The sequence below is a fragment of the Taudactylus pleione genome, unplaced genomic scaffold (genome assembly GCF_031769625.1).
Source record: "Taudactylus pleione unplaced genomic scaffold, aTauple2 ptg000046l, whole genome shotgun sequence".
In the NCBI taxonomy this organism is placed as follows: Eukaryota; Metazoa; Chordata; class Amphibia; order Anura; family Myobatrachidae; genus Taudactylus; species Taudactylus pleione.
In genome coordinates this window covers 13,323,715-13,386,315 of record NW_028284448.1, presented here as the reverse complement: position 1 = coordinate 13,386,315, position 62,601 = coordinate 13,323,715, and the positions used below count along the sequence as shown (strand labels likewise).

General features: G+C 44.1%; 1 protein-coding gene across 1 annotated transcript; it reads right to left on the bottom strand.

Moving 5' to 3' along the window:
* Positions 1-9,036: 9,036 nt before the first annotated feature.
* CCN6 (cellular communication network factor 6) lies at positions 9,037-50,336 on the bottom strand. Its single transcript, XM_088460422.1, has 5 exons — positions 50,287-50,336; positions 46,703-46,991; positions 42,980-43,222; positions 17,275-17,468; positions 9,037-9,516 (listed from the first exon to the last, which is right to left on the bottom strand). The coding sequence occupies exons 1-5, from the start codon at positions 50,329-50,331 to the stop codon at positions 9,235-9,237; spliced, it is 1,053 nt and encodes a 350-aa protein (XP_088316548.1). The 5' UTR covers positions 50,332-50,336; the 3' UTR covers positions 9,037-9,234.
* Positions 50,337-62,601: the final 12,265 nt, after the last annotated feature.

The window sequence follows — 62,601 nt, the reverse complement described above, 5'->3', positions numbered from 1 at the left end:
GAAACATGTTTTAAATTTAGTATGGTTTACATTATACACTTTGAAATACTGTATGTACATGCTCAAAATCCTGACATCACAATGATATTTGTAAGTACTGTATATTATATACAGCTATTTTGACATATAACAGTGTCCTCATATTAAAATTGAAGGGTTTATGTTTTTTTTAGTCAAAACAGCAGGCATGAATTAACACTTCAATGTTTTTCTTTTGTCAAAGGAAAAAATAAAGGAAGTATTAGTAACAAAAATATCTACTTTATTGGGGACATTACTACTGCTATAAGAGAAAGTATGCCTTTTTTGAAGTTAACACAAAGCTATGTATTGGTAACACCAAGGCCAAAATGTAGATTAGAGGAATGGTCAAGTGTATGGCTTTTACAGTTCAATGCAAAATCATGCACTAGGGTCTCAAAAATCTAAAAGGCAGAATATAGTACCTGTAATAACTTTGCAAACATTTTAAATACTGTAGAGGAAAAGGATTTACCTTAGGTGTCACTCTTTCAAATATCTTAAGAGTGGGAAAACAATGTAGCACAACTATAGATAAGGTCAGTAGGTTTGTAGGTAGTGTTTGAACAGGAATTAGTAGCAGGAAAAAAGAGGTGATGATGCCACTATATATAGTTCATTGATGAGATATTCAGGAAGCCATATATATGGAAGAACATAAATTCGATATTGTGCACATAAAGCAATCTAAAATATCTAATTGTATACAAAAGGACATCAATATGTATCTCTCAGAGATGATATAGGAATATTATAGAAAATTCCAAATATATTGGAGAGTTTTAAAAAGGTATAGGAGGAAAGCACTCTACAGAGGAAGAAAAGTATGTGAACAAGTGGACATGGTCTAAAAAATGGAAGGTAACAAGGTAACATGAAAATTGAGGAAGATTTACTGTATTTTGCTAAAAGGTTAGAAAGCATAGCCTTCCAACTAAAAGGCATATAAGGTAGAGGAAATAAACATGTTTGGGATAGATGAATGATATTCACAATTTGGAAAATAAAACTAATGATCAAATAGGAATAACAGTGGCCAGACAAAATGAGCCGATTATCAGCTTCCTTGAACACTGGATTTAAAAGGACAATTAAAACACACACAAAATTAGACAGATTTTGTGTATTCCTATTGCCCTTTTAAATACAGCTAAACCAGTGTTTTAGAGAATATACCTATATTTATTTATTGGGTGTGGATTGAAAGATTTACAGTATTTAGAAAGACAGACAATAGGTCGACAGGGTCAAAAGGTTGGCTGTTAAATGCTCAACATAGTCAAAAGTTTGACATATATGGTTGACACTTTTTTTTTTTTTAACTTAATCCTCCCCGTAAACCTCCCCCTAGTGCCTAACCCTATAAATCATGAAAATACATGTATCGATGTTTGTGTCGACAATGGATTGACCTTTTGACCATGTTGACCTTTGACCCTGTCGACCCAAGCCCATGTCGGCCTTTTAACAGTCGACCTTTTGACCTTGGTGACCATTTGCATGTAGACCATCCGGTGCCGACCTATTGACTATCTATCTAGACACTGCAGATCTTCCATCCCTGTACTGTATCTATTACATGGCCAAAACATAAAAATACTGTATAAAATTTGAAAGGCAAAAAAAACCTTGCAGGTCCTTATAGTTTGCTTTTTGTGTTTTTGGGGTGTGGGATTTATTTGCATTTTTAAATTAGTTTACTGCTTGAGGCCCGACCACAATTGGTGAAAAAGGGCTTTGTCCAACCAAGTATCTACTAGCATTTCACACTGCTTGCTTGCCTTCATACAATAGAAAGGTGTAACTCCAAAGTTTCTTTCCTTACTTGTTGTTGACATTATTATTGTGTCAACCTTAATCCTGCTCTCTGTTTTAGGATTTTTGTGCCTCACATGCATTATTTAATAGTCTGTCTTAACTATACAAATTCACACTTTAGTTCATTCCTCTATTTTTCTTAAATCACTTTGCATTAGATTTAACTTTGAGCCTTGGTAAAAGCTGTGTGGCTATCCTAGTGGAGTGTGAAAGCACAAATCTGCCTCCCTCTACTAAATTCAGTGTTGTGCATAAAACCAAAGGGGCAGGTATCCACACATACCAAGAGAAAGCTTTTGGTTCATAATGTCACTTTTGTCCACTTACATTACAGTTTAGCTTTGGCAGTGGATTATGCCCAATCCACCCCCCACCGTCCACACTTGCAGGGCTGCCATCAGAAATTGTGGGGCCCGAGACTGACAAAATAGGCAGGGCCCCCTCAACCCTCCCTTTCCCCGCTCCCCACCACAACCCCCATTTCCCTGCTCCCCACCACACCCCTACTTCCCCTGCTACCTTATTCATACTCAATAAAAAAAAAGATATAAAAGACTGAACATTATATTATAGAAGCTAGAACACATCTAAAAAATTGAGGCATTTTCAAAATAGCTGACCCCTTCCAGGCAGCATGGGGAGAATTCCATGGAGCACAGGACCAGGGACAGTCGGATTCTCCCAGACTCAGGGCCTGATTCACCAAGGAATGCAACTGCTTATACGCACGCAATAACCGATTGTTTTGTACTGCGCATGCGTACGCAACGCAGTGGGCGTGTGCGAACCAGTAACTGTGACCGGGACTGCAATCTCAGTGACTACGCAGACCCATCGTAGAGTGATTGACAGGAAGTACAGTTTGAGGGTGGTGATGGGGGTGGTCGGCAAAACGCAGGCATGCCAGTGCGTTTGAACACCGTTGCATGAGCGTGCATAAATTGGCCACTGCCATGGCATACACAGCCTGAGGTCTCATAGCGTGCGCGGAGTTTAGAAATTTCTGAATAAGGTCTGACCTTGAGTAATTGTGCGTGAGGATGCGGTTGTGCTCGATTGTACCGATTGTTTTGCACTCTTGCTAAACATTGCGGATGTGTGTAAGGTAAAGTGGGCGTCCTTAAGTACTGGTGGGAGGTATAGTGATCTAAATGGATTTGCATACTATCGCAGTTTTGTGATCCGTAGTAAATTAGGCCCTCAGTCCCATCGTACTCTGGGGGTGATTCAGACCAGACCTGCGTTCGCTCGTACCTGGCCGATTGTTGTGAACTGCGCATGCGTAAAAGACGCAGTGCGCAAACCAGTCACATCGATCGGGAGACTATCGCTCTCGGCATACAGCCAGCCCGCTAGTTTGAGTGACAATACGGGCCATTTGTGGATGGTGACAGGGGGAAGGACAAAGGAAATGCGGGTGTGGATGTGCGAACGCAGGCCTGTCAGTGCGTTTTTACACCATTATAAGGGCGTACATAATTAAGATGCAGCGTCAGTATACACGTCATACAAGTGAAATAAAGACAGCAGCACACGCAGTGCTTGCGGAAGGCTAGGGTCTACCTCAAGCACTGTGTGCTGGTTCGATGTCGCCTGATGGTACCAATGTTCTCATACACTTCCTGAATATGACGTCTGAAAGTGGGCGTCTTTTGTCCAGGCTAGTGGGCTTTTAACTTCACCCGGCGATCGCACGTTAACACATAAGGGGCATCCTGATGTCGTAGTGTGCGATCGCGGCATTTGCGTACTGGCCGTCCTTAAGGCTGCGAGCGAGCGCAGCATAGCGTGCGGGTGTAAATGAGCTCTTCTGTCTCCACTGTCTCTGTCTGAGTACTGTATCAATGGCCTGGGTCTGGGACAGTGGCGTAACTAGGGCAGGGCAAGCGGGGTGCTTGCCCTGGGCGCCGTGGGATCGGGGGGGGGGGGGGCCCCGCCCTAGTTAGCCACCAGTGTAGCGCCGACCACAATGAGTGCGGTCAGCGCTACACATTTACACAGAACCGGCGCTAGGCTTCCAGCGCCGGTCCTGTGCTGCACACCTGAGCCCGTTCCCTCCCCCTGAGCGCTTGCCCAATAGCGCCAGGAGGCGGGCTCAGGCTGTGCATAACACACGCATCGCCGCCAGCGATGCGTGTGTTAAACAGCAGCCAATGAGAGACCGATAGACTCTCATTGACTGCTGCAGCACCACCCACTGCAAGAGCCAGACTTCCGTCCGGCTCCTGCAGTGGGTAATGGGATAGACGTCATGACGTCTGTCCCATTATGCTGAGCGCGCCAGCCCGGGAGGACTGGCGGGCGGCGGGAGCGGCGTCGCGGACTGGAGGAGCAGCAGCAGCGTGGATTCAGGTATGTTTTTATATATATATTTTTAAAAACCTGTCAGCACTACTGGGGGCACAACGGGGGTGGCTACCACGGGGGGACCTCTACTGGGGTGGGAGCACAATGGGGGGGGGTGGCTACTACTGGGGGCACCATTATTAGGAGGACCTCTACTGGGGGGGGCCATTACTGGGGGCACCATTATTAGGAGGACCTCTACTGGGGGGGGGCATTACTGGGGGCACCATTATTGGGAGGACCTCTACTGGGGGGGGCAATTACTGGGGGCACCATTATTAGGAGGACCTCTACTGGGGGGGGGCTATTACTGGGGGCACCATTATTAGGAGGACCTCTACTGGGGGGGAGCTATTTCTGGGGGCACCATTATTGGGAGGACCTCTACTGGGGGGGGCTATTACAGGGGGCACTTAATCGGGAGGGGGAACCTCAATTGGGGACCACTACTTGGGGGAGGGGGGAGACTACTACTGGGGGCATTATAAAAGGGGCCTACTACTAGGGGCACTGCACTGGGGGGGACCACAACTTGGGGCAATAACAGGAAGGACCACTACAGCGACCACTGGATAGGGGGGGTCACTACTGGGAACCTGCATCAGGGGGCCCACTACTGGGGGCACTGCATGGGAGGGGGGGGGACTACTGCTGGGGGCACTATATAAGGGGCTTACTGCTAGGGGCACTGCGGGGACCACTACAGGGGGCACTAGATAGGGGGGATCACTACTGGGTGCCTGCATAAGGGGGACCACTACTGCGAAACCTGCATGGGGGGGACTACTGCTGGGGGCACTATATAAAGGGCACTGCATAGGGGGGGGACTACTACTGGGGGCACTATATAAAGGGCACTGCATAAGGGGATACCACTACTGGGTGCACTGCATTGTGGGGTCTGCTACAGGGGGCACTGCATAAGGGGGCACTACATAGGGCACTGCATTTGGGGGGACCACTACTGGGGGCACTGAGTAAGGGGAACTAATTGGGGGCTGTATAAGGGGGACCACTACTGGGGATACTGTATAAGGGGCACTACTATGGGCCTGCATAAGGGGGACCACAACTGCATACTGGGGGTACTGTATAAGGGGTACTACTTGGGTTAGGGTGCATATGGATAGGAATGTTCAGCGTGAAAATAAAGGGGTGTGTCATGTTGACACGCCCCATTTTTAAGTGACCACGCCCATTTTTTTTCGGGGATGTTGGGGGGGGGGGGGGGTGCTCGGCTCCCTTTTCAAATTTGCCCTGGGCTCCAAATATCCTAGTTACGCCACTGGTCTGGGAGAAAGGACACACAGTCAGTGAGTAAGTGACACACACAACTTACCGCCCTTGCTCCTTCCTTCATTCCTTCTTCTTTCTCTCTGCATCCTGGGCGGTTCTTCAAGAGTCCTCACACTACCTGCCTATCGCGGCTCCTCTGTCCTCTCATTCAGCGGTGCGGCGTGACATCATAACATCACACAGTACCGGCTTCAGTGATCAAAGAAAAACTATTGAAGGAACGCCGGCCAGTAGGTAAGTTAGGAGGCAGAGTGGAAGGGCGCTGGGTGAGAAGTGGTCTAACGAGTCACTCACTGTATTGTGTGGCAGCGGCGGGGGGGCCCGGCTGGGGGGATAGTACTGGGCACTGGGTGTGGGTGGGCCTGTCAGTTGTCAATGTCTTCCACGTGGGTCGGGGGGGTAGTAGTGAGTGGGCAGGACCCCTGAGTGTCTGGGCCCGGGACTAAAGTCCCGGCAGCATCCCTCCTGATGGGGGCCCTGGTACTTTGTACTGTTTCACTCCACCATCTCAGCACCTCTAGATGCCCCAATAGAGCTCTACTCACTAAAACATGTTTTTACTCCCAGGGCCTACATTTAGGTATTTTATTCCTGATTCACTTCTCTGAAGAAGCTATTTATAAAGAAAGTTAAAATCGTTTTTTGCTTCAATCTCTGGATAAGAATCTTACCACTCATCTATTTATAGTACACGGCACAATCAGTACCAAAAGGTTGTACAGCACTAAATAACCATTTTTAAGTCTGCCATATATGTATACAGTGAGTGCTTTAAAAAGAATAAAATGTACTCAATGGGCCTAATTTATTATGGATCACTATTGTGATCACAGCTGCGATTATGGACACAGACCCATTGTGAAAATATGTTAATATTTGCAATCGCAATGCCATCGCTGCCTAACATAAGGACGCCCACTTCACCTTACTCACATCTGTAATACATTGTCTGCAAAACAATCGGTAACATCGAGTACCATCGGAGCCTCCGCACAATTACAATAGGTCTGACCCAGAATTTGCTTACCTTATCGCAGGCAGTGAAAGCCCAAGCTGTGTATGCCATTGCAGTGGCTAATTTATAAGGGATGTGCGCCGACCCCCGTGTTTTGGATCTGGATTGGTTTTGCCAAAACCTCACCTCCATGTTTTGGTTTTGGATCTGGATTTTTTCTTCAAGAATCAAAAAAACAGTTAAAATCACATAAAATGGGCCTTTTTTGTTCCTACAGTATTAATAACCTCGATAACATTTATTTCCAGTCAGTTTCAATCAATTTTGATCACCTCACAATATTATTTTTTTCATCTAGTTAAGGCCAAAAGGTTGCATCCAGCTAGCTGGCTGACTAAGCTAAGTGACACAGTGGGTGGCACTAACATGTGGCAGTTCAGCTTCCAATTTCCAACACAGATACAGTGTGGATCGGATACACCAATAGTGCACTTACTGTGACAGCATGGTGGCAGAGCGGGATTGCTGACAGTGTCCTCAGTACATGGAACGGCAGTGCTGGCAGTGTCCTCAGTGCAGGGTATTGGCGGTGTCAGCAGAGCGGGGGTGCCAGCGGTGTCTTCAGGTTTGCTGGCTGTCTCCTCAGTACATAGTCAGAATGGCAGTGTCCTCAGTGAAGGGTATCGGCGATGTCAGCAGTGCCAGTGGTGTCTTTAGTGCATGTTTGTTGACTGTGTCGGCAGTGCAGGGGTGTTCTTAATGCATGTGTGCAGACAGTGTCGGCAGTGCAGGGGTGCTGGTGGTGTCGGTGCTGGTGGTGTCTTCAGTGTGGGAGTGTCGGCAGTGTGGGGGTTGCTGACGGTGTCCTCAGCACGTGAGGCAGCAGTGCAGGGGTGCCAGCAGCGGTGGTGTCTGCAGCGTGGGGGTGCTGGCGGTGTCAGGAAGCGGGGGATGGTGAGCGCCATCTTCTTTTGCTTCCTCACTGTGCAACTGTGCATATTAAATGGGCTTAACGCTGATTGGCTGAGAGCCGTGACAGATGGCTCTCTCAGCCAATCAGCGTTAAGCCTGCTCAATACAAAACCTTGCAACCCGACAGCGGGATTGCGAGGTTTTGCCTCGGGTGAGGGATCCGGGGCAGGCAGGGAAATCCGAGCTTGGCTCGGATCGCCCTGGATCCCCGAAATTTGTGTGGGTTCGGATCTCTGAGATCCAAACCCGCTCATCTCTATAATTTATGCATGCCTCTGTAACAGCGCTCAAACGCACTAACGTCTGAGTTTCGTTGACCACCCCCAAACGGTCACTTCCTGTCAATCACTCTGCGATGGGTCTACATGAAACCTTCACGCACATGCATTTGCAGTACGCAACAATCGGCTGTCAAAGTGCGTAATCGCAGTTGCGATCTGTAATGAATTATCCGGATAGATCAAAAATCAGTCTGTATCATTTTAATAATGTGGCAAATCTGGCACAGGGCAGAGAGTCTACCAATATGTTTCTTGGCTATAAAGCCTGCATTAGAGAGGCCCTAAAAGAGCTTTATGGGAGGGGGATGTTGTCATTAAAAGACAACAGACCCTTTATTTCAAAGAAAAGCGTCTCCTCTTTCTAGTGTAATAAATGTAATATTAAAATACTTTGATTTGAGATTTAAAATAAATAAGTAAATAAAAGAAAAACATTCTGTATTTGACAGTCACAGCTCTCTCCTGTATGCTCTCTGCTATTGTGTTGGGGCAAACCATATCCCCAGTCTTAAAAGGCCGATTAAGTAGAAACCGTGCCAGCCATATTGGTCTTATTTCTGCTGTGCCAGTCTATGCCATTATATTTTAAATTCCAAAATAAACACTATCATAATATTGACGTACAGACATTCACATACACCTATCCTCCTGTTGCACCAAAATTAGCCCTATTCAGCGTGCCATGGGCTTTGTGACACACCCGCTCCAAAACACAAATCCTAAGTACCTAGTACACTATCAGCCTGATTCATTGTCGCATGCAATACTGATGTTCATATAGCTGAGCAATTTTTTTTATAGTACCCAAAAAACATTAAAAATTGCATGCACAAAGGCACTGTTGAAATTGAGATGCACTGTATCAGACATGCCTTGGAAAAGTACTGGGGACTCCTGGGCAGTGACTATTCCAGGCTTGCCTACCCTCCTGATTTGATCGGGAGCCTCCCAAATATCGGTTGCCACTCCCGACCCCCCGAAAAGGCAGAAAAGCCTCCCGGCTGCTGCCTTTCCCCTCGGACTGAATCGCGGCATCGTGGCTCCGCCCCTTGCTTCACTATGCCTTTATTTTCTGAATTGTGAAGAGGGAGCGGAGCCATGGTCACGCCCTGGCCCCGCCCCCATACGGAGTCGGTGCCTGGCCACGCCCCCTGCTGTATGCAGGCATTTAACTCCCTCCCGGAAGGAGGGAGCTGAATGTCGGCAAGTATGGACTATTCAGACACATGGAGATGGTCGGTCTTATGGATTGTCACACTATGCCATGCCGTGCATCATTATGCTAATACTGTGATGCAGCTGAACACTCTACCTTTCTCTCTAATTCTTGCAAATGTTTCCCTATAGTTTGGTATGTACATGTAATGTTCTGTGATATTTGTATCTGTGGGGAAACCAGGCCAAGATATTTCCGTATGATTACTAAATTCTTAGCATTGGGTACATTTATAGCATTTCATTTTCTGGTCCCTGCTTTTTTTTTTTCTTTATTATACTACAATTTCAGTGTCAGATCTACCTGCTGTAGTAACATTATGAAACCAATCACAAGATTTTAAGATGAGCAAATATGTCTCCTGGGTCAGTACAAGTCTTTTGGCAAACACAAGATGTGATCCACATCATTTTCCAGCTGAATGAGCCCTCATTTGGGCAATGGAATTGGACCATTATCATTTTAGATTTGTTTGGGATACAGCATCTTCGATCTGTGCACAGTCCACAGTAAATGGGCCGATAACTTTGCACTGTTGAGCAGTTAGATAAACTCAGTGTAACAGGCTGAGGATCTCGGAAGGTAGGCTGGCAGCTTTTCCCTTTCGGAATCTGTAAAAGGAAAAGTGATTGGATAAGTCTGTATTGCTTTTTATAAAATGTACTGTGGGCCTGATTCAGCAAGGAACGCAAAGGAGAGAACGCACGCACTCGGTCGGTGTTTTTGCATTGCATATGCATCGCACTCCGCATGCGCGAACCATACAGTGCGATCGGATTATGGTAAGCCTACTAAACGCAGTGTGCACGCAGACCCTTCCGATTTTGATTGACAGTAAGTGCCGTTTGTGGGTGGTGACGGGGGGGGTGGTCACGCGAACGTAGGCGTTATAATGCTGTTATAGGGGCGTGCATAATTAAGGCAGTGTGGCGGCATATACAGCCATACCAGCAGCTGTACACAGGAAGCGGCCAAAATCCTGCGGCAGGTCAGGTCAACCACTATTGTGCTTATGGGTTCTCGATGTTACCGATGTTTACGCTATCTTGCGTACTGATCAGGCTGTGAGTAAAGGGAGATGGGTGGCTTAGTATGGGGCTGGGCGGCTGCATCTTGTGCTGCGGTCTCCGTGCGTATGCACTGATTAGCATATTTTCGCAGCGGATGGGTGCATGCGGCGGCATCCATGCGTTCCTTGCTGAATCAGGCCCTGTGAGCGAGCAAAGCCGTAACTAGACTTCTTGGTGCCCTGTGGCAGAAAGAGCATTGGCGCCCCCCCCCCCCCCCATTTTTCAAATAGGGACATAATATAGTGCACCCGAAAAAGGGCGGAAGGGCCAGGGAAGAGGTAAGCGAGGCCAGGAGATGCTGGGGATAAAAGAAGAGGAAGCTACAAGTCAGAATGATAATAAACAGGAAAATTGACAGGCCCAAACAGCGCCCCCTGCCCTGCGGTGTCCTGTGCCATGGAACTGGTCACACTACACTAGTTAGGGCCCTGACTGTGAGCAATCATGTGCTACATTCAATTATAGTGCCAATAAAGTAACATTGTATGATATAAACCATAGGGGATAATTGACATAAAAAAAATTGACAAAAGTCTTCCAAACATACAAAGTTATCTCTAATTTCCCCCGGACAAAGCAACTAGGATAGCTGTATTCAGGGGCTGGCTGGCAACTTTTTGCCTGGGGGGCAAGTCCAGGGCAGTGGCCCATAAACAACGGCTTATCCTTAAATAGAGATTGTGAGGTCTCGCGTGCAGACCGACCGCGAAACCGTGTCCTAATCAATGGCTCAAATAGGGATGTTAGATGTAGATGCCTGTCATTTTACCGACGCCGGAAGACCGACGCCCAGCATCCTGATCGAAGTGATGCCGGGCGTGGACAGCCGCGCGGGTGGGAGGGTTAGGTCTAGGGTTCCCGGGGGGGACTTAGGGTTAGGCACCCACCCTGGGAGAGATAGGGTCAGGCTAGGGGAAGGGAGGGTTAGGCACCCCCGGGGGGGGACTTAGGTTTAGGTCGGCGGGGAAGGGGGGGTTAAGTTTAGGCACTTAGAGGGGGCATTAGGGTCAGGCACCCCTAAGGAGGGTTAGGGTTAGAATTAGGTTAGAACATACTTACCTTTTGACGATCAGGATTTTCACCCTTGCTGGGCTGCTGCTGTCTGGATTTGAACTGCTGGACATGCGTCCAGCGGTAATACCTACTACACCCCTTTTAATTTACAGTGCTCTACTCTATAGAGATTATTGTGCGTAATCACATTTCTTTCAATATATAAAACTTTTTTATGCCCAACACCCCCACTCTTATATAATCTATTTTATGCCTATAACTCCCCCAAACCTTTATATAGTAATTTATTATTTTATTTATTAATTAACAGATATTTATATAGCGCACACATTTCGCAGAGATTTACAGAGAATATCATTCACATACATCTCTGCTCCAGCGTAGCTTATAAATCTATATTCCCTGTCACACATATACACATTAGAGTTATTGGTTTTCTTTTGTCAGAAACCAGTTAACCTACCAGTATGTTTTTGCAGTGTGGGCTTAAACCCCCACAAACATTGGAAGAACATACAAACCCCAAACAGAGGACATCATTCAGACCAGCTCGCAAGCGCCTGAGCGCTCGCAAGTTGGTCGATGTTTTGGCGCTCTGGGGCTCACTACAAAAGGGGCGGCTGTCGATGTGGGTAGTGTGTAATCAATTATATATATATATATATATATATATATATATACAACCTTGGTCACCGGCACTCAAACAGATTCAGAGCTTAAAGGCATGTCCCGCTGGGGTGCTCACCCTGGGGTATATACCCCTCCAATATACTTCTGCGAAAAAAGCGGCACTCCCAGACTTCAAACAACATGAGTGTTTACTGCATCAAAGCATCAACGTTTCGGGGTCATCATCCTGATGAAGGGGGATGACCCCGAAACGTTGATGCTTTGATGCAGTAAACACTCATGTTGTTTGAAGTCTGGGAGTGCCGCTTTTTTCGCAGAAATATATATATATATATATATATATATTGCGGCAGCAAGCTAACGTAGGGACCGGCCCAGCGGGGACCGGCCCGGGGGGCAGATGGCACCCTGCCCAGCCCGCCACTGTTTGTGGGCACTAGAAAAGAGATCCATGCGCTGCTGTACAGTTAGTCATATACAGGAAATCACTTTATATTATAATCTATATATATAGGGAGCACTTTTCCCTAAATGCACATATAACACCTGCAGGAGAGGCCCCAGTGTATTGTACATTTATATTTACTTTAACTTCTTGCATGTCAATTACCGCCTGCCTGGGGCAGCTGGGTGCCGGTTGCAGGGTCTTGCAGGCTGTGTGGGGAGGATGGAGACCGCGCCCTCCAGGCACCCGGAGACTGATGCCTGCTGCTGTTTCACGTACACTTCCCCCCTGGCTTCGCCGCATGGGCAGAGACATCACGACGTTTTGATTTCTCTCCACACAGTGGAGGAGGTAGTGGCTGAGCAAGGAGGAACGGAAGAAGGGAGATCCGGGGGCAGCCGAGGCTGGGACTCCAGCGGCTCGCTTGCTATCAAACAATGCAGCGCGGCAGCGAGTGCCCGGCAACTCAAATTGTTACTGTTGCTAATGGACAGGAAGAGACAGGCGGGAGCGCTGCACACGTGTGTGTGATGTATTGCGGCAGGCGTCTGGTGCTCTGGCCTGGTAATACAGAGACTGCAGGGCTGACTAGATATGGCCCTGCCTGTACTACTACCCGATCGGAAGCTCAGCTTCGATTGCAGCAGCAAGCCAACGTAGGGACCGGCCCAGCGGGGACCGGCCCGGGGGGCAGATGGCACCCTGCCCCCCGGCCCAGCCCGCCACTGGCTGTATTCCCCCACAAGTAAACTGCATCACCGTTGTCAAAACCGGATAATTGGCGAAGACAGAATCTGTTTGCAATCAGACGCACAATGCAATTCAGTGCTGTTTTCCCCGCATACATACATTTAAAAGCAATGGTCCCGTAACGCAAAAAGGATAATTATTACTTGGTTTAAACACAATGTCAGTATATAAAGAAATGAATGTTTTCTGTAACTATGGCTTAGTAAATGACAATTGAACTGTGTTTGGAACCGTTCTGATCTACCTTATTTCCACAGCTCTCCGGTGACATCAATATGAAGATCAGAACATGCGGCTATGAAATATGAATGTTAGAGAGAATATCTATTTGAAATGTTGTTTTCCATAGCAGCTTAGATTTGCATGTTGGGGGATACAGAAGGAGGTTGGAGACCTTTTGTATCCATTTGGAATTGTCCAATAAATGCCCTGTAACAGATTTCTCCAAAGGACTGGTTATTCCAGTCTAAACAATAGAGCTAGCTAGCTGGGAGTAGAATCTAATTCAGGTAACCAAAAGGATACTCCCTTTCTGATGACCTCACAGGTAAAAGGGGGCGGGAACATAGCATGCACACACTTGGAGAAACAGACTTGCAAATTTTAGAAGGGAGAGAGAGGTTTCCTCTCTCACAAGACAACGGAATATGGATCTCAGTTCCCCTGGGTTGTTGTAGCTAAGTATAAATTGTGCAATATTTAGCCTGTTTTGGGTGTCTGAGGCTTTTTGGTGTTAGTCTGTTATTAGCTTAGCATGGTGTGTGGTTTGTAGTTTTCTAAGGATATTCATGGGTCTGTGTTGGCATGCAGTGGATGATGTGTTGTCTGGTCTGTGCTTTTCATCTGCACTGTAGGGTACAGTGGTCTGTTGTCAGCATGCAGGAAAGGGATTGATTGTGGAATTGTTGTAATATTTGTGAATGATTGATGCTGGTTGATTGAGATCCTCCCCTGCGATGTGTTCTGTGTTTGGGCCCTGCCATGTGTTCTGTGTTTGGGCCCTGCCATGTGTTCTGTGTTTGGGCCCTGCCTTGTGTTCTGTGTTTGGGCCCTGCCTTGTGTTCTGTGTTTGGGCCCTGCCTTGTGTTCTGTGTTTGGGCCCTGCCATGTGTTCTGTGTTTGGGCCCTGCCGTGTGCTTGAACGGTATCTCTGCTTGGGAGAGATGGGCTTTGTGTGTGTTGTATACTCATGAATGTGATCATAGTGTGGTGTTGTGTGAGTCAGATGGGTATGTTGTCTGCGGTTTGTTGGAGATGGCTTGCCTCCATGTGGGGTGAACAAGGGAAATTGTGATTCTGCCCAGTTGTGGTGTTGTGTGGGTCAGATAGGTATATTGTCTTTGTTGTGGTTGTGGTCATTGATGGATGATTTGCGGAGTTGCAGCTTGGTGCAGGATGGAGTTTTCCTAGGGATCATGAGGCTAGCAAACAAAGGAAAAACATGTGCTTCGTCCCAACCCCCCCCCCCCCCTCACAAACAAACGCACACCATCACCAGCCATCTTGAACATGTGCTCTCAGCACACATTGATATATCTCTCATTGTATTTTAATCTCTCTCTCTCTCTCTCTCTCTCTCTCTCTCTCTCTCTCTCTCTCTCTCTCTCTCTCTCTCTCTCTCTCTCTCTCTCTCTCTCTCTCTCTCTCTCTCTCTCTCTCTCTCTCTCTCTCTCTCTCTCTCTCTCATTGTATTTTGATCTTTAATAACCATTTTATGTATTTTAACTGTACCTTATGACCTAATGTTTGTACAATTTATTTGCGCTCATTATTAGATCATAGCGTTGTAACATCTGTACTTTTACCTGAATAATAATCTTTAGCGCTTCGGACCGCTATTCAACTGTCTCGGTATTTCATTGATGGTATAATCAAAATAGCGACATCTTGTGGTTTTAGAAGGTACAGGCAGGTTTTGTCTTAGAGGTTCTAGGCAGGTGAATCTTAGAGGTTTATAGGCAGGTTTTGTCTTAGAGGTTCTAGGCAGGTGAATCTTAGAGGTTTATAGGCAGGAATGTATTAAAAAGGTTTTTTTTTACAAATTTAACATTTACAAATTTTACACCGTTCTGCACTAGTAGCCCTCTGTATGGTTCTGTTCACTCCATTCTTTCCTTTTGTACTGGTGTAACCAGCAGTAAGTATTAATACTAAAGCTGCATACGCACACAACGATTTTGTTACCAACGATGTTATGAATGATTTTCTGTCAGATTATCTGTCAGATTTTTTAAAGTGTAATGAACTATTTTTTTGAACTACAAATGATTTTTGCATATTGACTTAATGAAAATCGTTGAGTTGACAAGTCTGACTGAACTACAAACGTGAACGCACATGAACGATAATTGTTCATTGTTTGACTCAGAAAGTGAACGACTTTTTGAAACGATTATCGTTAAACGATATTGTTTAATGATAATCGTTCAAAAAATCGTGTGTGTATGCAGCTTCAGTATCAAATACTGTACCTTAATTAAATTTGACTTACCATGCATAATTAAGTATAATGCAAATATAATATAGAAGTAAGCACTGGTAAGGGCCTGAATTTGCCATATGTGGCTCCATTGCATGCCTGGAAATAAAGGAAGATCTCCACCTGTATTCAGAGTTGCATCATTGCTCCCCCTAATACGTGCGTTTGTGAAAAAGTAGGCCAACGTCACTATCAGTGTGCATTTGCATCAGCCCTATCCCTGGTGTAAATAATCCATCTAAAATCACTTATCCTATGCGCAAACACCCAATTGCTGCCCACTGTGCACAAATAAACAATACTGATGATCACATAAACAATAAAAGGTTGTTGAAAAAACAGTTATCCTTATATTAGACTCCTTTAGTTATTGAGTAGCTATAATCTTAGACATATGCATGCTTGCCTACTCCTTGGCTGCTCTCCCCAGGGGTTAGCCGCCAGAGGAGTGGTGTGGGAGGCAGGGGTGGTGGCCGGCCTGGGGGAGGGGCGTGGCCTAATCACGTTCAATTAGGATTAAAAAAATCATTTTTGCGAGCCCCTCAGGCCTGCGCAAAGCCAGGTCAGTGTGAAAAATCAGCGTGATCACATCCCCCCCCCCCCAGCAGCAGCTGGGCTGCTGTGAGGTAAGAGAGAAAGGGGAGGGCGGCGTAGGACCTGAGCCTCGATGGGCCCCTCCAGCAAGCCTGGGCCTGGGTGATTAGTACCTGCCCCCCCCACCTCAGCTCCCCTGGTGGGAGGGCAAGGCGCAGGCTAACAGGAGGTACTAGGGATATATATTTGCACCGATCACGTGACACAGACTAACATGGCTGCGCCCATGAACGCAATCGCGACTCGGAGACACAGTATGGAAGTCCTAGCAGACCCTTGGGAAAATACTCAGTCCACTACTCACCCGTGCGCCGGCGTCTGCCTAACCAAGGTGCCCATCTATGGCAAGGAGAAGGTGCCATTCAAAGGTTGGAGAAAGAGAGGGAGTCGCCAATGTTAATCCTTTGAGAGGGGGGACACCTCACACTACAGCAATGTGGTTAAGAGCTCTATTCAAAAGAGAGTCCCATGTCAGAGAGCTTCATGGAGAGTTCCTACATACCAGAGATTACTGAATAGAGGCCCTGATTCAGAGCCGGTCACTCTGACAGAGCGCTCGCTCTGAATCAGGGCCGGGCTATTTTTTTTTTTTTTAGAACGGCTTCCTGGCCGCTCGCATAGCTGTGGGTGACCGCCCACAGCTATAGCGAGCGGCCAGGAAGATGGTCGCGATGGTCAAGACCATCGCGACCATCGGGCTTGCGACGAGACCCTTGTGGTAGGGTCTTGTTGCCACAAGCCTCAGAGAGATTTCGGCTCTAACAGCCGAAATCTCTCCCACTTACATCACTCGTGATGTCAGTGGGGCCGCCCCCAAACGGAGGCGTTCACATGGGAACGCCTCCGTTTGGGCGGCCACCTCCCCCGGCCCCCCCACCAAAGGGGGCGTGCTGTCACTCAACATCGACAGCACGCCCACTTTGGTACGAGACCCGGAGCGACGGATTGCCCGTCGCAATACGGGTCTCGCGCATGCGCACGATGGAGCCGGCTCCATCGTGCGCATGCGCTCTGGGCCACCATGGACCCGGTTGCGAGCGCTCAGCGCTTGCGTCCGGGTCTGAATCAGGCCCTCAGTCCCCACGCATTCCGTGCAGAATTTACGTGTCATCTGTCCTGAGCCATTTCTCCTAGTGCAAGTGGATGTCAGTAAAAGATACGCTCTACTGAAAATATTGATGCATGCACAGTGGAAACATTTTTACATGGTGCAATAGACTTTCTTCCAACTTTAATCAATAAGATGCATATTATTAATATGTACACTTACATAAGACATGTAAATATTAAACATATGCTTTACAGATTCAAGATATACTGTTTATCTGTAATAATGTTTTGTTTTTTGTTTTTAAATGAAAACAAGCATTCTGGAAAACTGTCTTACCTTCACACTGCTGCCTAGAGTCACATTACATGGGCGGAGGAAGCAGAGTCTTCTGTCCTTTCTCATTTCACATTTGCTATTGTCATTGGTAATGCGTATAGATATCCCCATGTCACACGTTTTTGAGCACGGACTCCATTGAGTTGCCTGGACAAGGCATTTTTTTTTCCAAACAAGTGGCAAAATCTTGTACACTGGAATACAGTATATTAGCATGTTTATTGCATATAAAAATACATTTTATTTCTCCCATAAAATGATAACTATCAATAAACACTTAGGGCATGATGCAAATCTGAATGTAATGCAGCTACAGATGCTCAGGCATTGCCTGCATAGAAATACATATATTCTCAATATATAGAGTCCTACATCTTTGCAAGCAGACAGCCCCCATCTGGTCTAATACCAGTCATCATTATCATTAGCATGCATTTGCACAACCCTAACTTTGGTGCAAAAGATGTGTCTGAAAACTGGCAGATTTACTCATTTGGAGAACTCTGCATAACCCACAATTCTATGGATACCCCCTCTCTGAACTTTGCCAGTGTCAGAATGCCTGTTACAGCCCAGCAACTTGGAAATACGACTGAAACGTGTACAAATCTGCATCACCCATCCTGGAATACAGTTGGTTCCGGAACATGTACAGTACATTACAAAAACACGTAAGATACGCTCAGCACATGGATACATATAGCTCTGCACCTACCCCTTACAGTACAGTACAGTGACCACTAAGGGGGCACCAAATGAATGTGCTTAAATGCCAAGAAGCGCAAATGGTTTAACTTGCACATGCAAACTGCAATGCAATAACATCTCTCATTAGTAGCAATCATACAGTACGTGTAAATATCTTGAAATAAATGTATTTTACTTTTATCTTTATTTTTATATTGTTGTGAATTGTTTTCACAATTGTATTAGTTTGAATAAGTTAACAGTTACTGCATTTCTCATTGAGTGTGGATGATCTACTAAATATCCTGGCATGTTAACTTTGCCTTGCACTGAACATCAACCCAGTATATACATAATGTTACAATGAAACCCTGTTAAAAACAGCTGTTAAAGTGAAAATCAGTCTGTTATAAACAACTGATTTGCAGCAAAATCACAAATTATTCTTAAATAAGACAAATGGAAGCTGAGACACGCTCAACAAAATCTCCCAAGACAAATGCATGATTTAAAAATTACTTCTTTTGGATGTGATAAATGATAACTCCACCCTACATAAAATATAAAATAAAGGTGCCACTGATTATCGGTGCAATGCATTTAGAGTGGTGGGAGTTGTAGGATTATATTTTGGCCAAATTTATAGGTGTACCTGGAAGGTAGATATTGGTTTAAAGATGTCAGAGCAGGAAGCAGGTTAGAAGCCCAGCATATATCTGCAATACATAAAGGCATGTTATAATCTTGTTATTTCGTATGTAAAATACATGTTTTCTCTTATTGACAGGGCAAAAAAGCAAAAGCTGGCATAGGTTAAAGCATAAAATAATAATAAATCCAAAAAAACAGTGGACTATTTACAGTATGTTTCCTTATCTGCCTTAATGCACCTGCATACATGTGTTATGTGGGAATCTGTATGTAATACCGCCGTCCACAAGGCCGGCAGTTCATATCCCGGCAGCGTCAGGCTGACAGAGGAAGAGATCCCGGCAGTGGCAGCCCGACAGCGCTGAAAATCCAGATCTTCCCCAGGTAAGGACTAACTAACCTAACCTACCCCCCTAACCCTCCCTTAGGGCTGCCTAACCCTAGCCCTCCCTTAGGGGTGCCTAACCCTAACCTCCCCCCCAAGTGCCTAACCCTAAACCCCCCCTTCCCCGCTGCCTAAACCTAAGTGCCCCGGGGGGGTGCCTAGCCCTAACCTCCCCCCGGGGATGCCTAACCCTAACCCCTGCTTCCTCTAGCCTAACCCTCCTGGGGGGGGGTGCCTAACCCTAAGTCCGCCCCGGGAACCCTAAACCTAACCCTCCCCCCGGAGGGGCGCATGGCATCCCTTCTATCGGGGTGCCGGTCTCCCGGTGTAGAGGTAATGACAGGCGTCTAGATTTTAGAAGCCTGTCAACAGGGGCTGGCTGGCAACTTTTAGCCTGGGGGGCAGACAGTAAGTGGCCCAATTTTTCCACCAGCAAATTGCAATGGGGAAAGACACATGATAATAGCTCCTGTGGGTAAGGTTTGTCTAAAGTGGTTGTGCTTTAAATAGCCAATTAAATACATGAAAAATTATGTCAAAGAGCTATAAACAACTACAACGACCAGCCCATCCCGAACCAGAAACCATTCTAGTGACCCCTACATAATGCACACAGCACTCTAGTGACGGCTATACAATGCAGGAACCATTCTACTTACCATTATACAATACAGGGACCATTCCTGTGACCATTATACAATACAGGGATTATTCTTGTGACCAATATACAATACAGTGACAATTCTGAAAATGCAGAGAGCATCGCAGTGACCGCCATATAACACAGAGAATATTGCAGTCACTGCCATATAATACAGAGAGCATCTCAGTGACCAACATATAATGCAGAGAGTGTTGCAGTGATTGCCATATAATATGGAGAGCATTGCAGTGACCACCATATAATACAGTGACTACCATAATACAGTGAACACCGCAGTGATCATCAATTAATGCAGGGAACATCACAGTGACTGCCGGATAATGCAGAGAGGTTTGCAGTGACTGCCAGATCAGGGAGCGATACAGTGACTGACAGATAATGCAGAGTGGTTCACAGTGATCACCATATAATGTAGGGAACAGCTCAGTGACGTCTGGATATTGCAGAGAGGTTTGCAGTGACCACCAGATCAAGGAGCGTCACAGAGGCTGAAAAATAATGTGGAGAAGTTTGCTCTGATCCCCGGTTCAGAGAGCATCGCAGTGACTGCTATATAATGCAGATATCATCGCAGTGACTGCCATATAATGCAGGGAGATTTGCAGTGTCCACCATAAAATGAAGACAACATCGCAGTGACCACCAGATTAGGGAGCGTTGCAGAGTCTGCCAGATAATGCAGAGAGGTTCGCAGTGATCGCCATATCAGAGTATCGCAGTGACAGTATATAATGTGGAGAGGTTCGCAGTGACCATCAGATCAGGGAGCGTTGCAGTGGCTGCCAGATAATGCAGAGAGGTTAGCAATGACCGACAGATCAGGGACCATCGCAGTGATGTGCTATATAATGCAAAGAGGTTCACAGTTACCATCAGATCAAGGAGCATCACAGTGGCTGCCAAATAATGCAGAAAAGTACACAGTGACCGCCAGATCAGGGAGCGTCGCAGTGACTGTATATATTGCAGAGAGGTTTGCAGAGATCGCCAGATCAGGGACCATCACTGTGACTGTATATAGTGCAGAAAGGTTTGCAGTGATCACCAGATCAGGGAGCGTCGCAGTGGCATTACAGTAATCGCCAGATAATGCAGATACCATCAGTGACCCACATATAACACATATATTATGAATAAACCCCTCACACACAATAATAATACCCCCCCTCACATACACAAACATTATTACACCCCCCAGGACAGACAGTAATAAAACCCACCCCACCCCCACAAAAAAAAACAACTACACCTCTCCCCATTGCAAAAGTATCCGCCCCCCCAAAATATCATTTAAACTATTTCACACCTCCACTGGCACTTACCTGTCTAGAAGGGGGATCTGTCTGGTCCCTGCAAAGCTTCAGGGTACAGGAAAAGATGAGACAGGAATAGACTAGAGAAGGGACGGAGGCTCGAGGTGAGGGTGCGGGGTCTTTGGCTGGGACAAGAGGAGGTAGATTAGTCAGACAGGGTAAGAGAGGGGTGGGGCCTCCTGGTAAGGGGGCAGGATCTTAGCCGGGGACAGGAAAGAGTTTAAAACAGAGTGTAGAGGAGTGGGCAGGGGCGGAGACTCGGGGGGGGGGGGGGGGACAGACTCAGACAGGAAGGTACCAGTGCACTGCACACACAGCCGCTGCAGCGGAGCGGTCTCGGATTAGGAGTGCTGCTCAGTGTGCAGCCACAAGCTGCATAAATGTAACAGGCAGAGAAGGCTGCCCATGCACTATGATGGTGCTATAGTCGGAGCGACTGAGAGCCCTTTCTGCCTGTCACCCGGCTGTCAGTCCTGCTGCATGTGTAGTGTGTGACTGCGGCCCTCACTAAAGCAAATGTGTACCGGCCTGGGGGGCATATGGCATCCTGCACCCCGGCCCAGCCCGCCCCTGTTTGTCATTTAACCCTAGCCGGGATTGAGGAGTCGGGAAGCCGGCGGTCGATATTGCGGCCGCCGGCATCCTAAATGTATACTGTTATGTGAATTACAGGTGCACGGAATTTGCCAAGCAAGCATATTGTCATAAATATATTAATAGGGTTAGATTTTTTTTTTTAATACTGGTTATAACCACCAGCCTTTTATTCAAACCATATAATATTTTACAATATTGTTTGTAGAATATGATTAAGAAAGACTCATTGGTGATACTAATGCCGGATATGGTCCTCTAAGCTCAGGGTCGGTCTGGGCCACTGGGGGCAGGGTGATTCCCCGGTGGGCCCCACTGCTGCAAGGCCCCATACATTTCTGTAAGGTTATGAGGGCTGTGATCGGGAGAGGGGGCAGGGCTGCCCAACCCCAGCATGTGTTGGCTCACTGTTAGAACATGACAGTTCCAGTCTGTGCGGTAAACTCTTTTGCTGGTAGGTGCAGGCAGCAGCCTCCGTGCTGTACTCTCACTCTGATCTCCATCATCCCAGTATCCTCGTCCTGATCAGGTAAGAGTCCCTGCCCTCATGGAAGTAACATTCTCATTGGTCAGAAGGGAAAAGTGTTGTTACATCTGCACTAATTGGCCAGAGCTGCCTGCCCTGATATGTGATAACAAATGGGAACCTAGTAACCCATTCCCTGCTTTGTACACACTACCCAGATCATCATCCCTACATATTCAGTAACCCCTTCCTTGCTGTGAACCCAGGTCATCCCCATACATTCAGTAAGCCCTCCCCTGCTCTGCACCCAGATCATTCCCATACTGTACATTCAGTATCCTCTTCCCCGCTATGAACCCAGATCATGCCTGTCACTTGCTGCCCTGGAGACCCCAGAATCAGACCCCGCCACTTACCTTTGCGGGTTCTGACCCACGCTGTCTTACGGCTCCCGCGCTGTACTCCTCTCTCAGGGCGGTCTCCTCTGTTGTCCTCTGGAGGGTCCCGCTGCTGTGCTGCTTCCACGCCGGCTCCTGCTGATTGCTGGTCTCCGCTGGTTGCATCCGGTAAGCGCTGTCCTCCGGTCCATGGGCGCGGCCATCTTGGATTGCCCATGTGACTCCATTCCACCAATGAGGAATCTTCTCCTTCTTTCTCAGCCTGTCAGCTCTCAGCGTCTACTATAAATGGATCCCCAATGCTGACACAAATTGCCAGTGCAACTACTTTCTTAGTTCTACTAAGTGAGCCTTCCCACTGCGCTCCAAAGGTGTTTCCTGCTAGTATTCACCTCCCACCTACCAACGTCTCCACACGGCTATCCAGCCGCTCCACGTAGCCACCCAGCTACCAACGTCTCCACACGGCTATCCAGCCGCTCCACGTAGCCACTCAGCTACCAATGCCTACCCACGGCTATCCAGCCGCTCCACGTAGCCACCCAGCTACCAACGTCTCCACACGGCTATCCAGCCGCTCCATGTAGCCACCCAGCTACCAACGTCTCCACACGGCTGTCCAGCCGCTCCACATAGCCACCCAGCTACCAATGTCTCCACACGGCTATCCAGCCGCTCCACGTAGCCACTCAGCTACCAATGCCTACCCATGGCTATCCAGCCGCTCCATGTAGCCACTCAGCTACCAACGCCTACCCACAGCTATCCAGCCGCTCCACGTAGCCACCCAACTACCAACATCTCCACACGGCTATCCAACCGCTCCACGTAGCCACACGGCTATCAAGCCGCTCCACGTAGCCACTCAGCTACCAACGCCTACCCATGGCTATCCAGCCGCTCCACGTAGCCACCAAGCTACCATCTCCACACGGATATCCAGCCGCTCCACGTACCCACCCAGCTACCAACATCTATCCACGGCTGTCCTGCCGCTCCACGTAGTTTCCAAGTTATCACGCTACCTCTACATTCCTCAAACTCCTATCAGTTCACTGCACCCTCTCATGCGGAGAAACTTTATTAGGCCAAGTCTCCTCCAGCGAGCGTCTGCGCCAAGTAATACAGGTCCAAGGCCCAGTCCGGGAACACAGCTTCCAAATCCCACGATTGTGACAATCCCTATATATTCAGTAGCCCCTTCCCCGCTATGAACCCAGATCATCCCTATATATTCAGTAACCCCTTCCCTGCTATGCACTCAGATCATCTCCATACACTAGGGGCTCGAGTGGTAGGGGGGAATGACTACGCTACAGAAAATATGGGGGACACATTATTATTATTATTATTATTATTATTATTATTATAGAAAAATAAATGTGGCACAGATTATACAGATCAATATATAACTGACATTTATTATTATAGTCTTGGAAAAACACTTAATATTTAATAACTGCACACTATTTTCATAAAAGGGGCACAGATTATTACTATATTATTACTATATTAATAAAAGGGAGCACAAATTAATATTTTAATGATAAGGGGACATTTATTACTATTTTAATAACATGTGTCCCTCAAATAATAATGTGAGATGGCTACACCCCTCAAATTGATGGCCACACCTATACAAAACCTGGTTACACCCCTTCAGCGGGCCCCTGCTGTTGCATTCCCCTGTGGGCCCTTTCTGCCCCAATTTGACACTGTCGAAGTTCCAATAAATAAACCAGGGAAGGCTGAGGGAGTAAGTGATTGGGGAAGGCAAGCTATCGTATATTTGAAATGTTTAATTATGAATAGAAGTTTGATATATCTTCTACAAGACTGTATATATATATATATATATATATATATATATAAAAAATGAACAAAGGGGGTGCACTCACCAGTCTTCTAAAATGAGTTTTTATTTCATCTTTTTAAAAAAATTTTTACAGCATCATAGTAAAGCTCCGACGTTTCGGTCCTAGCCATGGACCTTTGTCAAGGTACAATTCCAAGTAGTACTTTGCATCAATATATACCTGAGTCCAATTAAGAGACTCCTCCCTCACAATCATGTGAGTACAAACAATACAAACATATAGAGACATGAAGACATCATTTGTAATTGTGCAATAATACCAATCAAAGACTAACTAAAAAATGAAAAGTAATGAAAAAAAACATGTTAACAGACACATATATAAAAACAAACCTTACAGGTATAATCGAGCTGCATCCCCTGCTAGCGTGCGGATCAATTCCCCAAACTTCCTGCCAAGTGGAACGCAAGTCGGTACCATTTCCTGTCAAGTGGCACGCAAGCTAATACAGCAGTCATGACAACCGCTGTTAAGGCTTCCTGCACTTCATCTGTCGATGCTAGCGCCCGGATCAATCAAATCACAAAGTAATATACAAGAACACTAGGGACCCGGTGACGCAGACAAACAAGTATACGTCACCATATAACCCATTAATTTAAATGAAGATGTAACTAACAGAGTTTTCATATATTGACTCATCAAGCTAATATCAATCGGGCAGTCGACATGCACGTCCATCAAAAAGACGCAGCCTGTAAGCAAACCAATGATAAACACCTCCTCATAGATAATATAATGATAGGACAATGTCTATCCATCTGGATTGAATTACATATGCCTAAATTATAATGTATACAAAAACATGGTTTGTCAACATATGTGTCGACATTTTTTAAAAAATTTCAATTATAAACAACCAAATTTAGACACATTAAATAATTAAAAATAAATAACAAATAAATAAACTCCATAGGAAACTCACATTGCCACAACACTCGAAAAAACAAAAAATAAAAAATCAAAAGAATTGTATCATTACAAAATCTGATGATGCACCCCCACTTGAGATCCAAAAATACTTTAATCCAAAAACATCCCAAGGTGTATAGCTTCATTAAGGCCGTATCGGGCCGTATCCAATTTATGTATCCACATCGCTTCTCTCTGGAGCAAGAGTTTGGCCCGATCGCCTCCTCTCTTGGGTGGAGGCACCCAATCAATAATCATGCATCTCAATGTTGCTAAAGCATGCTGTGTTTCAAGGAAATGTCTTGCTACAGGTTTATCAGAAGAACCATTAACAAGCGCGGCTCTAATAGAGGATCGATGGTTAGCCATCCTCTCACGAAGTGGGCGTATCGTCTTGCCAACATAGACCAGAGAGCACGGGCACACCAATAAGTAAACCACATGGTCGGAGGTACAGGTGACTCGATGTCGAATGTAGATCTTGGTACCTGTGTGTGGGTGATGAAAAAATTGACCCACCATCATACTCCTACATGTAATACAATTTACGCATCGAAAGCATCCTGGCTTCACTTGGTTCATCCAAGTTTGAACAGCCACAGCCTTTGTTCTATCAGGACGCATTAGTCTGTCCTTTAAATTCTGGCCACGCTTGAAGCTCATCAATGGTCGTTTAGGTATACAATTTTTTAAAACAGGATCTGTAGCAATAATATCCCAGTGCTTAACCACTGCATTACGGACAATCGAACCAGCAGAGTCAAATGTTGTAGTAATTACAAAAGGATCCTCAATTTTAGATCGCTTTTTCGCATTATAACCTTCACAAAAAATCTTTTTGGCCTTTTGTTAACATATATTCAAATTTTTCAAGTTATATCCTCTTTCAAGGAAATGTTGTCGCATCTCACCGATCTGGACATCTGCCATCTCAGGATCAGAATTGTTCCGAAAAACTCGTAAGAATTGTGAAATTGGCAAATTTCTCTTAAGAGCAACTGGATGATGACTTTTGTAGTTTAAAAGCGTATTACGGTCGGTGGGTTTCCTATAGAGTTTGTAGCCATAGCCAGCATCAGTGACAAAAATAGTAATGTCCAAAAAATTAATTTTGACACTATCATAAGTCATGGTAAATCGTATTGGCGAATCTAGGTGATTAAGACATTCCAACATTTTCAATAAAGAATCCTCAGAATCCTTCCAGATCAAAATAATATCATCGATAAATCGACGGTAAAAACCGATACTATCTCCAAACGGCGGAATCAGGTAATTTTTTTCGTACGAATCCATATAGATGTTTGCATAGGCTGGCGCGATATTACTGCCCATCGCCGTCCCCGCCGTCTGGAGATAGTATTGGTCACCGTATCGAAAATAATTACATGTTAACTTCATCTCCAATAACTCCATTAGAAACTCAATGGGTGGAGATCCCACATGTGTATTCAAGAGAGCCATCCTAACTGCCATCATTCCCTCCGTGTGGGGAATCACAGTATACAACGACGATACATCGAGACTGGCCAAAAAACCATTATGTATTAAAGGTAAAGACCTCAATTTAGTAATCAGATCTTGTGTATCCCTAAGGTAGCTGTCAGTCCTAATGACACATTTCTGGAGAAAGCTGTCAAGATACTGGGCAATTGGAGAAAACAAAGAATTGCGTGCCGAAATTATCGGACGTCCAGGCGGATGATCAAGGGATTTATGGATCTTGGGCAGTAAATACAAAATCGGACATATCGGATATTCCGTTGTCAAAAAGCCAAAAACAGCTTCATTAATCCAACCATTCTTTAACGCACCATCCAAGACCAAATCCAATCTGTTTTTAAAACCCACTATCGGGTCACCAATTAACAATCGATAAGTACCAGTATCTGACAACTGTCTCCTTACTTCAGCGTCATAATCAGTAGTGTTAAGCACAACCACTGCCCCGCCTTTATCCGCTGTTCTAATCGTAATTTGCTCATTTTTACTGAGATCGCGTAAAGCGATTCTTTCAGCTAAAGGCAGATTGTGTCTCACTCTTTGTTGTACACTGAGAGATTCTTGTATACTTTGATCCAATAACCTAGAAAACATTTTAATGCTAGGGTTTTGCGATGGTGGATCGAACGTGCTCTTCCTTTTAAATACATTACATTGTGTACTAGTATTCTCATTAAATCTCTCCTTCAATCTTAATTTCCGGTTCATTTTATATTTGTCAATACTCCACCTAAAATTGTTATGATAGGTGGTGGGGACAAACGATAAACCCTTCGATAGAAGGTTCATCTCATCTATATTCAATTTATAAGAAGACAAATTTATGACCGAATTTTTTGCGTTTTCGTCGGTTTTCTCCCTCCCTTTGTATTTGCCCCGCCTCGGGTGGGGCCTTCTGCGTTTAAAGCAATGTCAAACTGGGAGCGAGTATTAACCCGTGGTAAGGGTGGTTTAGTGTTGGTTTGCGTGTCAGAGGAGTCCCTATCAGAGGAAGTATAGCTATCAAGTTGAAAATGGGGATTTCTAGATCTTATATTTCTAAATCTATAGGTCTGGTTATCAGTACCTGTCAACCATCGATAGACACGATGTTCCTGATAGTCCCTACTAACTTTTTCAAGTTTAACCCACTTGAAGGCTATCAAATCTTTCTGATATTTATCTAGTTGTACTTTTAATTTATCAATCCACTGCTCTGAGATATCACCCTGCAAAGTTGTCACTATATTAGGTTTAATGCTTGCAATTTCACCTCTGACTTTTTTTAAGTCTACTCCAACCTCTTCAATCACCAACAAAAGCAAATCAAAGGAGCACTTATTAAGTACTGTACACCATTTACTACAAAATATGGGGTTATTTCTTCCAATCGTGGGAATATTCTTTATTCTAAAACCACGAGGGATCTGCTTTTTTCGAAAGTAATCAGATAAAAATTGCCCATGGAGTAATAGATCTATTTCTCTTTTCTCTAAGTGTAAAAGTTTGTGGAAAAGGTCAAGAGCACTCTCAGCAGGCAATTTACTGAAATCATTAACCCCAAATAGCACACGCTCAGCATCCTCATCTGTCAGAACCAATTGATCATGTTCAGCACTAAATAACAATTCGGCAGAAACCAAATTTTCCATGTGTTTAGCAAAACTACAGTCACCACTATGACTGGCTATGGCAAAAAAAATTTTAGCAACAAAAAAAGAAAAAATATAGAAAAAGAAAAACAAACATGAAAAAATCCTTTTTTTTTAAAAAAACACACGAATGTTCTTTAGATGCATATACTCCTTGTTGAAAAAAACTTTGATTTATAAATCACAAGTCTTGAAAATATCCAAAATGTAACAAACACTACGGGTGCAGCGATCTAAAATTGAGGATCCTTTTGTAATTACTACAACATTTGACTCTGCTGGTTCGATTGTCCGTAATGCAGTGGTTAAGCACTGGGATATTATTGCTACAGATCCTGTTTTAAAAAATTGTATACCTAAACGACCATTGATGAGCTTCAAGCGTGGCCAGAATTTAAAGGACAGACTAATGCGTCCTGATAGAACAAAGGCTGTGGCTGTTCAAACTTGGATGAACCAAGTGAAGCCAGGATGCTTTCGATGCGTAAATTGTATTACATGCAGGAGTATGATGGTGGGTCAATTTTTTCATCACCCACACACAGGTACCAAGATCTACATTCGACATCGAGTCACCTGTACCTCCGACCATGTGGTTTACTTATTGGTGTGCCCGTGCTCTCTGGTCTATGTTGGCAAGACGATACGCCCACTTCGTGAGAGGATGGCTAACCATCGATCCTCTATTAGAGCCGCGCTTGTTAATGGTTCTTCTGATAAACCTGTAGCAAGATATTTCCTTGAAACACAGCATGCTTTAGCAACATTGAGATGCATGATTATCGATTGGGTGCCTCCACCCAAGAGAGGAGGCGATCGGGCCAAACTCTTGCTCCAGAGAGAAGCGATGTGGATACATAAATTGGATACGGTCCACCCTCGCGGCCTTAATGAAGCTATACACCTTGGGATGTTTTTGGATTAAAGTATTTTTGGATCTCAAGTGGGGGTGCATCATCAGATTTTGTAATGATACAATTCTTTTGATTTTTTATTTTTTGTTTTTTCGAGTGTTGTGGCAATGTGGGTTTCCTATGGAGTTTGTTTATTTGTTATTTATTTTTAATTATTTAATGTGTCTAAATTTGGTTGTTTATAATTGAAATTTTTTAAAAAATGTCGACACATATGTTGACAAACCATGTTTTTGTATACATTATAATTTAGGCATATGTAATTCAATCCAGATGGATAGACATTGTCCTATCATTATATTATCTATGAGGAGGTGTTTATCATTGGTTTGCTTACAGGCTGCGTCTTTTTGATGGACGTGCATGTCGACTGCCCGATTGATATTAGCTTGATGAGTCAATATATGAAAACTCTGTTAGTTACATCTTCATTTAAATTAATGGGTTATATGGTGACGTATACTTGTTTGTCTGCGTCACCGGGTCCCTAGTGTTCTTGTATATTACTTTGTGATTTGATTGATCCGGGCGCTAGCATCGACGGATGAAGTGCAGGAAGACTTAACAGCGGTTGTCATGACTGCTGTATTAGCTTGCGTGCCACTTGACAGGAAATGGTACCGACTTGCGTTCCACTTGGCAGGAAGTTTGGGGAATTGACACGCACGCTAGCGGGGGATGCAGCTCGATTATACCTGTAAGATTTGTTTTTATATATGTGTCTGTTAACATGTTTTTTTTCATTACTTTTCATTTTTTAGTTAGTCTTTGATTGGTATTATTGCACAATTACAAATGATGTCTTCATGTCTCTATATGTTTGTATTGTTTGTACTCACATGATTGTGAGGGAGGAGTCTCTTAATTGGACTCATGTATATATTGATGCAAAGTACTACTTGGAATTGTACCTTGACAAAGGTCCATGGCTAGGACCGAAACGTCGGAGCTTTACTATGATGCTGTAAATTTTTTTTTAAAAAGATGAAATAAAAACTCATTTTAGAAGACTGGTGAGTGCACCCCCTTTGTTCATTTTTTGTATGCAGGGATACAGGTGATCCCTTCTGGGTGGCTACCCCAGCAATTGGATTTTCAGACGTGAGTGTGGACTAATACTGGACTTTATATATATATATATATATATATACACATACACACACATAGATACATATATAATATATATGGATATATAAAGATCTCTCTCTGGAGAGTATGTACTAAGCCTTGGAGAGTGATTAAGTGGAGAGAGTTAAAGTACCAACCAACCAGCTCTTAACTGCCATTTTTCAAACACAGCCTGTAAAAATGACAGGAGCTGATTGGTTGGTACTTTATCTCTCTCCAAGGTGCGTTCTCTCTCACATATACACAGTATATATATATATATATATATATATATATATATATATATATATAGAAACATAATCCCTGATGTTGACCAAAAGGGACCAGGACCAGCACTCCGCAGTTTGCAAAATGTGGTATTTAATGAACCATTTCAAGGTAATGTCCAATATCAGCCATGTAAGGTATCAAAAACCGACTGGATTACAAATATAACGGGTAATACTTAGCAGTTCTAGTAGTTTCAAATGCAAGTGGATGCAAACCGGGGAGACATGCTCCTGACCCGGGCCAGCCCCGACGGCCATTTCGTACACCATTATCAAGGGACTGTGCTATAACACTCACAGTCAGTGTTAAATACCCAAAAGGCATAATGCCAAATCACCTCACCTGTGTCAGCCGGCAACTCTCAGTGAGAGCGGGAGCACACGTGCACTGCCCTGTCCCAGCAAGAGGCCCCAGCGTCACCCCGGCCACGCCCACTGATGACGCGACGGAGGTAACCACGGAGACAGCAAATCACAAACAACCGCAGACTGTGTACCCCGCTCACTGCCTGACGTGCCATACTGACAAAGGACATAGAATATCTACATGTCATAACAAGAGAACAAACAAACATCTAGACACACAAATAAACAGAACATCAGCATATAATCTACCGTATAAGCATAAAGATATAGCCTGGTAATAGCGAAGGTCACCTGACACAAACACACTGGGAATTACTAAAGTGCATATAGTGCATTACGGAGATGGAAACACTGAGCGCTGCAATAACGGAGCAACTTGAGAGTATATCTAAAGTTACATTCATAAAGGGTTTTATCAAAATACGAATGGGGATTACCCCAAAGAGGCAGAAAAAGTGAATTCCTCATTTAGCCCATGGGGAACCATGGTTCCAAGCTTGTAAATCCAGCTACATCCCTGTCTGAGGAGCATCCTATGTCTGTCACCGCCTCTTTTAAGGGGCGGTTCATGGTCAAAAGGCATGAAACAAAAGTCATTAATCGAATACGCACTTGTTACAAAGTGTCTGGCCACCGGGGGCGTGTTGCTTTCCAACTGTATATAGGCTTTTTTAATCGAAGATCTGTGCATAGAAATGCGTTCTTTCAACATGCGCTTTGTTTTGCCCACGTATAATTTTTTACATGGGCATATTATAATGTAAGTCACAAACTTAGTGTCACAGCTCATCCTGTGCTGGAGATGATATACCTTTCCATTGGATGGATGTGTAAAAGTATTACCCGTTCTCATGAATTTGCAATTAATGCATCCTGTGCATCTAAACGCTCCATGTTGTAGGCTCAGCCAATTAGCCCTATTGGACGGGCGGGGGCCAACATCTGCAGTAGATATTATCTCTTTAAGATTCCTACTTCTCTTATAGCTAAAGACAGGTTTGGATTTACATACATCTTTAAGTACTGGATCAGACTGCAATATATGCCAGTGCTTCAAAATGGATTGCTTTACAATTCCTAAGGTTATAGAGTATGTAGTTCCATATACCATCCTGGTATTTTGCAAACTCGGTCGTGCTGGCTTAGCTCTTAAAAGATCTTGCCTATTTAAAGTTAAACACCTTTGTATTGACTGATCAACTTCAGACTTGGAGTATCCGCGTTGTATGAATTTTTGTCCCATCTTGTTAAGAGCCTCTTGTAGTTCCTTTTTGTCAGACGTCAATTCGTGTTTCCCTGATTAGCTGTGAGTAAGGAAGTCCTCTTTTAAGAGGCAAAGGATGAAAGCTAAACGCTTCCAAAACAGTATTTTTATCTGTTGCTTTAGTATGAACAGTAGTTACAAATTTTTCATCTTTCATTGTAACACAGACATCCAGATAGTCAATTGAGTCTCTACTGTACTTGTATGTAAATCTGATAGACCCCGGTATATGATTAAGACTCTCAACAAACTCCTTGAGAGCCATCTCTCCTCCAGTCCAAAGCAAAAACAAATCATCAATGTATCTAACGTAAAAAGAAATAAAATGTGAAAAAAATCTATTTTGCATAATATGCTCTATTTAAAAAAAATACATGAAAATATTAGCATATGACGGGGCCATGTTAGACCCCATCGCTGTACCCTTAAGCTGCAAAAAAAATGCATTATTGAAAAGAAAATAATTTTTGTGCAAAATAATCTCCATTAGCAATAAAATAAATTCAATAGGAGGACCAACATAATAAGGACTGGAGGAGAGAATCTCTCGTGCAGCGCTCAGACCATCACCGTGTGCAATATTCGTGTAGAGGCTTGTGACGTCCAGCGTCACTAGAATGCAGTTTCTGGGTGGTAGACCAAAATTATCTAATCTGTTCAAAAAGTCAGTAGTATCCTTCAGAAAAAAAGGAGTATTTTGAACAACTGACTGCAAGAAATAATCAACATATTGCGACATACTTTGGCATAACGACTCTCTAGAACTAATGATTGGCCTACCCGGAGGCTTAGAGAGGGATTTATGTAATTTCGGCAATAGATAAAACAAAGGTGTTCGAGGAAAATCCTGAGTTAAGAAACGTACCGTGTGTGTATCTATCCAGCCATTGTTAAAACCCAGAGTTATGATGGCATCTATCTCTGTTTTAAATCTGTCCGTGGGGTCAAATTTCAATTGCTTATAGCAACTGGAATCAGACAACTGACTCATAGCTTCATCCACATAGTCATCATGATCCCACATGACTACACCTCCGCCTTTATCGGCGGGTCGGATAACAATCCGTGTGTTGTCACGTAATTTCTTAATCGCCAAATCCTCTGAAACCGAAAGGTTAGAACGAAAGATCTTAGCTTTGCAAACTAGGGGAAGTGTGTCATCCCTGACCAATCTCATAAAGGTCTCAATAGAGGCATTATTGGATGGTGGATCAAAGGTGCTAGCCACTCTGAAAGGACTAACAAGCTCCGGCACATTTTCTTTTTTAGCAAAAAAATCTTTTAATCTGAGGGATCTGTGGAAGTTGAAAAGTTCTTTTTCATAATCAAAATCATGTTGTTTAAAAGTTTTGACAAATGAAAATCCTTTGGACAAGACAGACATCTCATCTGGAGTGAGTATATGTTGTGAAAGATTATACACAGTTATTTCCTCTGATTTCTGGGGCCTCTGCCTCCTCTTTTTGTGCTGCTGCCCCCCTCTTCTGCAGTGTGTCTTGATGGTGGACCTATTCTTATCCTGCTTGGTGCTGAGTCTCCCTCCCCCCAAAAAACACTTTTACTCTGTGTAGAACTATCAGAGTCACTATGTGAAGTATGTGACTCGATATCTGTGAACTGAACCTCAGCTCGCCTACGCGCCATGAAACCAGTGCGCCAAGGGCGCCTGTTGCCCTGGTTGCATAGCCACGGATAGACCCCCATTTCCTTATAATCATCACGCACTTTTTTATATTTGGCCTTTTTAAAAGAGAGCAACTCCATTCTGAAGGTACTAATGGTATTATCAAGTTTGGTCAACCACTCAGCGTCTGCAAGAGGCGGTGACAGACATAGGATGCTCCTCAGACAGGAATGTAGCTGGATTTACAAGCTTGGAACCATGGTTCCCTATGGGCTAAATGAGGAATTCACTTTTTCTGCCTCTTTGGGGTAATCCCCATTCGTATTTTGATAAAACCCTTTATGAATGTAACTTTAGATATACTCTCAAGTTGCTCCGTTATTGCAGCGCTCAGTGTTTCCATCTCCGTAATGCACTATATGCACTTTAGTAATTCCCAGTGTGTTTGTGTCAGGTGACCTTCGCTATTACCAGGCTATATCTTTATGCTTATACGGTAGATTATATGCTGATGTTCTGTTTATTTCTGTTTATTTGTGTGTCTAGATGTTTGTTTGTTCTCTTGTTATGACATGTAGATATTCTATGTCCTTTGTCAGTACGGCACGTCAGGCAGTGAGCCTGGTACACAGTCTACGGTTGTTTGTGGTTTGCTGTCTCCGTGGTTACCTCCATCGCGTCATCAGTGGGCGCGGCCGGGGTGACGCTGGGGCCGCTTGCCGGGACAGGGCAGTGCACGTGTGCTCCCGCTCTCACTGAGAGTTGCTGGCTGACACAGGTGAGGTGATTTGGCATTATGCCTTTTGGGCATTTAACACTGTGAGTGTTATAGCTCACTCCCTTGATAAAGGTGTACGAAACAGCCGTCGGGGCTGGTCCGGGTCAGGAGCATGTCTCCCCGGTTTGCATCCACTTGCATTTGAAACTACTAGAACTGCTAAGTATTACCCGTTATATTTGTAATCCAGTCGGTTTTTGATACCTTACATGGCTGATATTGGACATTACCTTGAAATGGTTCATTAAATACCACGTTTTGCAAACTGCGGTGTGCTGATCCTGGTCCCTTTTGGTCAACATCAGGGATTATATGTTTCTATGGATTACATCTGACCCTGCACCTGCCACGATATCTATGAACTGTGTGCGTTCCATTTTTTCAGTATTTATATATATATATATACACACACATACATACATACATACATACATACATACATGACAAAGCAAAACAGAGACGGGATAATAGTGTAATATGATCTTATACACCAAAACAATATTAACCAGATGGTTATTAGTATGTAAAAAGTGTGCTTATCTGATCAACAGTTGAAATGTAGGGATAGCAGGACTGCACCACAATGAGTATTTTTTGCTGAGCCTCAACAAACCTAAATTGAAAGTCAAGGATCCCAGCATGTGTAAAACCCTTTTATATAATCAATTTAATATAAGGCATCAATAAAGACTTGTACATAATAGAATAGTAAAACACGCTTATCTGTGTAGTAAATACACAACCGCAGGCGCTTGTAGATTCCGGCTAACAGAGGACAGCAGGTTGGAATTGGGCTGCCGGATCATGACAGAAGGTCCGGACAGCCTCGCTCCTGGCTCTGTGCCCACTCTCCCCACAGCTGAAGCAGCATCTGCCGCACGGGTCCCTCTAAGCGCTGCTGGGGAGATTAGCTCCATTATCTGCTGCTGGTCCCTGTTTTGCTTACCTGGGCTTGTCTTCATGATAAGGCGCTGCTCCACTCTGTCCATGATGATTTCTCCAGTTCTGATCAGCTGAGTCCTCATCTGCCAATCCTGCTCAACTCTGATGTCAGCTGTGAATTTTGCCCAACCAGCAGCAGACACTGAGTATATAAACCCTTCCTGGATTCTCAGTCAGTGTCTGTGCAACATCTCCTAAAGGTTTCCTTTTGGCTCCTGCCAGATCCACATTTGTTCCTGACCTAGTACACCGTTAATGTCTATTTACTGAACCCGGTTCAGTATATCTTGCCAGCCTCCAAGCCATCATTTTACTGAGCATTGTTCAGCTCCTTGCTCCAAGAACTTTTGCTATTTACTGACTGACTCTACTCAGTAAGAGCTCTGCCCTTCACTTAGACTCAACCCTGTGCTTCGGCATACAGTCTGCAGTCTCAAGAATCATTCACGGATCAAGTTCCAAGCATCTACTTAGAGGAATATTCCTCAGTACAGCTACTACGAACTCCTGTTGTTTTTTCCCTGAGTTCTGTTCTACACCAGGATTGTTACTCTGCCTATATCACTACTCCTTTTTTCCAATCATCGTGTCATCAATAAAGTTCTATGATTCAATCAGATTAAGCCATATCCACTTCAAGCTTCTATACAGTTTGCTGCCGCATAAAGTTCCTATAACCAGTTCTCCTAGCTCCGTGCTGACCTATGAGGAAAACATATCTCAGACCTCCTCACTTTGTGCTGCCAGAATCTCAACTAGCAAAGCCTGTTCCATCACAGGAGCCCAATTTCCCTAGAGTTCTGACCGTTTCAGTTTGCACAGACCAGATGAATCCTGACCCAGGATCAGGCTTCTGGCGTTCAAGTCTTGCAAAATCTCGCAGCCAGACTAGAGACTCAAGAGAACACTCAGACACAGGTGCTTCAGTTCTTGCAGGACATTTCGGCCTGTCTAGATCATCTACAAGTTGCTCCATCACCCACAGCTTCAGCCACCCCAGTCACCGTACCTAGCCTTATGAGGTCCTCGGAGTCCCAGTTACATATTCTGACCCCGAGTCATTTCAATGGCAATCTTAAGCTATGTCGTGGGTACCTCAATCAATGTGAGGTCCACTTTTAACTGCTTCCACAGAATTTCCCGTCTCCCAGAGCTAAAGTGGCATATGTCATCTCTCTCTTGGCTGGGTCTGCCTTAGATTGGGTGTCTCCACTGTGGGAGAGAAATGATCCGGTGGTTTTCAATTATCAAGAATTTATCTGGTCTTTCAAGAGAATTTTTGGCGAACCAGGTAGGTCGGTCGCGATTCTGCGATTGAAACAAGGCTCAGACCCAGTGGGATAGTGTGTTGTCCAGTTCCAAACAGTGGCAGCCGAATTACAGTGGAATAATGAGGCCCTGAAAGCCGCGTACTGGAATGGACTCTCAGATAAACTCAAGGACGAGTTAGTCACATGGGATCTTCCTGAAACTCTAGATGATCTGATATCTCTTGGCGTCAAGATTGATCTTTGGATGCGTGAACGTGGTGTTGAAAAGAACCATAGTGATCGCTATAGAACTCGCCCTTGTCCTATTACCCTCACCACTGTGAATGGAACTCTGATAGAAAATGGAACAGTCACCCATGTTACTAAAGCCCTCAAGGTGAAGATCGGAGCTTTACATGAGGAATTCACAGAGTTCTTGGTGGTTCTCGCCATTACTCATGAAATTGTTCTGGGTCAACCATGGCTGCATCAATATAACCCTCATATTGATTGGTCAAGTGATCAGATTTTGTCTTGGAGCTCCTATTGTCGACAGCACTGCCTAGCCCAGGTGGTTCAACTCGCGGACTCCAAGAATGATTCCTTGGATTCAGTTCCTCAGCCATATCAAGAATTTGCTGATGTCTTTTCTGAGTGGGCAGCTGAATGGCTTCCGCCTCATCGTCCTTGGGACTGCCCGATTGACCTAATTTCTGGAAAAATTCCTCCCAGAGGTCACATCTACCCTCTCTCCATTCCTGAAACTCTGTTTATGTCTGAATACATACGAGAAAATTTACAGAAGGGATTAATTCGACCCTCTTTGTCCCCTGCTGGTGCTGGGTTTTTTTTGTAAAGAAAAAAGACGGAGGACTTCGCCCCTGTATAGACTTTTGGGGTTTAAACGATATAACAAGCAAAAATAAGTACCCATTGCCTCTCATCACCGAACTCTTTGATACAGTTAGAGGCGCCAACATCTTCACCAAGCTTGGCACCCATCACAGCTATGACCAGAAAAGGAGCCAATCCTGCTGATTGGTCACCGGAAGCCCTCTCCGCTTTCCACACCCTTAAGCAAGCCTTCTCTTCTACACCTATTCTGTTGCAACCCGATCTTGAAAAGCTGTTCATCTTAGAAGTTCATGCATCGGTTTATGGAGTATGAGCAATTTTGTTGCAGACTGCCCCCGATGGGAAACTCGTGTCCTGTGGTTTCTTTTCACGTAGATTTTCTTCAGCCGAGAAAAACTATCCCATTGGGGATCAGGGGCTATTAGCCATCAAGCTGACACTGGAGGAGTGGAGGTATTTATTAGAAGGAGAAAAACATCCCATAACTATTTATACAGACTACAAAAATCTTCTGTATTTGAAATCCGCTCACTGCATGAATCCTTGTCAGGCCCGCTGGGCACTTTTTGTTTCTCGTTTTGATTTTGTTTTCAAATATCGACCAGAATCCTTGAATGGAAAAGCTGACACTCTCTCAAGGTCAATGTTAATAGAGGATGAACAAACTTCTGAACAGAATATTCGATCATCAATCCTCTGGCGTTTTCCACCACCTCTATGTCTCCAAATCCTCCCCGAGGTAAAACCTCTGTCGCACCAGAATTACGGAACAAGTTATTATCTTGGGCACATGATTCTCTTTTTTCTGGCCACTCTGGTGCCCATACGCCTACTCTTTTCTTCAACTACTGGTGACCTTCTATGAAGAGAGATTTACAGGAGTTTATTCACTCATGTACCAAGTGTGTACAGCATAAAACCTCACGGCAATCTCCTTCAGGCTTGCTTCATCCTCTACTGATTCCTGTCAGACCATGATCCCATCTTTCACTGGACTTTATTACAGATCTTCCTGAATCCAAAGGTTACACAGTTATCTGGGTAGTGGTGGATTGATTCACTAAGATGACCCATTTTGTTCCACTACCACGAATACCTTCGGCCACCAAGTTGGCGCAGATTTTTATACAGGAGATCTTCCGTCTACATGGACTCTCTCAAGAGATAACATCCAATTGTGGGGTCCAATTTGTAGCCCATTTTTGGAGAGCACTATGTTCTGCTATACAAATTAAGTTGCATTTTTCATCGGCATACCATGCGGTCAAACTGAACAGAACATCCGATCATCAATCAATGCGGTCAAACTGAGAGGGTCAATCAAGACATAGAGACATTTCTCAGGATTTATTTGTCTATGTGTCAGGACAACTGGGCAGACCTGTTGCCATGGGCTGAGTTTGCCTATCATTTTCACTACCATTCAGCTACAGAGAAGAGTCCTTTTTTCGCCAACTATGGATTACATCCACGCATTCCAGAGTTTCAGTTTTCACCAGTAGTGGAACTACCAGATGCCAATGCTGCTCTCCAACATTTTTCACAAATCTGGAGACAAGTCCATCAGTCTTTAAAGAAAGCTTCACACAGTTACAAAGTTTTCGCTGACAGAAAATGCTCTGCTGCGCCCAAGTTCTCTCCTGGAGATTGTGCCTGGCTGTCTATGAGGAATCTAAGACTCAGAATTCCCACTATGAAATTTGCTCCCCGGTACATCAGACCCTTTCAAATCAAACAGGTCATTAATCCAGTGGCCTGTAAGATGCATCTTCCACCCAACCTACAGATTCCAAACTCCTTTCATGTTTCCTTGCTCAAGCCATTAGTACTCAATCACTTTCATGCCAAATTACCCAAGACCCCACCAGTACAAACTTCTCGTGAAGTAGAATTCGAGATTGGAAAAATACTAGACTCACGTTGGCATCAAGGACATCTACAATATCTCATTGATTTGAAGGGATATGGTCCAGAAGAGAGGTTTTGGTCAAGAGCATTGGACGTTCATGCTCCTAGATTGGTGCAAAACTTCAATTTGAAATTTCCTCAGAAACCCCATGGGCATCCGGAGGCCACCCAAAAAGGAGGAGGTACTGTCAGGAATCGGGCTGCCAGATCACGACGGAGGGTCCAGACAGCCATGCTCCACCGTTTCGGCTCCTGGCTTTGTGTCTGCTCTCCCCGCAGCTGAAGTGACATCCGCCACATGGGTCCCTCTAAGCACTGCTGGGGAGATTAGCTCTGGTCCCTGTTTTACTTACCTGGGCTTGTCTTCATGATAAGGCGCTGCTCCACTCTGTCCATGCTGATTTCTACGGTCATTGGGCACAGCCATCTTGGTCTGATCAGCTGACTCCTCATCTGCCAATCCTGCTCAACTCTGAAGTCAGCTGTGAATATTGTCCAACCAACAGTAGACACTGGGTATATAAACCCTTCCTGGACTTTCAGTCAGTGTCTGTGCAATGTCTCCTAAAGGTTTCCTTTTGGCTCCTGCCGGATCCACATTTGTTCCTGACCTAGCACACCGTTACTGTCTATTTACTGAACCCAGTTCAGTATTGCCAGCCTCCAAGCCATCATTTTACTGAGCATTGTTCAGCTCCTTGCTTCAAGAACTTTTGCTATTTACTGACTGAATCTACTCAGTAAGAACTTTGCCTTTCACTTAGACTCAACCCTGTGCTTCAGCATACAGTCTCCAGTCTCAAGAGTCATTCACGTATCAAGTTCCAAGCTTCTACTTAGTGGAATATTCCTCAGTACAGCTACTGTGAACTCCTGTTGTTTTTTTCCCTGAGTTCTGTTCTACACCAGGACTGGTACTCTGCCTATATCACTCCCCCCTTAGTGCCTAACCCTAACCTCCCCCTGGTGGTGCCTGAACCTAACCCCCCCCACCCGCAACCTAACCCTAAGTCCCCCTGGGGTGCCTAAACCTAACCCCCCCTCCCGCAGCTGATACTTACCTTGCCCGGTCTCCTTACAATCGGGAAGCAGGCTGCCGTAATTCCGACGTTGGCATCCCCAGTCATGTCGGGATTCCGACGCCGGTGTTCTGTCGGTGATCAGGATTCTGGCGTCGGGATTTTGGTAGTCAGCATCCCGATCTTAAGTATATTAACTGCATCTCCATGTACAGTTCTATTGTGATGTGACAATATTCAGAAGATTGTAGGTAAAATTATATTTCCATACAAAAGAGGTTGTGTGACAATAAAAGGACATACACCATACCATAAAGCATTTCATACTCCAAGTTACGGAATCTATCGACACAGCAAAAACCCCAAACATTTCTTACTGTGTAATAATGATAATTTCAGAAAGTACACAACATACTGTACATATGCAATTTGTGCCGTGTGGGCTAGGAGAATTAATACACCTATTATAAGCTCCCATGCAAAAATACAAAAAACAGTATATAAGTGAGAATGAAGAGGTGCAGAAGACTACTGTAGGGAAATGTTTGCTGTTTGCTCAGGTGTTACAGAAGGACAAGGCATCATGCTGTACTACTAATGGGATTACTTTGTTTACATTCCAGTGGATTTTATATGGGAAAGGGTATTTCTAGATGTGTTTCAACAAATGTTAAAGCAAATGTTAAAACAGGCAAAAGTAATAATGACAGCCCCAATGTCTTCTCTTCAACGACATTTCCCTCATTAACCTATACTGTATTTTCTTAAACATTGCAAAATATATCTGTGGCAGTTTTATCCCTTCACCCAAAGAATTACTTGGTTATAGAAAAACAATAGTACCCAAGTTCAACCTGATGCATTGCAAATATGTGAAAATTAGTCTGCTCATTAAGGTACAAAATAACTCATTAATAGTTTAGCACACTCAGAATAGTTCTAAACCTGTTTACCTGTTCTCTGCAGTGTCACAGAATATACTGGAATCCCTTGTGTACATATTTGTTTATAACACTTTTTAAACATGTGGGAAAGCTTAACAAATGGGTTTAGTGTACCCTTTAAAGGGGTTAGAAAGTCATTGATACTGATCATCAAATGTTTAAAATTTTTAAATTATAACTGGTTAACAAGTTTACATCTGTGAATTAGGTTGGTTATGGGAGACCGGCAGTCGGGATGCCGGCCATCAAAAGACCAACATCGACATGCCGATGCTCAGGGGCTAGTTAAGTATCCTAACCCTCCCCCCTTCAAACCCTAAATCTAAACCTCCCTTCTGGCATCCTAACCCAAACGGTCCCCATCTCGCACCCTAACCCTCCCCGTTAGTGCCTACACCTAACCCTTCCCCCCTCTACCCAAACCCTCCCTGTTAGTGCCTAAATGTTACTATCCCCCCTTAGTGGCTAAACCTAACCCTCTCCCTTAGTGCCTAACCCTAACCCCCCCAGTGGTGCCTAACCCAGGGCCGTAACTAGGAGGGGACTGGAGGTGCACGTGCACCGGGTGCACAGCTGTACCCACCGCCAGTGTCCTCTAGCCTGGTGCCGCAGGGAGGCTCCAAGCCGAGGAGCAGCCAGGCAGATCGGACGGTATTGTTTTTTTTTTAATCTAAGCAGCAATTCAGGGGCATTACCATATGAGCAGTGCAGGTGCATTATTATATGGGCACTACAGGGGCATTACCATATGGGCACTACAGGGGCATTACCATATGGGCAGTACAGGGACATTATTATATGGGCACTACAGGGGCATTACCATATGGGCACTACAGGGGCATTACTATATGGTCACTACAGGGGCATTACCTCAGGGGGCATTACTATAGGTGCACTGCTGAAGGGGACATTATTATAGGGGCACTGTTGCAGGGGAATAACCAGGGGGAACGCCAAATTACTGTCTTGCCTCGGGTGACAAAAATCCTAGTTTCGGCCCTGCCTAATCTCCCCTGTCCACAGCCTAACCCTAACCTCCCGTGTCCGCAGCCTAACCCTAACCTCCCCACTCCCAAAGCCTAAACCTAACTCCCCCACGGTGCCTAAACCTACCCCCTCCTCCCCCCTGCGTTGCTAACAGCTAACTTGGCCCTCTTTAATTACGATCGGGATTCTGGCACCAGCATCTAAACTGATCTCGGGATTACGGTGCCGGTGTTCTGGGTGCAGGCTGGGATACAAGCGCTGGGATTTCAAATGCCGGCATCCAGATCGTAGGTAAATTGACTACATCCCCTGTGAATTGACATGTAGAAATGGTATTGTAAAGACTGAACAAAGAAAACAAATATTTGTAGCATACCAGGTATAAATTTGTAGTCTGATGTGGCAGGGTCCTTCTCTAGAGCACAGTTCGACAGCTCAGATTTCTTCTTAGTGATATCTGTGGGTTCTGCACACCGGCTTTCATCTTGTTTGAAATTGAGTAAAGGGGTGCATCCAATAGTATCACTTATGCATAGACATGTGTAAAATGGACTGGGCTGAAAAGACTGGCCATTTTGATAAAGGACACCATTGAGTTCACATCCGACAGCAAATATATCTACAAGTTCAAAGACACACATATCAGTTGCTGGCATATATTATGAAATTGGCAGCACATCACAATTATTATATTCTCCTTTGATGGTGTACTTATGCAGTCTATTAAATGCTCTCTCTCTCTCTCTCTCTCTCTCTCTCTTTCAGGGGTTGCAGAACAGTAGGCATTCAATCTCTAATTCCATTTGCATGACAATTACACCAAAGTTGGAATTCCTCAGGCATCATTGAGAAGAGATTCCAAAAGTGAGGTGATATTGACAAAGAGGTCAGTAACACACTATTTTATTATTTCAAAATACTGTAGTGGTGATGCACTGGACAGATTGTATAGTTTAAGCTTTCCAATGCTAACTATTTAAACTATGCACCCTAACTTAATGTTAACACACAACATACTTGCTAATTTTTTAAAATAATTTCCATGAACACTTTGTTACTGAGCAGGCGCGCATAAACTCATCATGCTGGTTTCAGTCTAGGTGGATCTTGGTGCTCTACAGTCCCCTTCATGTTGTATCTACTGAGTTTAATGATAATTTACTTTACATTTTACAATGTTAAAGATGTATCATGCCTTGATTTGCCACTAGGTAAATCATGTTGACATTTATAACGTGCCATAGTACATTATTAAACAAATCACATTGTTGTACCAAGGTATTTAAAAGTATTAGGTTACAATTACATTTCCCAGCAAGCAGTCGGTATACTTGTTCTACCAGCAATTGTCAAATGAAAACCCCTGGTAGTAAATGGGAAGACTGCAGCATAGCCCTCTCCAGAAATCTGTAACTATCTCTTGCTAGAAAGATTGGCCTGGTCACACTATAATAGGTAATCAGGACACCCTGTCATGTGATCCATGCCCCGCAAGTATTTATAATAGGTGTGCGGTGCACATGGGGGGCCCCACACTGCACACCCTGCACCCATAGTATACTTACTTTGTGCCGGCAAGCGGGTGCCTCTTCTTCTGTGGCACCATCTTCCCAGTGACATCTTCAGGAAGATGGTGCCATGCAGTTAAAGCAAAAACTTTAGGACTGTGCATTGACACCATGGTCACTAGTAACACAGAGAGTTCAGATTCAAAAATTTAATATACTGTAAATAATTGATATCTGTCACAATCTGTGGTATGCAATATGGTAATGGCATATTCTATACAGTAAGGAATCTGTAACATAAGAAATTGGCCAGGCATTATGAATCCCATGTGTTTAAAATCCTTGCCTGGGTGGAGAATCAACTTTCAACATCAGGTACGATGACACATGCATGCGCAGAGTCGGGACCCTGAGACACATCCCCTTTACCTATAAAAGGGGAAATTATTTGGCACTAAGTGCTAGGTGATTGAGTTCCATACCTGGATCATGATGAGCTGGATTGATAATATCCTTGTGTACAAACTTGGCTTGGTCCCTGGAACCTCTGTGTAGATTACTCGTGTACCAACATGGGCCAGTTTACTGGACTTGTCTTGCAATAACCCATGGTGTGACTGATCTGCAGTATATTGACTTTTAGATTCTGCCTGTCTTAATTCTTAAGAAATGTTTTTTGTGCATTAGACCCAGACTGTCCGACTAAGAGATCCGCTACACAGCCTCTGATAGGTGAGCAGTATCATATTTATCTGTCACGATTGACTGTAATAACATGTATTTTCCACTGGGGTTCACTATGTATACTATACATGCACCTGGCAGAATCACCTAGCTAAGATAATGAGGCCAAAGGGACTGCTTACCAGTACACTGAAGTTGTACACACAATACAAGGACAATTAGCTGCCTTACAGCAGAGAATGAAGAGGTGCAGGTAGCCTAGATAATATGAGCTGCACCAGCAGCAGTTGATGCAGAAATAAATGCTCCCCATTATCAATCTGAACCTATTATATTATACAACTGCCAGAAACATGTAAATGGAAATTGGGGTTATTTTTACCATGGTTGCAGCTGGAGGCATCACGCCTCCTGCATGCATTACTTTTCTGAACTGCGTCCATGAACATCTGCATGATCCACTGCCGGCTTGAGTGACGATGGGGTCACTTAAGCCGGTGAACGCAGTTGCTCAAAAGAGACGAGGAAATCTTTGTCAGCCAAAGGAGAACCTGGCCTCTTCCCCTGCACTCCAATGGCGGCAACACACCTCCGTTTGGGGAAATAGAAGCTGTCACCGCCCCCTCCCCACCCAGAAATGGCAGCACTGACAGTCTGCTGCCGCTCTGCGTGCAAACACACAGGACTCGTACTGCACATACGCAAATCGGCACAATTGGAGATGTGCGCTTACTGTTAGGTGAGCGCACATCTCTGAATTAGCCCCTAAATTGATCAGTCTAAAACAAGGGTCTCAAGATAATTTATTGTAGTAGGCGTGTGCTTGTGTGTTAAGGAATTTAGGCCTTGATTCAGAGCCGGACACTCTGACAGAGCGCTCGCTCTGAATCAGGGTCGTCCTTCTTGATTTTTAGAGCGGCCACCCACAGCTATAGCGAGCTGCCAGGAAGATGGTTGCGATGGTCAAGACCATCGCGACCATCGGGCTTGCGACGAGACCCTTGTGGTAGGGTCTCGTTGCCGCAAGCCCTGGAGTGCTTTCGGCTCAAACAGAGCCGAAAGCACTCCCACTGACATCACTTGTGATGTCAGTGGGGCTGGCCCCAGACGGTAGGCGTTCCCATGGGAACGCGTCCATCTGGGCAGCCACACCCCCGGCACGCCCACCAAAGGGAGCGTACTGTCACTCAACATTGACAGCAAGCCCCCTGTGGTACGAGACCCGGAGCGACGGTTTGCCCGTCGCTATCCGGGTCTCGCGCATGCGCACGACGGAGCCGGCTCCGTCGTGCGCATGCGCACTGGGCCACCATCGACCCGCTTGCCAGCGCTCACGAGCGGGTCTGAATCAGGCCCTTAGACTGTAAGTTCCAATGGGGCAGGAACTAACATGAATGACAAAGCTTCGCTGTGTAGAATCGTGGCTCTATTTAAATAAAATGATAATAACTACTACAACATTGACCATTGGTTTACAAAGCTTTTTTACAAACAACTAACCAATAGTGGGTTATAATTTTGAAATAATTGGAATTATCTTACTGTGTACCAGGAGACACTATTGATTGATTATATCTACATACACAGACTCTGAGGAGTAAATTTACTAAAGTGAGCGTTTTTAGAAGTGGAGATTTTGCCCATAGCAACCAATCAGATTCTACTTAACATTTAACTAGCACCTTCTAGAAGATAATAGCTAGAATCTGATTGGTTGCTATGGGCAACATCTCCACTTTTAAAAACTCTTGCTTTAGTAAATTTACCCTTGAGAGAGGTCCTAGTGGTTTCGATTTATGGTGGAGGAAAATTTGTTGTTGGAAGCATCCACACCAGGGTCCAAGATTCCGATCTTTACCCATTTATTATAAAAATCCAAAAAGGAAAAAAATTAGAAAGTTACTTACATTTACAAATTCCAACTTCAAATTTAGGCGAATCAGTGGAGTAATCACAATATAGACCTCTATGGTGATCACAAACATCTGCTTCATTACAAATGTCCCCCAGCTGTTTAGCACAGATTTTACAGCATCCACAGCCATCCTTGACCAGACTTACTCCCACCGGACATGTGCGCTTATGTGAGCATTTGCATGGCCAGTGACAAAACTCCTTGCGCTGAGCAACCATTGACTCTGCTGCTATGTCCCCAGTCATCACTGAATTTACAGTCTCTTCAGCACTGCAAAGAAACTGGAACACATTACACCGAATGAGAATATGGACCACACATTCATTATACATGTAGTTTATCTTAAACTGAACTGCTAGTAAAGGCCCCCATACATCAGCAATTGATTGCAGCAATTGTGCAATTTGCAATCGATTGTGTATAAAAATCTTTCCCTTTTTCAAACGATTGCAGATTGCAGAATTGCCACAATCGATTGAAAAAGAGAAAGATTTTTATACACAATCGATTGCAAATTGCAAATTTGATTCTATCAGTGAATGTATACATCAGTTCTTTCACCATGGACAAATACATAACATGTAGCTGCAAGCCAAATGAATATAAAGTACATCATGTATTTACTACAAAAAAACACCCCCTGCTATTACCAAACTCATACAAACATTCTCGGCTCTTGATTTCTCAGAGCAAGACCTTATGCAGCCCATTCACCTCCCTTGTCATCTGTATTTCCCACGGACCGCTAGCCTATCAGCGGCCACTTTACATGTAGCGGCTGCTTATTGGCTGTTTACCAATATAAAGCGTCCGCTGATTGGCTAGCGGGCCGTGGAAGATACAGATGGCAACGATCATCTATCATTTTGCGTAGTGTAAGTATATGTGACAACATATACTTACACCTGTCCGCCTTAGATCGGTTCACTCGTTTTGATGATGGTGAGTATGGGATCTTTATTCCAGGTACTCCCATTGGATTCTACATGGACAAGGGGACAGATCACCTGGTAGCAGGTAAGTTTGTGTGAGTGAGGTAGGTGAATGTAATAAAGTTGTACTTTAGATGGTGTGTGTACTGTTTTTTTTTTTAACTATTTATTTTACAGTGGGGGTACGGATGCCAGCTGCCTGCTGGCACTTGTAGTTCCACAAGTGCCAAATGGCAGACATGCTGGCACCTGTAGTTCGACTAAAATACAATAGTTTCTACATTTTTACACCATTATTACCCCCATACCCACTGGTCCAGGGGTGTGGGGAAGAGCCCCAGGCTTCAGACTAAGCCTGGGATGTTGGGAGAGGGGGGGTCCCCACCTCCCCTGAGATCTCCGGCTTGGGCTGACCAGCTTGGGGTGTTAATGCTTTGGCCGGGGAGACCCGGTGATAGTCTCCTGGCTGTGGCATTACACCCCGGTCAGTTTGGGTCCAGTACAGGCTTAAAATATAAGGGGACCCCTACGCATTTTTTCCCCCCTATATTTAAAACCAGGACTGGCCCTGCAGCCAGGTGCTGGTTCCTAGATTACGGGGGAACCCTACATGTTTTTTTCCCTGTAATTTTAGGAAGCAGGACTGGCTGAGCAGCCAGGGGCTGGTTATGCTTTTTGGGAGACCCTACATAATTTTTTTTTAAATAAACACTTTAGATTTGGTATACAGGCAAAAACATACACAAATCACACTGATCTTTGTATGTTTCTGCCAAACTCATAGCTCAGAAGGTGGAGTGTTAGAAACTTAAATTTATCAGCGAGATTGCTACAATCTCACCCGAGATTATAATCTCGATTCTTTTTAAATTACCGAGTTACATCTTTTCATGAAAAGTACTTCTGAGTTTGCCCGATAGTGAGTTGATTCGAGTTTGCGAACTCACCTGAGTTTTACAGTGAAAAGAGATAAATCTCTCTCAAACTCACACAAGTTCATCTTTAGTAAATTTGTGAGTTGAAAAAAATGACTAAACTCACCCGAGATTGCCATCTCGACTAAACTTGAATCTTAGTAAATTTACCCCCTAGTCTTTATTGTTATCAGTGCACACTTACACCAGCCCTATCCTTGGTGCAAGAGAAAACAGGTGTATTGCCACATACACACAACTCTGCATTTCCATCTAAACATCCTTGCTAAACTTTGCCTGTATGTGAACGCCCTGTTACCACAAAATTAATCCCCTTCAGCCACAAGTGAAAATGTGATGTGACTGAGTTGTGTACAAAGCTGACTTGCCGTTAGATGCAAGCTCTCGGTTCTGGGGTATACGCCATACTTGCCTACCCTCCCGATTTGGTCGGGAGCCTCCTGAAAATCGGGTGCCGCTCCCGACCTCCCAGGAAGACAGGCAAGTCTCCCGACCTGCGGCGACGTGTCTGCACCCCACGAACTTTTAAGTATAAAGCCCGGCGGCGGGGGGGGCGTGACGCGATTCGCGCTGAATCGCGTCATCATGGCTCTGCCCCCTGCTCCACAATGCCATTAATATCGGCATTGTGAAGAGGGGGCGGAGCCATGATGATGCGATCGTGCTGTCACGCCCCCATGCTCCGCCCCCAATGACGAGTCGCTGCCGGGTGCCGCTCCCTTTGACGCACCCCCCCCCCTGGTCTGTAAGCCCGACAGCTCCCTCCCGGAAGGAGGGAGCTAAATGTCGGCAAGTCTGGTATACGCAGTGTGAAAAGTGAAAACACACAAGATCCATCACAAAGCTTAAGGCCCCCATGCATCAGCAATTGATTGCAGCAATCGTGCAATTTGCAATCGATTGTGTATAAAATTCTTTCCCTTTGTCAATCGATTGTGGCAATTCTGCAATCTGCAATCGATAGAAAAAAGGAAAGATTTTTATACACAATCGATTGCAAATTGCACAATTGCTGCAATCAATTGCTGATGTATGGGGGCCTTTATTTGCATTCAACTTAGCATTGGCCCTTTAACGTTGCTTTTTAATGGGGAGCTTTGTGGCTTTAGTAGCAAACACGTGAAATAAATGAGCCCAAATGACCAAACTTACTCAACACATGCATATGAGTGCTTCACTCGCAGATATTGGCACTCCACTGACACTTATCACCCCCTCCCCCTAAAACAAATGACAACATATGCCAGAAAATGAGCATTTAGCACATAGGCTCAAAAAGGGCTGAAAAATAAACTGATTTAGTGTCAGATTTTTCTGCATGCAATAATAATGTCAGCTGTATAAATTATGCTTTTTCAAAGACTCATCTGCACTAATGAAATTAAAGATTAAATGAAGATTTAAGTATGGACTCTCTGTACTGTAAAGCGGGTGCTGTATTTAATGTTATAAAAGGGCAAATATTTCATAAACAAGCAGTGCTCTTACAGAGAAGAACTGGTCGGCTAATCATGAATTATTACATTTTTAAAAAGGACAGAAATCTGCAAATCCCACCAATCAGTGCTAACGGAATAAGGGAAGGAAAGAAGGTTTTACAGTGCAGCTTTTAGGTACAGAAGATGTCAGCCATTTCTGCAGCCTTAATGAACTAAGTATAACTAACCATGCTCAGATAAAGACAAATAAATAAATGATTGAAAACGTACCTGTTGATAGTATGCAATAAGGAGAGAAAATAGGAGCCACTGCATGTTCTTGAAGCCTGAAATATAAGTGAATGATGAAAACTCTGCAAAGCTGAATATGAGACTGTACACAAAGCTCCCCTCTGTCTCCTCTGAGCACACATAGATCGTCACACACATGCATTCAGCAGTACAGTCATCTGCGTCATGTACCCACAGGCTCGGGAGGCTTCTCACTCAACTCTTTGCTTTTCCCTTATTTTTGTACTTTGTTTACTGTTTGTACGAAAATGTGATTAAACCTGGAATATTTTTTTTTTTTTAGTTGGATTGTCTAGGGTGTAATTAATTATATCATTTATTTTAAATAGTTTTTCGTAATGTTTATCATGGCTTAATTTCATATTTCTGCTTTAGTGATTACTTTACAATTTATTATTATCACTTATATAACACACCAGAAAGGTCCACAGCGCCATGCAGTGCTTAATGGAACAAAACAACATAAAACACAGTGAACAAACAGCATTAAATGACATAGGCCCTCATTCAGAGCCGGACGCTCTGAGCAGAGCGCACGCTCTGAATGAGGGCCGTCCTCCATAATTATGGAGCGTCCTCCTGGACGCTCGTATAGCTGTGGGTCACCACCCACAGCCTATACGAGCGTGCAGGTTGATGGCCGCGATGGTCTTGACCATCGCGACCATCGCCACTGCGAGCCGGAGCCTGCGGTTGAGTCTCTCAACCGCAAGGCCCGGAGTGACTTTGGCTCTATCAGAGCCAAAATCACTTCCACTGACATCACTAGTGATGTCAGTGGGCCGGCTTCTAGACGGTAGGCGTTCCCTTGGGAACGCCCCCGTCTGGGAGGCACGCCCCCGGCACGCCCACCAAAGGGGGCGTGCTGTCAATCAACATCGACAGCACGCCCCCTTTGATCAGACACAACGAGCGAAGGAAAGTCCTTCGCTCATCGCGTCTGGCGCATGCGCATGACGGAGCTCCCGCCGTCGTGCGCATGCGCAGTGCACACCATCGATCCACTTGCGAGCGGACAGCCGCTTGCGAGTGGGTCTGAATCAGGCCCATAGTACATTCGGGAGATGGGTCTAAGGAGCATAGCAGCAAGAAACAAGTCTGTGCCCAGGTACATGGGCACAATAGAAATGGCCTGTGATGCTGTAGGAGGAGACAACATGTCTGATTCAGAGTTACACACAAGTTGGCCGCTAGTGCGCCCACACTGCATACTGGGAAAATAAATGTGGCTCTTTACCTCTTTTCAGAGTTGGCCATATTTATGCTGCTGCTGCTCTGGCTCTATCCATCTGCTATTGAAAGTAGCCATCCTCATTATCAGCATGTATTTGCACCAGCCCTATTCCTGGTCCAAGCCAACCTCTGTGCATGCTTAACTCTCAGTGGGGCAGATGTATGAAGCTCTGGAAAGTGATAAAGTGCAGAGTGATAAACGACCAACCAATCAGCTCACAACTGCCATGTTACAGGCTGTGTTTGAAAAATGACAGGTGGGAGCGGATTGGTTGGTCATTTATCACTCTGCACTTTATCACTTTCCACAGCTTCATACATCTGCCCCAATAGCCTAAAAATGTCAGTATTGGGACATGGACTGGTCAGGCACTTCTTAGCTCCAAATTCAAAAATACTGAGCATATAAAATCAAGCTCTGTGCAAAAACTTGTGCCAGAGTGTTAGGTCATAGATCAGGCACCTTTTACCTTAGTATCTGCCTTCTGTGTACCAGTTTTCTGCTTGCTTCTGACACTGTGCTTGTGCCCCTGACTCTGGATTTTCCTACCAATTCTGAAATTGTGCTTCTGTGTGTATTTTGTTTCTGAACCTGTGCCTGTGTCTCTGATCTCTCCCTATGTTTGACCACTCCACAGATTACGCTCCTGTACCTCAAATTTGTACCTACTGCAGCATCTCCTGGCCAGTCACATTACGTGAGCAGTTAGAGGGCCATGGCCTGCAGGTTCCTGGCAGTGAAGCCCATAACACCTTGCCACAGTTCGTGAAGAAGGAACTAGGAGGACCTTTAGATTCCTTACCGCAACACTGTGAGCGCTAACCCTTAAAGGACTGAAAGTCCATACATCTTACTTGTAATGTGGCAAAATTTCAGATACACAACGACACAAACCAGAGGAGAGAAGAGGAAAGGTAAATATGGATACCATTAGTGTAGAGGTTGGAAGTGAAGGCTGAAAGTTCACCAAGCGCAGAAGTGCACAGAGAGTTGAGAAGGGGGCTGAAAACGGATGCTTGTGGAACCCTGACGGGAAGAGGTAGAGCACAACAGGATGAGTCAATAGTAGAGATAGATAAAGAGCATAGTTGGAAATGTAGGGGGTAAAATAGGAGAGAATAATGTCATGGAGGTAAAAGGAATACAGAGTATGCAGGAGGAGAGGGTGGTGTATGAAATTAAGAGGTCCAAAAGGATGAGGCTGTGGTAAACGGCCCACTCAAAATATATATTGGTTGAAGATAGATAGATAGATAGATAGATAAAGGCAGAATGATGTGAGTTTTTAAGGATGATGAGAAAGGCAGAATAATGAGAGTTTTTAAGGATGACTGAGACAAGAACATGATTACCTTTAAGGAGATTGTACTGGAAGAATGGGACAAGTTTAAGAGATGGATGAGGTGGGAGCAGTCATTAATATTAGGTAATGGATAACATTTCCTATGCAGATGTTGCTTTCTATTGCATTTTTTGTTGGAATTTTTGACATAAGTAAGCAAAAGATCAGTGAATAATAATATAAGGACCAGTAATAATAATCCAATAAATATATAATGCAACATATAGGGAGCAAGGACAGGAGGTTTGGGTAAAAAATATTTATAATCTATTATAGTACAGATAGTAGCGGTCATACTTTGCAGCCTGTCCCTGAACTAGAAAGACCTCTGAATTTATTTTTATATTTTTTCATATTCATCCTCATTGTCTTGGTCCTTGGAATATATGTGTAACACTCTCTAGGGAATGGTATTGGTAAATACACCCCTCTCTGTGTTAAAGATTGCTGCCTGTTGCAGATACTACATGTCTGAGAACCTGAGAATAGGTTTTAAGATAACGGAGGGGCTGGTTAGGAAGACACGCAGAGGCTTTTGGGCGGGTGTATAGCTGCATATTTTTTACAGGTGATGGGAATGACCATGGGCACTAGGTTCGCACCTAGTTTTGCCAAGCTGTACATGGGCAACTTTGAACAAAAATATATTTGGGACAGCCCGTTCAGTGCGAACCTAGTGTACTATGGCCATTACATAGGCGATTTGTTTATTATTTAGGATGGGGATGAGAGTTCTGCACTTGATTTTATCACTTTTCTAAACAATAATGATCACACCTCACATTCACCCATTGTTTTCACCAGAATACAGTAAACTTTTTGGATTTGACTATATCCTCGGAGGGCTCTAGACTTTCCTCTGTAAATTAAAAAAAAAGTGCTGTAGATACAAATAATTTTTTCCACTTTACCAGTGGACGTTATAAGCCATGGCTTCAAAACTTACCACAGAGTCAATTTAATATACTCCGCCACAATTGTTCCAAAATTGAGACCTTTAGAACCCAAACAGATGTCTTATTATGTGACTTCGAAAAAAGGGGCTACCCAAAAACACTGTTAAAATAAGCATTAGAAATTGAAAGATCTAATTTATTAATTCCTAATCAAACTAGAAAAAAATTATAATAATAATTGTTGTCAACTAGAGTCAGAATCAAAAATATACAATAATTCCAAATGTAATAACAAATCAAGAGAAATAAAAAATATATATTGATTAGCAACTTCAGTATATTATAACAAGATCCCATACTAAATAGGAACATAGACTCTAGATTGAAAGACATTTTTAAAAAGAATAGGAACCTGAAAAATATTCTGGCCCTTCTGTTCTGAAGAAACCTAGAACAATACCCAATTTAGCTGTTAACTGGTTACATCCGCCACTAAAGGGGTATTACCAATGTGGGCATACAAGGGGGATTACCTGCAGCTATATGGTAAACAAAACAGTGGTGGAGAAAAATTTAAGATCAATGAATTTATTATCTGTGACACCTCTTATTGTATATACGTATTGCAGTGCCCATGTGGAGAACTACACATTCTTTAACAGTAAGATTTAGAGAACACAGACTAAGGGGTCTATTCACCATTGATATTTTTACATAAAAAATGCGGAAACTATGATTTCTGTATTTTTTACGTAAGTCCCCTATTCAGCAAGGGGATAATGGAGAAGATAACGCAATTATCTTCTCCATTTCTTCCCATCTCGCAGAGTTCCGCACTGTAGGGATCAGCCATTGATATCTACAGTGCTTTAACACTTTTTGCTATTCAGCAAAGCAAAAAGTGTTAAATCACTCGATAAATATGTACTTCATATAACGCCAACTCAGAAAGGCGTTACATGAAGAAAATACTTATATTTCCTGAAAACTGCAGGGACAGTGGGACATTTTTCCATAAGTCCCTGCAGCATTTTGTAAGCCCACCCAGTCTCCGTCCTTGTTTCCCGGTAATTGGCAGCAGGTAAGTAAATTTAGAGGCTTTTAATCCCCCCGAAACTGATTGATATGTGTATACAGGCTTTATACTAGCCTGAATACATGTATATTTATGTGCTATTATATTTAACATTTATATATAAATGTTAAATATAAAAGCACATAAATATGCATGTATACAGGCTAGTATAAAGCCTGTATACACATATCAATCAGTTTTGGGAGGCTGGAGCTGTACTTACCCCTCCGCGGTCACCGGGAAGCCAGGACGGAGACTGTTCCCAAGCGCATGACTGAGCATGCGCAGGGAACAAAAAGAAGGGATTATTTTCGGAATCCCGAAAACAATCCCTTCTGTGGCATCGCAGGGACAGCCTGTTACCGCAACCGCTGTCCCTGCTGAAAATATTGCTGCATAGCTTACTTATTTTATCAAAAGGAACAAAATGAATGGAGTGAAAACCACTCCATTAAGGCTGCGCATTTAAGTAGATGAATCAGGACACAGGTATACATCAAAATATTAATTTTATTCCACACTAAAAAAGGATATCTAAACCCTCATTAAAATGTTTGCACATAAATACATCACATCACTTGTGGTTGTGATTCTATTTGGCTTAAATATTTTAAGCTTTTATAAGAGCTAACACAGGCTCTTTAGGTGTTGCTGCTGAGATTTGACAATTTATATATTTTCACTTACACACTACTATCGCCTAATTTTTGTGTTTTGTAGCTGGGAGAGCAGGGAAAGGAGGGTGGAGAGCGAACAAAAGAAGTTGAAAGGGAGAAGTTGGAAGACCGCAGACATCTTTGGGGAGAAACATAGAGCTGGGAAGCAGTAATGTAAGTCTTGCGCACCCCCGGCAGGGGGAGAATGGCGAGGCCGTGGCAGATGCCACAATGCCCATCTAACGCCTAAGGAGAGAGGTCTGAATAGAGATCTCTGAGATAAAGCATGTGAGAGACTACAGAGACAGAGCTGGAAGTTTACAGTATGAACAGCCCAGTAAAGTTTTCAGGACCCATGGGGGGGGTAAGAGATGCAATTATATGTGTTGATGGGGAAGAGGAGATTCCCAGGAGCTTTACTGTTAGGGGACAAGATGAGTCCCTTATGCATAAAAGCCCCCCATCCCCCAGCAGCCATTAAAGGAGGTCACTGTGGTAGCAGTGTGGCTATAGGAGCCATTCCTGTAGGAGAGGGATTGACTGCAACTGAGATTGTGATAGCTGCAAAGGAAAAGTCTGTATAGTGCTGTCCCATGTGAAGGAAAAGTGGAGCAGAGAGAGATAGAATGGTGTGAGAGACTCTGTATATTGCCTTAGAAGAGACAAAGAAGAGGCAGAGGCCCTGGTTCAGAGCCGGACGCTCTGACAGAGCGCTCGCTCTGAATCAGGGCCGTCCTTCTTGATTTTTAGAGCGGCCTCCTGGCCGCTCGTATAGCTCTGGGTGACCACCCACAGCTATAGCGAGCGGCCAGGAAGATGGTCACGATGGTCAAGACCATCGCGACCATCGGGCTTGCGACAAGACCCTTGTGATAGGGTCTCGTTGCCGCAAGCCCTAGAGTGCTTTCGGCTCAAATAGAGCTGAAAGCACTCCCACTGACATCACTTGTGATGTCAGTGGGGCCGGCCCCAGACGGTAGGCGTTCCCATGGGAATGCCTCCGTCTGGGCAGCCATGCCCCCGGCACGCCCACCACAGGGGGTGTGTTGTCACTCAACATCGACAGCACGCCCCCTTTGGTATGAGACCCGGAGCGACGGTTTGCCCGTCGCTATCCGGGTCTCGCGCATGCGCACGACGGAGTGGATGCATTAATTAGCATTTATTTGGGGTTTTGTCTATTTCTGTTTGTTAATTGGATATTAAGAAATATACCAATCCCAAAAAACTTTTAATTCACAAACAATAGTCCCTATATTTTTCAAGTTCACAAATACATGTTTTTTTTCTTTTTGTTGTTTTTAAATTGAAAGTGTTTTTTTGGTTGTGGAACTGCACATCCCAGCATTCCAGAGTAAATACATACCTTTTTTGCAATACTGTTGCAGGCCAGGGCCGGATTTGTTGTACCATAGTAGTTTTTTTTTTTTTTTTTTATGTTGGAAGAAGGTACAAAAAACATTATGTCATTGAAAATTAAATATTTTATTTATTTTTGGGGGGATTTTTTAGAATTCAAAATCCATAATATTCACATTTTTGAAAAATGCATCATTGAACATATATTTTTAAACATAAAAAAAGCAAACAATTTAATTCATTAAAAATACATGAATTTCTGGATGAATTTGGTTTTGGATTACCATCTGAAAATTAAGATGTGGACACACTTGCAGATGTGGGTGAGGAAAGTGTGCCTGTGCTGCCACCAGATGTGCCTCCTCCACCTCCTACAAACACATCACCTCAAAATGTGGCAGGCCCATCACATGGAACGATACAAAATCAAGATATTCCTTGTGGGTCTTTCCTGGGGCACTAACCAGATTACATTTTTGGACATACATTTGGAAAGTTCTGGGTGAAATAAATTCCAGATCATCAATCGGATTTCTTCTTCTTTGCAGCCGATTCTGGTAAGCTGAATTTACGGATCCGTGTGGACCGTCTTGGACCCTGCTGGGTTCTCAGTCCAGCCACAGCAGGGCACTGGTCCACCTCACCTTCCATTGGGCCAGTCACATTTTCTTTGATCTCCCTGACATCTTGGCTTTTGGACCTTAGTAAGGAGTTTTGCTCCAACATGCTGGCCTGGACAGCCTCCATGGCTGCTGATTGCCTTAACACTGCCACCCTAAGCCCATCCAGGACTTGGGTAAGGGTGGCAGTGGAGGATGGGGGAGGCACAATTGATGGAGGTTGTGCTGTCACCCCATCCATCTGCAGGCTTTCAGCCATGTCACGTCCTAAAAAATGGTAAAAAAAAAAATTCTTATAATAAAGTAATACAAAAATAGACAGATACAGAGACAGGTGTATGCAAATAATTACCAAACTCAGCATGTGGGTCATCTTGTGGAAGCTCCTGATGGTCTAGTTTTGCCTCCACCACTATACTCCAATCTAAGGCCCCCAAAAGTAGATGTTGCCTTTTGGTCAAAGCCAAGTTGTCAGGGATGGGACCCCATGGCCCATTAAAGTGTTTTCTCCGCAAATTCAGCTTCGTCTTGAGTCGACTGCAAAGGTCACTCCACCTTTTGATAAATTTAGTTTCAATTAGTTTTATGCAAAAACATTTTGTTATGAGTGATATAGATATATTGAAAATTTGGCTAACATTTTTAAGTTGAACTAATTATTGGTTTTGTAAACAAGAGTAAAATAAAAGATTTCGTCGCCAGTATCCCAAAAAAAGAAATTTTATGATAAAGCTTACTTTTAACGAAGAAAAGATGCCTTAAGAAGACTGGAGTGCTTCCGATTGATGATCTTTGCAAATTTCACCCAGATTTTTTTCCTTACAGAAAAAAGGAATCTTACATCCGAAAGTGATCTGGTTAGTGCCACCTGGATGAGGGTATCTGTAACCCGACCAGGTTTAACTTGACCTTGTATCGTTCCATCTGATGGGCCACATTTGGAGGTGATGTGTTTGTTGGTGCTGGAGGAGGATCATCTGGTGTGGGCTCATGCACACTTTTCTCTGTCACATCTGGAAGTGAGTCCACAACTTCAATTTCTGATGCAATTCCAAAACCAAATTCGTCCAGAAACTCATGTCTATCAATCATGCAGTCCTCTACACTGGCCCCCTCAGAATCCATATCTGCAAATGTAAAAAAATCTGGCGTTGCTATTTATAGCAATATGCGTACGCGCCTGCTACTGTGCGCCACTCCCACGCAGTGCACTACGCAATGCACAAGCGACCAACACACCCTTTAAAAGCGCCCCTCACAATTCCAAACACTTTCACAAGGAGCTGTGTAGTGTTGGGAGAGTCCTACTGGCCGCACAGGCATATCCTAGCTGTGGAATGAGGTGAGTCACATGATGTATGATAGGTGTTGTGTTGTTATAGATTTATTAAATCAACAAATGTCCTGTGTTTATCCTCCATTTTTGAATGGTCAACCAATCAGACTGCACCCTAGATGATATAAAATTTGCACACTGTAATATTTGTCATTGCCATAAAGAGATCCTCCAATTTTAGTAGACGGGAGCTGCGCGTCCTCACAGACATTATGGACCGGCGCCTGGGGCCCGTGGGCCCGCATGTGCCCAATTGCATAAAAATGCGGAGGTGAGGAGGAGGCTCTGGTGCATGGGCTTCCACTGTACTGTTGTGCAGCTGGAGAGGAGATGGTCCGATCTCCGGAGGCGGACCCCGGCCCTCCTGGATCAATTGCGGGCGGATAATCGCCAAAGTAATGCGTTGTATATGCATTGCGTGGTGTATGCTTTGTGTTGTGTATGCCTTTCTGTGTGTGTGTGTGTATGTTTATGGTATATTTACTGTTTTTGATGGCCTGTTTGTTAGCTTAATTTTAAGGTCTGCAGACATTAATATTTTTTAGAAAATGGCTGCCAACAAGTTTTAAGTCCTAATTTCAATACTGTGTTTAAAAAGTTAGCACAACTGTTGTAGTCATTAGGTGTGTGTGTTGGTGTGTGTGAGTTTGTGTGTGTGTGTGTGTGTGGGATTATTTGTAAATCAACATGGTTTCTGACATATGTGTTTAAATGTAGAAGATGGCTGACAATTTGAGTGTCAGGCTACAGTTTACGCAGTGTCTCTGGATCACATGGGTGACACAGCAGTCTGTATGTAATCCCCTGTTTTTGTTTTTTTGGCTTAAAAAAAAAAACCTTGCTCATGCCTTTGCTCTGCTAAACCGGGGAGATCTGGATATGATGTTTTTTTACATTTAAATTTTTTTTTTAACTTTTAGGATTACGTCAAAGAAAAAGGTCTCGCCAAGCTGAAACACCACCCACCCCTGAAGATGCCTCCCCCCAACCATCCTCCCCACCCACCCCTGGAGATGCCTCCCCTACCCACTCCTCCCCACCCACCCTTGAAGATGCCTAAACCACCCACTCCTCCTCACCCATCCCTGAACCTGCCTCCCCCACCCTCTCCTCCTCAACCATCCCTGAACCTGCCTCCCCACCCTCTCCTTCTCACCCATCCCTGAACTTGCCTCCACCACCCACTCCTCCTCACCCATCCCTGAACCTGCCTCCCCCCACCCTCTCCTCCTCACCCATCCCTGAACCTGCCTCCCCCCACCCACTCCTCCCTATCCACCCCTGAGGATGCCTCACTCACCCTCTCCTCCTCACCCATCCCTGAACCAGCCTCAACCCACCCCTGAGGATGCCTCACTCACCCTCTCCTCCTCACTCATCCCTGAACCTGCCTCCCCCACCCTCTCCTCCCCACCCATCCCTGAATTTGCCTCCCCCACCCTCTCCTCCTCACCCATCCCTGAACCTGCCTCCCCAACCCACTCCTCGGGAAGCTCTAATTGGGCTGCTTCCGCCCAAGAAGTGCTGGACCAAGGACATGAAGGTACTTTTGTCACAGATGCCATTATGCAATGTATATCTAATTTAGGAACCAGAAAAGAATGCAATGTGTAAGCAGCATTAACCTCAGTAGCCAATGTGAAACACTGTGCAGTACTATCTGGCGAAGGGATACACACCAATTATTCATGGCTATGGTGGGTGGTTTTATGTCAAACTGTTTGGTTTTAAGAACAAATACTTATTAAATAATTTTTCTTTTCCTTTACATTTCAGTTGAACAAGAGGAGCCACTTCAGGAGGTTCTAAGGAGGGAGGTGGCCACAATAGCCACATGTGTCCAATATATTTTGGAGGCCATTCGACGCATACAAAATGCGCTTAAAAATTTCTGTTGAATAAAAAATAAAAAAAATAATCTTTTGCCAAAAAAAGGTGTGGTGTTTTTATTAAAAGGTCAAATATTCTATAAGTAACATCTTAATAAAGTAGAACTATCTGATTCAATGTTTGCATATATATGTGATTTTAATTTGTACATATATATATATATTTTTTTTATTTTATTATTTAAATCAAATATACGTATAGATATATATATATATATATATTTTTTTTTTTTTTAAATTTGGGTTGGTGTATATATATATGGAAAAGAGGTTTAAGAAGACATGCGCCTGATAGTGTAGTATTTAAAAGAATAGTACAGAGTGCTCGTAAGAATAAGTGTGCATACCAAAAATAAACACTTTTAAGCTTATCTGTGTTCCAGGGATGAGTAGTCCACACTGGATAAGTTTAGATGGGATGTCATCAACTTGATCACCTTAGGGGAAGCTTATATAAGCTCATGGGAGAGAGAGTATATATAGTGTATAGTATTTTTGCAAATGATGTAATAATTATAAGTAGAGGCTGCGTACCGGATAATGCTGAGTAAATAGCCCGTAGTATGTTCTCCTCCAGGGACCGCCTAATACCCTCTAGGAATCCCTCTTAGGTGCTTGGATGTTCAGTGTATGAGAGCTGAATACATATGCAATCTCTCGTCAGTATATTCCAAACAGGGGATTTTATTAGGTTTACAGGGTATGGGGGAACATAAAACAAGATATAAAAGAATAAAAAATGGCTTATCTTATATAAGGGTACCCAGTCCTCTTTACATAACCAAGGATACAGAGAGCCTGGGTCTGCTGGCCTCAACGCGTTTCGTCCCTTCAGGACTTCCTCAGGAGTAGTGTGGGTCATTGGAGTGCCTTCTATTTATCCCCTGGATAGGGGGAGGTGTGCTGCTGCACTTTGGCACCAAAAACGGCAAAAAAAAAATATTTTTTTTTCTTCCTTTTTATGATGTCATCAGTGACATCGCGAATTCCCGCAAAAAACAGCAGATTGCCATAGAAGAAATGGCTCTATATACTTTTCAGTGGCTAAATTGCTAGCCTGGGTAGGTATATGTGTAGTGGGGACATTAAAAGGCAGGCTAGAAGGTCTAATTCCTTGTAGCAGCGGCCATTTTGTTGGTGGGACAGAAACTGTACCCACATGGCGGTGGCCATTTTAATAATGCAGAAAAACTGCATTTGAATAAGCAGTGGCCATCTTTTGGGTTAGAGAAAGCTAGCAAGATATAGAGATACACAGGCGGCCATTTTGTTAGTGGGATAGGATACCAAACCCACTATGTAGCAGTTAAATTGGTGCCAAAAATAATTAATATATAGAAATCATACTTTAGGAAAAAAGGGGAATAATAACTGGTTGTTTACAGTCTAAACATAGCTAATGCAGCACAAATATTAGGTACAGTAAAGCATAATCGCAGTACCGTGGATTATGAATGCCATAATACATAATAACAAAGAATAAAAAAATAAAACATATAAATAAATGATACAGCAAACCACATATAAAGGGAACTAAAAGGAGAATATTGCCACCTCCTTATGTATATGTACGCTGTTATGGCAAATACTTACAAGCCTTAAAACGTTCTGTTTAGTATGAGACCATAAAAACTTTAAAAGCAACAAAAAAGTAGTTATGTCACATAAAACAGACACACATCATGTAAAATTAGAATAAAAATTGCGGTTAAAATATTGGTAGCCGTTAAAATATTAATAAAGTGAGCAATAAAACCAGGTTATAGGAATGGAGCTATTTCATAGCTATCATTTAGTCCATTAGGTTGCAGTGTATTGGGTTCGAAAATCCAAAACATTTCTCGCTGTGAGAGTTTGCCACCTCTTGCACCTACTTTCACAAGTTCA

What these genes read in the sequence shown, in the direction of transcription:
- CCN6 (XM_088460422.1), bottom strand. Translation starts at nt 50,331, where the DNA reads ATGCAGTGGCTCCTATTTTCTCTCCTTATTGCATACTATCAACAG. An exon ending in TGAAGTTGGAATTTGTAAAT is followed by an intron (nt 43,223 to 46,702) that starts GTAAGTAACTTT and finishes TTGAACTTGTAG; the next exon opens with ATATATTTGCTGTCGGATGT. An exon ending in AGACTACAAATTTATACCTG is followed by an intron (nt 17,469 to 42,979) that starts GTATGCTACAAA and finishes ACTGTATTCCAG; the next exon opens with TGTACAAGATTTTGCCACTT.